Raw genomic sequence first — 72,089 nt, 5'->3', positions numbered from 1 at the left:
CAGAACAGTACCAAACCTAATATATGCATATGAGGAGTTTCCGGAATTGTTGTTCGTTGCTTCCGGCCTCATTTAACCTTGACTAGATAGGTAGTTTACATTTGCTTCACCTCTTGCCGTGTTAATCAACATTTAATATTGTTGGGTACATAAACGAGATCAAACTAAATAATTGATGTGGTGCTCTGTCAATATGCATCCCGATGCATATTGAGCTCCACTTAATTTGTAGGATTGCTTGTGCATTTTGCCATGCCGTGCCTCATTAAACCGGACATGCATCATACTCGTTTGTGCTTCATGCCATGTTGATGTGTTTGTTGTTTACTATGTTGTTTGCTTCTTTCCGGTGTGCTTCTTCGGGTTGTTTCCGACAACGTCGCGTTTGTGAGGAACCGTTCGTCTACGTCCGTTTGTCTTCTTCATGGACTCGTTCTTCTTCCTTGCGGGATTTAAGGCAAGATGATCATTCCCTCGAAATCACTACTATCTTTGCTATGCTAGTTTGCTCGCTCTTGCTATGCCAATGCTTCGATGCCTACCATTTGCTTGTCAGCCTCCCAATTGCCATGTCAAACCTCTAACTCACCATGTCCTAGCAAACCGTTGATTGGCTATGTTACCGCTTGCTCAGCCCCTCTTATAGCGTTGCTAGTTGCAGGTGAAGTTGAAGATTTCTCCATGGTGGACAGGATTTTGGTTGGGATATCACAATATATTTTATATAATTAATGCATCTATATACTTGGTAAAGGGTGGAAGGCTTGGCCTTTTTCCTGGTGTTTTGTTCCACTCTTGCCGGCCTAGTTTCCGTCATACCGGTGTTATGTTCCCGGATTTTGCGTTCCTTACGCGGTCGGGTGATTTATGGGACCCCCTTGACAGTTCGCTTTGAATAAAACTCCTCCAGCAAGGCCCAACATTGACTTTTACCATTTGCCTCACCACCACCTACTTTTCCCTTGGGAGTCGCTCTCTCGAGGGTCATCTTTATTATAGCCCCCCCGGGCCAGTGCTTGTCTAAGTGTTGGTCCGAACCAGAGCCACTTGCAGCGCCACCTCGGGGAAACTCGAGGTCTGGTTTTAGTTGTACGTAGTGTTCATCCGGTGTTGCCCTGAGAACGAGATATGTGCAGCTCCTATCGGGATTGTCGGCGCATCGGGCGGTCTTGCTGGTCTTGTTTTACCATTGTCGAAATGTCTTGTAAACCGGGATTCCGAGTCTGATCGGGTCTTCCTGGGAGAAGGTCTATTCCTTCGTTGATCGCGAGAGCTTGTCATGGGCTAAGTTGGGACACCCCTGCAGGGTATAATCTTTCGAAAGCCGTGCCTGCGGTTATAGGCAGATGGAATTTGTTAATGTCCGGTTGTAGATAACTTGACACCAGATCCGATATAAAACGCATCAACTGCGTGTGTAACCGTGATGGTCTCTTTCCGGCGGAGTCCGGGAAGTGAACACGGTTGTTGGAGTTATGCTTGACGTAAGTAGTCCAGGATCACTTCTTGATCATACTTTTATCGACCGTGCTTTGCCTTCTCTTCTCGCTCTCAGTTGCGTATGTTAGCCACCATATATGCTAGTCGCTTGCTGCAGCTCCACCTCATACCTTTACCTTACCCATAAGCTTAAATAGTCTTGATCGCGAGGGTGTGAGATTGCTGAGTCCCTGTGGCTCACAGATACTTCCAAAACCAGCTTGTAGGTGCCGATGAGTCCGTGCAGATGACGCAACCAAGCTCAGGAGGAGCTCGATGACGACCTTGTCCTTTGTGTTGTTTCGTTCTAGTTGATCAGTAGTGGAGCCCAGTTGGGGTCGATCGGGGACCTTTGTCGCATTTGGGGTTCTTCTTTTATTTTGGTTCCGTAGTCGGACCATGAGTGTATTTGATTGATGTAATGTTTATTTATGTAATGGTGTGAAGTGGCGATTGTAAGCCAACTATGTATCTCTTTCCCTTATGTATTACATGGGTTGTGTGACGATTACCTCACTTGCGACATATGCCTTCAATGCGATTATGTCTCTAAGTCGTGCCTCGACACGTGGGAGCTATAGTCGCATCGAGGGTGTTACAAGTTGGTAATCAGAGCCTTCCCCGACCTTAGGAGCCCCATTGCTTGATCGTTTTTAGTGGCCGAGTTGTGTCTAGAAAAATGTTTTGAGTCATTTAGGAATTATATATCGGAGAGTTTAGGAATTCTTTTTACTCCTCAGTCCCTTCGTCACTCTTGCGAGGCATCCTGACGTAGAGTTTTGACTCTTCTCTTCTCAAATTTCACTAAAAAAATTTAGGATCACGCGGGTATCTTGGAATCGTTCCGATGGTTTTATGATGAGATCATTGTCTTGGTGCCTCCTGTCAGGGGTTTTGTGGAAGTGTCCCGGGGAGTTGAGCTCTGAGGTGTTGTCATCATAATTTTATCGTTGCAGTTCTGGAATACCTGAGATTTGCCGACATCGAAAATCTCTTTTATGCAGTTGTTGGTGAGATAACCCCGATAACCCAGTACTGGGGCGAGCTCGGGAGTATTGCCATAACTCGTATAACGGATGCTTTTCGAAGGTTGAGGTACACGATTTCCGAAGGTTTCTTGGTTATGTGTTGACGGATGGATACAGCTTGGATGTAGGTATTGTTAGTTTGGGTGAGATATATTGCTTCCCCTGTATCCCCAACACCAGATTGCATAACCAGAAAGTTTCGGGAGTTTTATAGGTGGGAATTCAAGTAGCTCCTAGAATATCTTTTCGACAGATGCATGATATGAGATTGGGGTTCGACGTCTAGTGGTCCGCCTTTCCACGGTCGTTTTTACAGTGGTCTCGTTGTGTCTTAAAGAACCCTTGGCTATGCTGGTTCGGGGACACTTCGTATGTCATGTGCACTGCCTTGTACATGATGGTGCTGTACACTCGAGCCCGTGTGGGCCCCACCACGAAAACTTCGGACGGAATCTCTATCATATGTTTGTTCCGGCTTATTCTGCAAGCCAATCCTTTGTTTTGTTTTATTTGTGGTATTCGAGTTGCTTCGAGTCAAATGTTGAATCCATACCTTTCTTAAATGGTGTTCTCATATTTCTATGGGAGTGCTAATCCTTTCGATCATCGAGATTGTCATGTCAATTCTTTCCAACCGGTGTGCTTCTTTTCAAGTGGATCCGATCATTTCAACATTCGCAAGATCACCTCTCAGTTTTCTCAACGGTGTTTGTTTCATCCGTCCCAAGTTGTCTTTGTTTTCCCGCCCTCCCACCCCTTTTTCTTCAAGGACTCATTTATTTTAATCAAGTATCCATTTATTCATGTGAAGTCACTTCACTCTTTTCGATCAATGTTCTGATCCGGTGATCCCTCGTGAAGATGCTCACGAGCTTCAAGTTCATCATCCTTCATTATTGTTTCTTCTCCGGTGGTGTTAATTTCAAGCTTTCGGTGTTGATCATATTTTTTTTCCTCGTGTCAAATGCTTGTTCATACCGGTGCACCTCTTAATCTTTCACTTCTCGCTTTTCATTTGTTCTGGAGTGCTCAAGATATCTCGAAGACTTGTGTTTCCATTCTCAATCCGTTCAAGATATTTCGAGGTTGTTATCTCATTCAAGCCATTTAATTCAACCGGTGCAATCCCCCCTTTCAATCAATTGTTCAACGGTGTTTTCTTTTGAGTGGGCCCTAACCCACAGGTTTTTTTCCCAGGATCTTACCTGACTCTTCTAATTATTCTGGTGCTATTCCCAAATTCTTTTCAAAGTGTGACGTAAGAATGGATTCCATCAGTCACATGCCTTCTCCAAGATCGCTTTGAAATATTTTCATCGTTGGTTCAACCTTTCCAATTTTCATTCCGGAGTATCTCAACAATTCATGGTGGTTCTCATCATCTTTCTCAACTTTTGAAGACCGAAGAAGGATTTCTCTTAAATCTTGGTCCATTCTCTTGAAGATTCATGGTTCTAGCTTGATGCTATCCTCATAATTGTTTTGATTGTGACAATTCTTTTCAACCATCTGATGCATTTCAGGAGTTGCTTCCTTTCTTGATAATCCGAATGCCATCATTTCTGAATATTACTCATTCTCAACCTTCAACTCTTGTTCTCCAAATCTTACCGGTGATTCGTTCATATACCCTCTAGTCAGCTCATGATCTCTTCGTTCTCATGTTTCTAAATCGCCTCAAGTATCTTCATTCGTTTTCCAATTCTTCCCGGTGAATTGTGCCTTTGTTACTTTCATTTTCAATTCTTACGGTGGTTCGTTCAAGAGTTCTCTTTCCTTGGTTATCATATCAATTCATTCGTTGTTTCCAAATTCCACCGGTGGTTCATGAAGATTTTCTAAAGTTTGCGCCATATCTATCTTGATCCTTTCTATGAGAATAAGTAGTATGCCAAATCTGTTGCTTGTCATCAATTTAAATTGGTGAAGGATAGGCATGACATAATTCTTATTCTTGTTTCATCCAAGTGATTAATTCCTTCTTCCAGAGATTGTTCATGATGAAGTAATTCTCGGTTCTAATATTCATCTTTTCTTTCCGGAGTTCCAAGTTTTCTTGGTTATATCGTCGCAAAGCTCCATCTAAATCATCACAAGGCTCACCTTGTTCTTTCAACTTCTCTTTCTTTCTATCATTCTTTTATTACCGGAGTTCTCCATGGAAGATCTACATGATGGTTCATCAAGGATTCCTTTCATTCTTCATTTGTTCTTCAAAATTTCTCTCGAAGCTAAGATCCGCCAAGCTATACTCAAAAGTAAACATGGTGCTCAACACATGTTTTGTTTTGAGGAGTTCAAGTATTCTTCATCTTGCATTCTGAAGTGCAATTCTTTCTACCTTATCTTTTGAGGTGGTGTCATGTCATTCTTGACAATTCGAGTTCGTGTTTGATGATTCATATGTTGTCAAGAATGAGGTAGTTAAACCCATCAACTCCTTCGAGCATGAGTTCTTCTCAGTCCAATCAACTTCTTCTTTGGAGTTATCTTGGTATAGATTTCACCTAAAGCCTTCCATTGGGAATGTTGCTATTTGTGGTGCTTATCATTGATCCAAGCTTTCTCCATATCCTTCTCGGTGAAAGAGGTTTTTCGTCTCTTCGTTGATCTCAAACGAGCAATTGTTTTTCGTTAGTGGCAGAATGTCATCTCATAGTCTTGCGATGTTTCCATAAGCCCACTACAAGCTTATTCTTTTCGTTGTTGGTTTTCCAACAACTCCGTTATAACCTTCTTGGAAGGGCGCTTTCCAAGTTCATTTGTGGCAGCAATTGTCATTTTCTTCTCCGTTCTTTTCATTCCAATGATCTATCTTCTATTTCTTCTTTCGGAGGCAATGTGATGTTGCTCTCTTCGCTCATCATCCCGAATTGTGAGGATCGTGTTTTTTTTCGTGCTTATCCATTTAACCGGACTGTTGTGTCATCTCTTCAAGTTCTTTCATCTTGTCAAGTTTTGCCTCTCTTTTCAACCTGAGTGCTGTCTGAAATCCTTCTTACCCATTATGCCACTCTTTCAATAGTTCCGAAGGCAGTGTGTTGTTGATTTCATCAAGTATCATCCCATCTTCTCAAGTTCATGTTCAATTTCTTCCATTTACAGTCGGAGTGCTGTCAAAATTATATCATTCTTATTCATTCTTATCTCGTTTCAACCAGAGTGGTTTCAATTCCTTCTTGTCCATTGTGCTCATCAATCATGTCTTTGCAACCTTCAAGTTCTCGTTATGTTCCTTGTTCCTCTTTTCTAACGGACTGTTTGCAATCTTGGTCATCTCCGTTGTTTTGTTTCTTTCAATTTGTTCAACCTCTCAAGGTTCGTGGTTTCACTCATTGGTCGAAGAAGCAACTTAGTTTTACCTCTTCTCTTCCTTTTCCTTTTCCCTCCGGTGCCATCCTAGATCTCGGGACGAGATCCTCTCGTAGTGGTGGAGTGTTGTAACGCCCCGGATACAACTTTTCATATTCGTAACTCCGACTCTTGCCTTTTTCCGGAGATGTGATTTATTATTTCCTCCGTGGTTGGGTTTTTGTCTGTTGTTTTGCCTTTTGTTCTTGTTATGCATCTCGTCTCACAGCATCATGCGCATTGCATCGGCATCGTTTTCATAAAACTTGCATCCGTTCTGGTTCCGCCGGTTCTCTCCGTTGTCCGTTCTGAGCCCGACCACACTCGCACGCGCCCGCGGCACCTCCAAAATATTATTTTATAAGTGGCATAAAAATGTTCTCGGAATGGGATGGGACTTGTCGTGCGGTCTTATTATAGTGTAGACAGGCCGTCTGCCAAGTTTCGTCGCATTCGGAGTCCATCTGATAGCCCAACCGTTAAATGTATAGCGGTACCGTTGCCGGTACCTTCGTCGGACGTTTTCGGTCTCCGAAAATCGTGTCGGGCTGCCTTCTCCTCTCTCTTCTCAGCCCAACCCCCTCTTTGCACAACCACAGACCCCCTCGTGTGCGCGCCCGAAAGTTGTCCTGAACCCGACCCGCTCTGTCGTTACCGTTGGATCCGAATCATCCCCAAACATCCCGAAAGTATCTTCGTTTCTTTGTTGGTTTCTCCCTAGTCTATTTTTTTCCGTCCGTCCGATTACGATCGGAGGTAGGAGATAGCCCCTAGCCTAACCTACCCGCTATATATACTAGTCTAAACCAAGACCAAATCCCTAATTTCTAGGGATCCTCCTAGCCGCCGCAGCCACCTCTCTCCCGCATCCACCTCGGAATCCTCCCATTCCCCATCGAGCCAATCGCCAGCCTCTTTCCCGATCCACCCCTCGCCGAGCCTTCGTACAGCAGCCAGCCGGCGCCCGATCCAGGATGGATCGAGGCCACGGTCTAGCACGCCTCTGCCCCCTCTGCCACCGAGTGCGACCCGCCTTCGTCTCCTCCACCCCGCCGGCGAACCCAGCCACCAAAGCCACGCCGCCGGCCTCGTCCCTGCTCGTGCCTCCTCCTCCCTTGGTCCTGGACGCGTCCGGCCGCCCGCAGCCGTCGCCGTCCGCGCCCGCAGCAGCCAGCAGCTGCAGCCCGAGCTCCTCTGCTCGCGCACAAGCTTCGCGACTCCGACGGCCCCTTCGTCAGCCTTGTCGCCGCCGTCGACCCGCAGGCCAGCGCCTTGCCTCCTCCTCCCGTCTTCTCCTTCGGCTTCCTCTCTCTCTCTCTAATCCCTCTCTCTCCCAGATACTCCGTCGCCATGGACGCCCGCCGCTGCTTCGTCCTGGAACGGATCCTCGTCGCCCCGAGCTCGTGCAAGCTGTGGAGCCCCGCCGCCGCCAGGAACGGGCTCCCCGCGCCCTGGATCCGGTCGATCCGACCTTCCCCATGCCCAAGACCTCGCCGCCCCTTCGCTCTGCTCCCGGTCACCGGCGCCTGCTCGCCTCCTCTGCATCGCCCTGCTTCCCCTGCAACGAACGAGGAGAGGCGTCGTCCCCGCGTTGACCGATCCCGCGCCCCTCACTTCTGCGTCCAGGAGCAGCCCAGCTCCCTTCGTCCGCTCCAAGGCCCAGCGCTGCGTGGCCCAGCACCGCGCCAAGGCCCAGCCCAGCTACCGCAGCCCCATGCCGGCCTCCTCCAGATCTGACTGGGCCGAGCCCATGGGTGAGGCCACTCCCCCAGCGCCTCTTGTTTTTTTACTGATGGGCCTGCTCCAAGTTCAGTTTCGGCCCGTGTAGGTTTTTTTTCAGTTCTGTGATTTTAGCAATTATCCGAGGATTTGCAGTTTTGCAGAATAGTCCCCCTAGTTCATGCATTTAATAACTCACTAACCGTGCATCGGTTTGAAATAAGTTATATATGAAACTTGCTCAGAATTTCGTGTAGATTAATAATATCCAACTTTCATCCATGTTTGAAATGTCTAAAATGATGTTTGCATTAATTTGCTCCTATGCCATGTTAACATGATTTAATTCATAACTAAATAACCGTAGCTCCAAATCTAACAAACTTTATATGTAAATGGGGTAGAAAAATGCCTAGTTTAACATGGTGGCTTTACTTTGCATGTTTAAAAACTATAAAATTATGTTTAGGGCAGAACAGTACCAAACCTAATATATGCATATGAGGAGTTTCCGGAATTGTTGTTCGTTGCTTCCGGCCTCATTTAACCTTGACTAGATAGGTAGTTTACATTTGCTTCACCTCTTGCCATGTTAATCAACATTTAATATTGTTGGGTACATAAACGAGATCAAACTAAATAATTGATGTGGTGCTCTGTCAATATGCATCCCGATGCATATTGAGCTCCACTTAATTTGTAGGATTGCTTGTGCATTTTGCCATGCCGTGCCTCATTAAACCGGACATGCATCATACTCGTTTGTGCTTCATGCCATGTTGATGTGTTTGTTGTTTACTATGTTGTTTGCTTCTTTCCGGTGTGCTTCTTCGGGTTGTTTCCGACAACGTCGCGTTTGTGAGGAACCGTTCGTCTACGTCCGTTTGTCTTCTTCATGGACTCGTTCTTCTTCCTTGCGGGATTTAAGGCAAGATGATCATACCCTCGAAATCACTACTATCTTTGCTATGCTAGTTTGCTCGCTCTTGCTATGCCAATGCTTCGATGCCTACCATTTGCTTGTCAGCCTCCCAATTGCCATGTCAAACCTCTAACTCACCATGTCCTAGCAAACCGTTGATTGGCTATGTTACCGCTTGCTCAGCCCCTCTTATAGCGTTGCTAGTTGCAGGTGAAGTTGAAGATTTCTCCATGGTGGACAGGATTTTGGTTGGGATATCACAATATATCTTATATAATTAATGCATCTATATACTTGGTAAAGGGTGGAAGGCTTGGCCTTTTGCCTGGTGTTTTGTTCCACTCTTGCCGGCCTAGTTTCCGTCATACCGGTGTTATGTTCCCGGATTTTGCGTTCCTTACGCGGTCGGGTGATTTATGGGACCCCCTTGACAGTTCGCTTTGAATAAAACTCCTCCAGCAAGGCCCAACATTGACTTTTACCATTTGCCTCACCACCACCTACTTTTCCCTTGGGAGTCGCTCTCTCGAGGGTCATCTTTATTATAGCCCCCCCCCGGGCCAGTGCTTGTCTAAGTGTTGGTCCGAACCAGAGCCACTTGCAGCGCCACCTCGGGGAAACTCGAGGTCTGGTTTTAGTTGTACGTAGTGTTCATCCGGTGTTGCCCTGAGAACGAGATATGTGCAGCTCCTATCGGGATTGTCGGCGCATCGGGCGGTCTTGCTGGTCTTGTTTTACCATTGTCGAAATGTCTTGTAAACCGGGATTCCGAGTCTGATCGGGTCTTCCTGGGAGAAGGTCTATTCCTTCGTTGATCGCGAGAGCTTGTCATGGGCTAAGTTGGGACACCCCTGCAGGGTATAATCTTTCGAAAGCCGTGCCTGCGGTTATAGGCAGATGGGAATTGTTAATGTCCGGTTGTAGATAACTTGACACCAGATCCGATATAAAACGCATCAACTGCGTGTGTAACCGTGATGGTCTCTTTCCGGCGGAGTCCGGGAAGTGAACACGGTTGTTGGAGTTATGCTTGACGTAAGTAGTCCAGGATCACTTCTTGATCATACTTTTATCGACCGTGCTTTGCCTTCTCTTCTCGCTCTCAGTTGCGTATGTTAGCCACCATATATGCTAGTCGCTTGCTGCAGCTCCACCTCATACCTTTACCTTACCCATAAGCTTAAATAGTCTTGATCGCGAGGGTGTGAGATTGCTGAGTCCCTGTGGCTCACAGATACTTCCAAAACCAGCTTGTAGGTGCCGATGAGTCCGTGCAGATGACGCAACCAAGCTCAGGAGGAGCTCGATGACGACCTTGTCCTTTGTGTTGTTTCGTTCTAGTTGATCAGTAGTGGAGCCCAGTTGGGGTCGATCGGGGACCTTTGTCGCATTTGGGGTTCTTCTTTTATTTTGATTCCGTAGTTGGACCATGAATGTATTTGATCGATGTAATGTTTATTTATGTAATGGTGTGAAGTGGCGATTGTAAGCTAACTATGTATCTTTTTCCCTTATGTATTACATGGGTTGTGTGACGATTACCTCACTTGCGACATATGCCTTCAATGCGATTATGTCTCTAAGTCGTGCCTCGACACGTGGGAGCTATAGTCACATCGAGGGTGTTACACTTTGCGGAACAGCTCTTGGAACCGCAGGAAGGAATCAGCGTTGTGGGCAGGCCGCATCAAGGAGCCGGTCGTGGAAGGTTTGGAGGAGTCGCTGTTCACCACCATGCTGCCCGGCTCCATTTGATGGCTGACTATTATGTAATTGACAGGCGCACGCTCGGCCTTGTATGATGCATCCTTTTGAGGTACCCCTTCGATCCATCGGAGAAGAGCGATCCGAGAAGAACGATTAGGGTCGTACTCAATCCTTTCCACAACGCCAACAGAACAAGTGTTCCTTTTGAGGTCAATGTCCCTAAGCGATCGCTTGGATCCACCCCCTTGGTGAAAAGAAGTGATCCGCCCGGAAGAGTTCCTCCCGGCGGTGAAGGTCTTGCCGGTCAAGGCTTTGGCCAAGGTCTTGAACTTCTGCATCTGCAGGCATAATAAGAATTGCCAAAGAGACCGTAAGCTTCAAGGACTAGAGATAAAACAGCATGTATTAGCAGCAAGTAGACAAGCCTCCATATATCAAGCCCTAAATGATGAATGAACTGGCCAGAAAGAATCAACAACAGAAAATAGCGACATACATTTCTATCGATCTTAAGACCACAAGTGACGAACACCTAGGTTTACTGATTAAAAAGAAACATCGTGATCATGTTATTCCATCTGGTCCAGAGCAAAAGATGAAGCAGCTTGTGTTTCATAAGAGAAGTCCCAAACTTGTACGTTTCTTATTCAGCAACATTCTTCAGTTTGGCAGCAAAACTCACAAGAGAGAGAAGTTCCAAACTTGTATGTTTCTTATCCAGCAACATTCAGATAATCAGATTGGCAGTAAGATTCACAAGATCGGTTCCAGACTTTTATTTTTCTTATTCAACAGCATTCAGATTGGCAGGAAGAGACGCGCTAGTACAATACAGTTGCCCAATTCACTAGACGAAACAACGTTTAGCTCTCTCCGAATCTGAGTCCAAAGAACTTATCTCAATTCAGTCCCAGCACGGAAGCCGAGGTGCAGCTAAGAACTAAGCAGATCTACAGGAACTGGGTGTCGACTGAAGTAAGACTTAGAAGAAAAGAAACACATTTTACAGGCGGAATTCGGCCTGGGCAGCATCGATTCAAGCACAACGGGTTTGGTGAGGGATCAATAGCTCCAGCGGGTTTCTCCTGAGAAACAAAATCACTCGAGCGACGCTACACCCTGTTTGTCGTGTGAGATAAGCAGCAAAACCAAACACGCGCATCTGGTACACATCCGGCAGCGCACGTAAGCATTTATTAGCAGCAAGTGGATAAGCTTCCATGCATCTATCTAAAGGATGAACGAACTAACCATGAAGAATCAACAGAAAGTAGTGACAAATATTTCTATCGATCTTAAGACCACAGGTGACCAACACCTAGCTTTACTGATGAAAAAGAAACATCGAGACCAAGCCATTCCATCTGATCCAGAGCAAAAGATCAAGCAGCTTAGGTTTGAATCCAAACCAGAACACAAGCTAGTGCTAAATTTGAATATTGCCCACCACTCAGATTGGCGGCGAAATTCATAAGAGAAGTTCAAACTTTTATGTTTCTTATTCAGCAACATTCAGATTGGCAGGAAGAGAAACACTACAATATAGAATTGCCCGGTCCACTAGCAAAAACATTTAACTCCCCTGAATCAGAGTCCAGAGAACTTATAATAATTCAGTTTCAACACAGAAGCTCAAGTACAATTAAGAACTAGGCAGAACTACAGAAATTGGATATATTGGGTGAAGTAATATATTGCAGCGTTTGTATCTTTCTCCAGCCTGACTACCCAGGCGTCTCTACAATCTACTTCCTCCTACCCTGCTTTTCCCTTCTGTTATAGAAAAGTTATACTATTTTGTACTCGGATCGATAAACCTGAAATAAATCATGCATCAGGTCTCCCCCCCGTCCCAAAATCTCCAGGCGACCAGATAATGGGAGCGGGGCCACGGCGCGGAGGGGCTGGAGGGCGTCCGGCGAGCAAGCGACAGAACGGGGGATCGGGGTCGGGGAAGGATCCACGAGCGAGGGCCTGGCTCTACAGGAGCTCCTGCAGCACCATCAAACTGAATGCGGATGGACGGATGGATCGGAGCGGAGAGGGACGGCGTACCTGAGCGACGGGCGACAGCCGGAAGGCGGCGGCGCGGGGAGGAGAGGAGGAAGACGGCGGCGGCGTGGGGAGTGGAAGGAGAGGAGGAGCAAGGGGAAATGGATCTCGCTGTGCTGGGCTGGACTGGACTGGGCCTCGGGTGGTTGTAGCGGCAGGCCCGGTGGCTTGTCCATGTCTATCGTTTTGGCTTTCGCAACCCCATAACTCAAATGTAATCCCACTATCTGTGGTCTTTGATGAATAAAAAGTTGCATTACCCCTTAAAAAAACGGCTGCTTTAAAGCAAATCGAAATATTCCTTGAAGTTAAGACTCTTTTTTTTCTATGAACTCAAAAAAAAATTGGGACTCTTTTTTTCAAACAGAAGTAACCACATGTTTATTAAACAAACTTGGTACTACAAATATTGCCAACAAAAAAAACAATGGTACAGGATTCTCAAAAAAAAAAAACTTGGTAATAAGAGGGCACACGTGGGCACTCTTACAGACAAACAGTGATACATGATATTTGAAGAAGATTGCACAAAAGACCCCGAACACAAGAAGATGGAGATCCATGCACCCTTCCTGATCGGACTCCATCGCCACCTGGAGTGGCATGACCCGACATCGCCGATTCGAACCCTGACGAGACGAAGAGGCCACATGCTTTGAAGCGCTATAGATTGGAGCTCTTCTACAGGGCCAAATTATCCTGACATGGTGTCGATCCCGCCACCGATGTGACGCCTCCGCGAGTACAAAGGCCCATGTTATTTACTTGATGTGGCCATTTCCCCTCTCGTCACTCGAGTGACAGACGGAGTGGTCTCTCGTTGCTCGAGATCAGGTTCGTGACTCCATGGACTACAAATGTGCGGTGGCGCAAGGCCCTATTGCCCCTTGGTGGTCATGAGACTCGTAGCTTGGAATTGCTGAGGAATGAGGCAAGGCCTCGAGAATGAAAGAAGGGGAAATAATGGCATTCCTTGCAAGCTCATCCGTTCCTTGCTTGCTCATGGGAGTGATGAGGAGCCCCAATGGGGACACGAGGTTGAGATGGCGATCTGGGTGACACATCGGTCATAGGAGAGCCAATTGCAAGATCTAAGGCAAATAAAAAAATCAAACTTGATATTTGTCATGCTAGCAGGCAAATACTCCCTCTAAATTTATATACAAGGTCACTTCATCTTTCTATCAAATTTTGCATTATAATTTTGGTCAAGGAAATATGGGTTGCATGTCATGTCACAAAAAAAATATTATTGCAAAGTTTTTTAAATGTGAATCAATGGCATACTTTTTTTTGGCATGTACTATTTTGTTGGTAAAGTTAATGGTCAAAGTTAGACATAAAATTGTGAAGTGGCATTGTATTAGTAGACCCAAGGGAGTAACTTTTTTAAACCATGTACGTTTCGTCCGCTACTGAATCTTAAAAATATGGCTGATCAAATTTGTCTTCTTCAACAATATCACCAATTTACTGACTAAACTAACCTCATACACGAATTTACATCTGCAAAAAACAACATTCACTAACATCTAGCTACAACACTTATCACCTTCTAATTACACTAGTATAACGCCCGTGCGTTGCCACGGGCTCTTTAAAATTTATAGTCAGTATCTTTCATTTATCATCCCCTCATATTGGGTGATTATGGGGTGCTCTAATTAGAAACACAACAATCAAATATTAGAAAATTTCACCGAACGAACAACAACGAATAATACGATATCTATCAAACAAATAAAATGAGGTCATATTTTTGGTCCGTCATGCACTTCTGTTGAAAAGTGCCTATCCCTTTTAGAATCAACCCACTGTTTGCTCGCACGCAAAAAAATACATCTCTAAAGTGGGGAACCGATCGGTGCCAAAAAGAACTCAAACTCCTATCCAATCTCGACTTCGTCCTCTTCCACTTCCATTGATAAAGATGGGACGTCAAGGGTTTCATCATGATGACCTCGAGCAGCCGCCGATATCCCTCCCCACATCTACCCCTACCCCCTGCTGCCGCTTGCACTGTCCTTGCTCCTCGAGGGAGCTAGGGACACAATGTTCTCTAGGATGGGCATGACCAGATCCACGAGGAGGCCACATTCTTCCATGGGAACCCAATCAAGCACACCACCCTCCGCAACCATCCAATCCTGGCCTAACAAAGTCAAGACCCGCCATCGATCCACAAATCAGGCTTGCCGCATCCAGGTTCACTGCAAGTCTGCGACGAGTCTGTAGTCGACATCTTGACTTTGGCTATCCCCACGGAAGAATCATCGGATCCTGCTTACTTTTACCATCACTTCGTCTCTTCCCAAGGCAGCGACACCACCCAGCCAATCACCACCACCGCTTGCGGCTTGCCTACATAAAATCATGAGAAATCCCCACGGCGGTGCTGTAAGATCACCTTGGCGACCTCGACAGTGACCGACTAGTCTAAGATCTAAGCTAGCCGCTCTTTGTAGAAACCAATAGAAGTAGGCATGTGACTCAGATTTGTTCTTTGGTGTGCATGCGTTTCTTGCTGCCCACCAGCTCTTGTCTACAACTCGCCTATCTCTATACCAGCTCTTGGTCTACAACTGCCTATCTTCATGCTCGAGACGACCAAGCTCGATGCGCAAGCCGCATACGTCTGCTAGAGCTATATCCAGGCCCTATGATTTTTGGATCACTGGCACTATGGGTGCCAGGACCGGAGTCGCCCTCATCCACCAAGTGGATCAAGGAGGCCCACCACCTAGACTATACATCGCAACATTTTGTGTTTTCCTATAAAAAGTAAAGAACCTTCTCTAATAAACGTAAATATAACCTTTTGGTTTTATAGTCTCAACTTTCCTACACTCCAATACCAGAAGGATTTCTTGGTTTTATTTAATGACCTTCTTGAATGTCATTCACTTAGAAAGGTAGTAATACAATCTGTGATATTAAGGCAAATTATTAGTCATATTAAAGTGCAAAAGGCCCTATAGGAGTCAAAGCATGACTTTTATGGTTATACTGTAATTTGCAAGATCTGAGATTTATGCAAGTGTACAATTAGAGAAGAGCCAATTAAATAGATTTTCACATTCAGAATAGTACGATTAGCAGTAGCACTTCAATTTTTTCATGTTTGATCAGCTTGCTAGGTGGTTATCACTAAGCATGTTGGAACGATGAGCATAACCTAACTTAGTTCAGTACGTGTTGCTGCAAATTAGTTCAGTACGTACGAAGCTGTTGCTAATTTCAATGCCTGGTTGTTGCAAGTTTCTAATGAAAAAGTACTTCAGGTCAAAGGTCAGGGAATATACACTTATGTTATCATGGTTGTTTCCTTATAGTGAACAACTTTGATCACCACTTCAGCAGCTACTATCTATAAGAAGACATTAGCTAAGTAGATACAGGCAAAGAAAGCATGTAGGCAAAACCAGAATTAAAAACATCCTTCTCAATGGAGCTCGTGCAGTTCGGAAGACCCTAATCATCGATGAGGGACCCCTCCGATGGTAGCATGGCGTGACAATTGCCGTCAATGACGACACCCAAAGTACCTTGCATAATCCATCGATCCAGTTTGGAACAATCAAGCACATACCTTGCAAAGTGATGTGGATCTGAAGCAGAGGTGGGAAGGTAAAGGCTCAGGTGAGGTGAGGTGGAATGAGACGTTGATATAGACGTGCACGCATGAGAATAAGGCGGTGCCCAGAATGGATCTCCATCGGAGGAGGCCGGATCCGCTGGGGAGGAGGTCGCTGTAGTACCTGCCATCTGTGCGATGGATCACGGGGCTGGCAGGCAGGGGGAGGGGATAGGAGGGAGCGGGTGGGCTAGAGCGTAGATGGCAGGTGCCCCCGACGACGGCTGGGAAGGATGGTGGAGGAGGTGGATGAGGATGGCGGCGGCGGCGGCTGCGGTTGCGCCTCGTCCGCAGCCGTGCTGGTGGTGGTCGATGCGAGAGCCAGATGGCGTCGGCCAGAATCAGGCAGGGGCGACAAAGATTTAAAGGAGAGAGAGAATGGAGGCGATGAGCGATGGGAGGAAGGGCCACCGGCGATTGGGGTGGCCTCAGATCCGCCCTTCGTGGCTGCCTATTTCATGGGACGAACACCCGTGCTCATCGTCGGGCTCGCCTTCAGCCGCTGCCTCGCCGACATTCACGACGTAGAGCCCCTTCCTCCGATCCCATTTGCCAGGGAGGCAGCGCCATCCTTCATCGTAGAGAACGAGTCCACACCGAGATCCCAACCAGATCGTGATTGCGCCTCCCCAAACCGCAGCGGCACATCCCACTCCATCAACGACCAACCTATATGAGGCGGAGGGTCAGTGTAGGACGCGAGCGCCGTCACCATGGACGTGGGGGACGCCGTAGGTGGGAAGGAGGCGGCGACGGCGTCTGTGTCAGGAAGATCGCACGACGGTGGCGGCGTTTACTCGAGGGGGTCGAGAGGAGCTGCGTTTGGTGCCGGGTGGGTTCTTTGGTGCGTGCGTGGGGCTGGAGATTGTGATAGGTGATCAGGTGAGGGCGTGCCATACCTGGATCGATAGCCTTACCATACCTGGTGGTAATTTAAATTTATTACCATATTCGATATTTCCCGAGTTATGGCCTTACCATACCTGGATTGATAGCCTTTGGGGTAATTTACATTTATTACCATATAATTACCATATTCAAAATTTCCTGAGTTATGACTTTACCATACATGGATTGATTTATTACTATACGTGGATTAATTATGATTTATTACTATATGATTTATTACTATACGTGGATAGCCTTACCATACCTAGTGGTAATTTAAATTTATTACCATATTCGATATTTCTCGAGTTATGGCCTTACCATACCTGGATTGATAGTCTTTGGGGTAATTTAAATTTATTACCATATTCGATATTTCCCGATTTATGGCCTTACCATACCTGGATTGATAACCTTTGGGGTAACTTAAATTTATTACCATATTCAAAATTTCCTGAGTTATGACCTCACCATACCTGGATTGATTTATTATTATACGTGGATTAATTATGATTTATTACTATATGATTTATTACTATACGTGGATAGCCTTACCATACCTGGTGGTAATTTAAATTTATTACCATATTCGATATTTCCCGAGTTATGGCCTTACCATATCTGGATTGATAGCCTTTTGGGTAATTTAAATTTATTACCATATAATTGCCATATTCAAAATTTTCTGAGTTATGACCTTACCATACCTAGATTAATTTATTACTATACGTGGATTAATTATGATTGATTACCATAAATACGTTGGGTATTGCCGGTCAGACGAGAAAAGAGAAAAACCGGTGGGAGGGGCTGGTGGGAGGTGGGACGAAGAAAAACCGGTTGAAAATAAACCGGTTGAAAATAAACCGGTTGAAAGTGAGGGGACTATTCAACCAATTCGTCCATCAGGAGTAGAGATGTGGCATCTCGCCGTATACATAAAATTAATGGAGATGGGAAGAAAACAAAGAGCAGCCTGTCTCTGGCTGTCCAACAAAAGGAAAACACAGAGCAAGCCCAGAAGAGGTGAAGAACGCCACGTCTACGAAGAGACACCAGGGGCTCGCCTCACGCCGGCATCACCCTCACCAGCGCCAGCGGCGTCACCTCGGCGAGAGGCGTGGGCACGGGGCTGGGCAGAGGCGACGTCCGGCACACCGGGCACGTCGGCCGCTGCCGGAGCCAGGGGTCGACGCACCCGCGGTGGAACAGGTGGCCGCAGTCCGGCAGCACCCGGACCACGTCGCTGTCCGCGTACCTCTCCAGGCAGACGGCGCAGCACGCCGGCTGCTGCTCCTCCGTGGCCGGCTTCCTCGCCTCCCCGTAGACCACCGCCGGGTACGCCTCCAGCGTCGCCGCGTCGATACCGCCGATCTCGACATCGCGACGAGGTGGAATCCCGTCGGCGTTGATGGCTGCCGCGGCGGCCACGGGCATGGACGAGGCGCGGGCGCAGCAGAGGTAGACGGCGAGCGCGATGGTGAGGACGATGAGGAGGATGCCGACGGAGACGGCGAGGCCGTAGCCGAACCCGCCGACGCCGCTCGACCCGAACAGGCCGTGCGAGGCGCCGGGCGGCGCCGGGCTGCCCATCGCTCTTCTCTGGTGAGCTCGAGGACCGGCGCACGCCGGGCAGGGCAGGTAGATGGCGTGGAGACGCAGGGGGCGACGTGGCGGGTTTAGTCAATGTCAGTGTAGCTTGTTTGGTTTGTTTGATGCAAGGGTTCGATTGATCGACGTTGATGTGGATTTGTTTTCTTCTGGAAGTGCATCTTCGTGTAGTCATTTGTTTCTATTACCAGTCAAAATTTGATATTCCAGGATGACATGAGATGTGCGCAACATCTGGATTTCCCCATAGTCATTTGTTTAGTTCTACATATCGCCGGAAATCACTGGTTTTGTTTTGTTGCCTGGCTTTCTTTTATCTTTTATTTTATTTTCTTGCGAAAACCGGCTTTCAAGTACTCCCTCCAACTCCGGTCCTTTTTTTTACTTTGCATATATAAGATTTATGTAAAGTCAAAGTTTGACCAACTTTATAAGAAAAATCAACATTCACAGTATTATCATCAGATGCTTCATGAGTTTATTTTCCATACTTTTAAATAACAATACTGTAGATGTTGATATTTTTTTCACATAAATATAGTCAAACCATACAAAGTTTGACTTCACATAATTTTTATGTGCATGGTAGAAAAAGACCTGAGAGGGCACTTCCTAACGTTCTTATATTCTTGGACGGAGGAAGTATGATATTCTTTCTAGTGGATAAAATTTCGTGTGTTTGTTTTGGAAAAAAGGGATCAGCGCCGCTGCCAAAAGGGCATTGTTTCACGTCGTTGGAAGTTTGTCAAACATGCGTGCATGCATGTGAGCAGATGCCATTCTGTGGGCCTCGTGGAGTCAGTGGTGGTAGTACCCAGCGAGTGATGTATCCCGTGACCTGCTAGTACTAGCACGTGTGAAGTGAACGCGCAGGCAGCCAAGAGGCCAAAAGGTCAAGTCCCGTACCTTAATGCCGAGATCAGCTTTCCCTACCCTTTTTTTTGCGGGGGTGCTTTCCCTACCCTGGCCGCCGCCAACAGCCAGGCGACTAGGGAGACGATCTCCTTCCACCGATCTTCACCGGCCGGTGCGCTGGCCCCCTCTCCCTCCAGCCGCTGCTCCGGCGGCAGGAGGGAGGAGGGACCCCGTTCCTCCGCTCTGTAGTTAGGTTTTGGATTTGTAGGTCGTGGTGCGTCGTTGGGGTGGTGGGAGCGGCGCACAGACGAATAAATCTGCCTCAGCTTCACTCCCATACCGGTGGTGTCCTTCACGGCGTCGTCTCGGATTTGATGGCATCGTGTCTCTGCCATCGGCAGCGTTAGGGTTCATGGATGGTGTTGGCGAGGCGGCGGCGGCGACTCCATCAGGTGTATCTCTCCTTCTGCTCTGTCCCCGTTGCTATGGCGTTGTCTCCAATGTCATGGTGGAGCGTTTGTCATTCAGGAATACACGCAGGCGGTTGTCTACGCAAGTGACAGGTGGAAGATGGAGAATCTTGTGCTGGGTCTGTGGTTGAAGGCTGACAGTTCTGGTTTCCTCCTCCGACGTTGTCGTCATGCGGGGGTGTCAGTTCTGAAGTTCGATGGCGTGTCCGGGGACATGTTGCCCCGGTCTGATTCTTTCAACGGCTATGGTTTTGCTTCTGGCAACTACTTTGGAGGTCCGCAAAGCTGCTGATCAGCGATGGAGCCGCATCGAGCTTGGGTGAAGAGGTGATCTGTCTTTTTATCCTTTGGTGACCGCTTCGGTGGTGTCGAAGGAGAGGGACAGACGTTGGTATTTTGTATAGGATTTTTCTATCTTTTCAGTCTTGTATGGTCGGTGCTTACGTGCCTTGTAACTTGATCTTTATTCTATATAAATGGGACACGTATTACCATGCAAAAAAAAAGCCAAGAGGCCAAAAAGACCTCTCCTTTTTTTTGCCAGAAATAAGACAGCACCGTCCGAAGAAACGCCATCTCGAACTCATTCTCTGCGGTAGCAGGACGTTAAAAAGAAATGAAAAAAAGGAAAAATAAAACAGTTTGTAGCAGGACGCTAGCCAGCATGACTGCGAGCACGCAAGGAGCGTCAGCGGTTTCTCGGCACACTTGAATGAATTTCTGTTCAGTAGTGTGCATACTGCCGATAGCAGCCGTGCACCCTGAAAAACCACGACGGTGCCTAGTACTGCACCAGTCTCTTTGTTTCGTACTAGTACTCCCTCCGTTCCGGAATATAATGCTTCCTCTGTTTCCGTGTTTTAACTTTGTCTAAATTTAACCAACAAGATTAACTGCGACGCGTTGAAGTTGCTCTTGTTAGTTCAAATAGGAAGTAGAAAAAGGAGTAGAGATGGCAGGGGCAAGGGAAAGCATATATGCTGGATCCATGTCGACCACACAAGTGCACACGGCTAGGGAAGAGACGACACGAGGCTGGCGACCCCATGAAGGCCATGGTAAACGGAGACGAGGTGACCTCCCTCACGCTCACGACTCACGAGGGGTAAAAGGTGAACCCGCTTCCCGCCACACGGAACAGCCAGCGGCCCAGCCGAGCTGACCAAGTGCAGTGCAGATGTGCAGTCTGAGCCCTGCAGTTTGTTTCACGAAATTCGTTCGAGCTTTTTTCGTTGCGTTGCATTGCATGCATGGGCTGAAATCATTTTAGACTGACTCCCCTGCTCACATAATCGTTTTCGACTCTCCTCTCCTGCGTGTAGACCAATAGACCAACGTACGTAGCCCGGCTCCGGCTGTACCGCATGAATGCCCTGCGACTATGGCATGGCATGGCACGTCCACCATCTGCCAATGTCCATTTCGTGCCGACATTTATTTCTTTTCTTTTCAACTGGAATTGCCAATTGATAGTACGCCGGTTTTATATTTTTTTATGGAGGGAGTACGTGCTAGGGAATATGCAAGAATGGCTTTAGCCCACACAGAAGAATGCGATAGTCGCGGCTGCATGATGCGCATGTGAAAAAGTGCAGCGTACTTATCTCTACTACTATTAAACAAGCAAGCATATTCTTTCTTAAACGCACACGGAAACACGTACACGAAACAACCATGATAAGATACCACCTCACGATCAGATCCACCTAATTAGATCTAGCCGTTAATATAAAAATTAACTCTCATTTGTGTATGTTTAGCAATTAACAGAAGCGGACGATGCTCTGCCATCTATCGAGCGAGGGGACGAAACGTTCCGCTGCGCGAGGAAAAACAAACTAGTTGATTTTCTTTGAAATGAGTTTTTTTGAAGGACCTACCATATATTTGTTGCAAAATTGGACCTAATCAATTTTATAAAATACTAGACCATATTTAATGCACAATTGACAAAATGGTTGGGTGTCAAAAGTTTTGATCCACCTCTGGTGAAAAAGACAATTCATGCCGATTCAACAGGAAGCAGGTCAAATTTGAACTGCAGCTGCCTAATAGTTTGCTCTTTATTTTTTCCAAAATCATTTCTAGTTATATAAGTACCGATTTAATCATAAATACATAGTTTGATGGTGATACGTCGATGTTTGGATGGTGGACGAGGGCCCCAACTCTAGAGCGCGTAAACTCGCATGCCCGCCGCGTGGTCACCGCGTGACCGTGGCGTTGCCATGTGTTCTGGGCGGCCTAGGCATGTCTAGTGGGTTGGGTACTCCCCAGGTAGGTGCTAGGAAGAAAATCCCAACATAAGATTCTCATGAGGAGACCGATCGATGCTCAAACATGAATAAGCAGCCAAATGTTTGATTAGCGGTACGGAAAATGCACATGGCTAATGGGTGTGAGTTTTGGCTGAGGATGACCAGTTACTAAGAAGACCATCTTCACAAATTTTCAGCTCAAAAGGAGGAGCCTAGATGGTACTTGCTTTGCAAAGTACAACACTGGACATAAATACGAATGTTGAAGCTGGGCTCAAAATAATGAATGGATTGAGTTGACATTTGGTGGAGGATGGTTATTTGGGTATAGGAAAACACTGTAGAAAATGGATACCATTTGGACATGCCAAAGTGGTACTTCCTTCACAAAGTGTTTTTCTGAACAGAATAGGAAAATGAATTATTTTTGAACTAGGCAAGGAAGGTTTTTTTTACATATTTGACAAAGATATGACCCAAAGAATTTATGAGATTTTTTGGGGAATTTTGGGAATGACAGAAATATAGGTTGCTTCACAACCTAGGGCAAAAATTGCCACATGGACATGACACATAGGCAAAACTGATGAGGTGGCGCCTAGTCATAGCAACCCACCATAATTTACAAGGTTATGACCATCTATATTGGTCGTGATCAGCTAGAAATAAGGCAGCGGACCAGTGCTATCTGCTTTATGACCATTTCGTGTAAGGAAATTATGACCTTTTGACCAAAATGATCGTTATAGTTTAGGGTTTGGAGCCTCCCGAACAGTTTTTGACCAATTGGTCTGAAATGGTCATAGATCTATGACCAATTCTTCCAGGGTCACTGACAGAAGGTCACTAGTTGACATATTTCTTGTAGTGATGAGGGGGGGGGGGTCGATATACCCCCTCCCCGATAACTTCGACATGACGGGGGGGGGGTGGGGGTCGCGATATACTCCCTCCCCGATAACTTCGACATGAGGGGTGGGGGGTGGGGTTCATATGATGTTTTTTGTGCATACAATGTTTTTTTTCATATGATGTTTTTTTTTCATATGTGTATTAATTTTTTTTTAGGTTGTTAATTAGTAGATATCGATTTTAGGTTAGTGTAGAGGAAAAAGTAAAATAAGGAAAAGGAAGAAAAGAGGAAGAAGAGAAAAAGAAGGAGTGGAAAAAGGAAAATAAGAAGAGAAAAAAAGAAAAAAAGAGGAGAAGAAGAAAGGAATAGAAGAGAAGAAGAAAAAAATAGAGTAATTTCTATTTTTTTCTTCTTCACCTCTATTCCTTTCTTCTTCTCCTCTTTTTTTCTTCTTTTTTTCTTCGATCTTCTCCTCTATTCCTTTCTTCTTCTCCTCTTTTTCTTCGACTTCGTCCTCTTCTTATTTTTATGGGAAAACTTTGTTTTTGCCACTCTAGTTTTTGCCAACTTTGCTTATGCCACTCTAGAATTTGACATCTCACTTTTGCCACTCTTAGATTTTAACAATACATCACAAATGCCATTTCGTGGCAAAAACGATAATTTTTCATTTCACTTTTGCCATTCTTAGCTTTTGACATGTATCACAATTGCCACTGTAAAATTTTTGTTTTTGCCATGGAATGTCAAAAGTGATATATTGTCAAAAGCTAAGAGTGGCAAAAGTGAAATGTCAAATTCTAGAGTTGCATAAGCAAAGTTGGCAAAAACTAGAGTGGCAAAAACAAATTTTTTCCTATTTTTATCGGGTATGTCGTTGTCGATATACGACCTCCCCGATAACTTCAAATGAGGGGGGGGTCGATATACCCCCTGTCGGATAACTTCGACATGAGGAGGGGAGGGGGTCGAGGGTTCGAGGGTCGAGGGGTCGAGCGTTCGAGGGTCGAGGGTTTGAGGGTTCTAGGGTCAAGGGTTTCGAGGGTTCGAGGGTCGAGGGGTCGAGGGTTTGAGGTTCGAGAGTTTGAGGGTTCTAGGGTTCTAGGGTTGAGGGTTCGAGGGTTCTATGGTCGAGGGTTCGAGGGTCGAGGGTTCGAGGGTTCTAGGAATATGCAAAAGTTAAAATTTTTAAGGTTAACTTCATAGAATTTTTTTGGTGATATTATTGTCGAATATGCAAATGTTTGTATGTTCATATGCAAAGAATATGTCAATTTTTTTTGTAGTAGATGATGATGATGATATATGAAAACTTGGTTAATTTTTCTATTAAAACTCGTATTAAGTTTGTTTGATGAATGTTTCATGGGAGAGAGGGAGTAAAAACTCATCAGACATGAGGGGTAGGGAGTCCCTCTCGAGTTCTTAACTCTCTTGGGAATTCAACATATCTTCAACATGAGGGGGGGGGGGTCGATATACCCCCTCCCCGATAACATTTTTTCCATGTATGTATGTCGTCTTTGTCGATATACCCCCTCCTTTACCAAGTTAAAAGAGCGTTGTCGTCGAGGCCACCCCGAACCCTTTAAGCGTTACCGAAGCCACCCCAAACCCCTAGAGAAGCGTCGAGGCCATTAATTAATATAATTCCTTGTTGTGAATAGCTATAGCTAGGTCTACGTTTGCCACTCATATATCCATCTGTCATGTTTGTATAATAATTGCCATGTTGTAATATTTGCAGAAACTATGGAGCACGGCCGAGACGAGGAAGCAGAACGGGTGTTGGGGGACATAATTGTAGACGGAGCTGATGTCATGTCATATCTCAACGAAAGCGATGGTCTGGAAGGAGAGGGTGAAGAAGCAGGCTACAGTCCTCGAACAACGGAGGAGACCGTGACCGGTGACCGAATGCCGGTGCAAGAAGGAGGCCGTGATGACGGCTCCGGTGACCGAACAGAGTCCGGCCAGGTATATATATTAATTAAGCCTGTGCTGACTATAGCTAATTGATGCATTCATTGTTTTGGTATCTACACATATTAACTCTCGTCTTTCTTCTAATTTCTAGCCCTCTGGATCGAGCACAACTTTGGTAAAGAGACGAGTCCCGAAGAAAAAGTTGCGATCAGATGAAAGGTTCACAATCACAGCAATCGCATGCGATGGCCAACCGATTGAACCCCTCCGGACCAAGGAGGCATTTACTGCTCACTGTGGGGTTCTTGTTAGGGACATGATCCCGATCATCATAGAGCTATGGAATTAGCCTAAGGATGAAGAGCTTCAAGTTTATTTTGTCCAAGATAGACAGAAAGCTGATCTTTGAGCGCTGAAGGTAAATTTCACCCTACCGGAAGAGGATGATTCGGAGAATCTAGTTAAAGAGCCATTGATCAAGTCCTTTGCTCTCCAGAAGATGGCAGATTTATTCAGGAAGTGGAAGAATGAACTGAAAGGAAAGTTTGTCGACCCAAAAAAGACACCAGAATTCATCGGCCGGTACGAGAAGCTCAGAGATCAATGGGACGCATTTGTGGCCAACAAGACATCTGAGACGAGTAAGAAGATGTCAGCCATAAACAAGATAAATGCTGCGAAGAAGAAGCATCACCATCGCACGGGGTCAGGTGGCTACCTCAAAGCCCGACCATTGTGGGCCAAGGCTGAGAATGACCTGTTTGATAAAGGGGTCGAACCAGAGACATCGAACTGGCCCGACCGTTGCCGGACTTGGTTCTTAGGGGTTGGTGGATCCTTGGACCCTGTAACAGGGAAGTGCGTTTGGATGAGGGAGCAACTGCGAATACCCCTCAGGAAGCTTCAACACTATATTAATGTAGCGCGGGAAGCGACGTTCGTTCCAGATAGAGAGAAGGACAAGCTCACAATGGCCCTCGGGAATCCTGAGCACCCTGGACGGACACGAGGCACGCCAGGCTCCGTTCCGTGGAAGGCTGGGTTTCCGGACGCAGGCGGTTACAAATGCCAAGAGAGGAGGAGGAAGGTGGAGCAGAGCGAACTGCAGGAGCTGCACTCAAGGGTACAGAAGCTAGAGGAACGAGATGCAATTCAAAGCAAGCGACCTACCGAAGCTACCCCCGAAGCTACCCCGCCATCTCAGCGGAGAAGCAGCGTGGCTTCCATCGAGCAGCTTCAGCTGGAGCCTGTCTTCACGGCTCCTGCTAGCTACCCCGTGGATGCTATCACAGAGTCTCAACATTGCCACCTTATGACGCAATGGGAGAAGTACAAAGTCAAGGCGGCTATCAGCTCTGTTCGACCTCCTGAACCTGGCGCAACTTTTCACTATCGTCCAATTCCAGAAGGATATACTAGGGTGACGATGGAAGAAATAATGGAGGGATTTGAGGAGCTCGTGCTTGAACACCCTACCAGTGAAGGGGAGACTCGGCTGGGTTCTGCTTTGAAGACTCCATGCCTATGGAGGAAGGAGCTCATCAACCCTCCGAACTGGACGCCTCCACCTCCTCCTCCTCCGGCGAGTCAGGGCACTCCACCTCCTCCTCCGCCTGCTCCTCCAGCGAGTGATCAGGGCACTCCGCCTCCTCCTCCGCCTGCTCCTCCAGCGAGTGATCAGGGCACTCCGCCTCCTTCTCCAGCGCGTGGAGGCACTCTACCTCCTGCTCCGCCTGCTCCTTCGACGAGTGATCAGGGCACTCTGCCTCCTTCTCCAGCGCATGGCAGCACTCCGCCTCCTTCTCCGCCTGCGCTGGCGTGCCCGACCAGCCAACCTCCTTCTTCTCTGCCTCGTCAGCAAGGGCAGAAGAGGCCCGCCACCGCTCCGGCTGCTCCGACGCGTCGCAGTCCTTCTTCTCCGCCTTGTAAGCAACTAAAGAAGAAAGCCGCAGCCGCTCGGCCTGCTTCGACGTCTAGCAGTACAGGCGGGAGGCAATACAGATTTGGTCCACCTCTCAAGACTCCAGAGAAGTTACCATACGAGAGGACCCAGAAGGAAAACGAGGAGATCTGTCAAGCCTAAGTGAGGGACTACTTCGCAATGCAAAGAGCTAAGAGACATCCACCTCCGGAGGAGAAGATAGATCCGGTTAAAGCGAAGCGCACTTTGGATGCCCTGCAGCGACCACCACCATCTCCACCAAAAACCAACTATGAGCGCATTACTGAAAGACATATAAGGAAGCGAAGCGGTCAGGAAGTACTTGTAGTGACAAAAGATTACAAGAACGAAGAATTGGGAAAAAAATTCCCCAGCTCGGCAAACAAGCGGACCAATCGTGCCCCCCGCTCAAGGTGTCTAGCGATATCGTCGCTAATCATCCGGGGGTCTTGCACGGTACCAATCCTGGAGATTACGATGATGCACATTTTGATGTAATGGAGCCAGACTTATTCAAATACGAGTACGGGAAGCCTCTCGTCAAAGATGGAACTACTCTAACAACGATGATGCAAAGATTCCATGATTGGTACATGGAAACCTACAGAAAGGCGATGTCAGCTGGGAATAAAATCGATACTTTGAGCTGAAAGTTAAAGAGGATGTGCACGACCTCGTTGGAATTGAGGAGTTGTCTGTTCCATTTGAGGAGTTCTTCCAGTTTTTCAATCTAAAGGACCTCGATAAATTAACGGTCACTTGCTACTATCTGTAAGTACTACTTCTGTCATTAAGTCTCTATATATAGCTCAGCTCTTTCATTGCATGTATATATAATTATCCTCACTATATTATGCAGACTGAAGATCGTCGAATGCAGACAAAATGAAATGTATGATATTGGGTTCATTAACACAAATATCATAGATGAATTTACGGTTAAATATAATGCCAAGGAAACCGAGGACAACTTGCTACGATCTTTGGTACTAAATCAAAACAAAGATACAATACTCTTTCCCTACAACTTCAAGTGAGTGTTACTGTCTTGTGCATATTCAGTTTCCCTAAATTATTACTGTTATAGTAATTAATGTAATTGATGAGTTATGCATGCGTGTGAAGCTTCCACTATATTCTCCTAGAGATTAAGCTTGAGCAGGGACTAGTAAATGTCTTAGACTCGAGACGAAAAGATCCCAAGGAGTATGCGGCCATGTCTACGATGCTCGAGAAGTAAGTTGATTCGATCATTATCGCACCATATCGGCAACTTTGTTCATTTCATGATATCAAGTAATTGTTTTCTTTGTCTCGCAGGGTTTTGAAAGTATTCACCGCACAAGTTTAGGGACTGCCGCGGAATCTACAATGGAAATAGCCGAAAGTAAGTACTACTAGCTAGCTAGTTCCGCGCATCTCTCCTTGATTCTAACTACTATCATCAATGCCATTTATAATGCTTCATTATCAGTTTGATTGACCTCTATTTCTCGTAAAGTGCTTGTGGTAGGAATCCAGGAATGATTACTGTGGATACTACGTCTCCGAGTTCATCTACAACATGACGGCCAAGAATAGGCGGGGCTACTCTAAAAGACAATATGAAGTGCGTAAGAAAAAATATTCACAAGTTTATTTTATTACCATCATTTCTGTTGAGTTTCATTCAAATATATGTATTGACCCCCTTATTCAAATTAGATGTGGGAGATGTGGAATGAACTCCTACCAGAAGATTGCATGCGAGCAATTCAAGAGGAATTGGCTGGATTCTTTCTTGACCACATCATCAATAAAGCCGGAGAATACCACCATGCATGTGGAAGTTGAGTTGATATGTTAGGGTATTGTAAGAGATCTTACACATTGTATATATATATGTAGCCAGTAGCGTCGGTAAGATATACAAAAACTTGTTGTTCGACCAATCTCTCGGAGAAGGAGAGGTCGATCACTTCTGTATATGTTCATGATGATCTTCTGTACTTAATAGTTTCCTTCATTTGCTTACTAGCTAGCTAGCATGTCGAGTCCTCTCTATACGTAGCGTTGACCAAGCACCGAGATAAGAGAGGACACTTCTCTCTATTAGCTAGCTAATACAATATATGAAACCCCTAAATTAACCCTACAAAACCCCCCAACCCCCTCCCTTTCAGAAAAAAAACAAAAACGTAGCCCGTGAAATGCTGACGCATGGAAGCCTTTTGGTCCCGGTTGGTGGCACCAACCGGGACAAAAGGCCCCCTGCGTGGGCAAGCGGCAGCGGCCACGTGGAGCCCCATCTCGGTTCCTCGTCGAACTGGGACTAAAGGGACATGGCTTTAGTAACGACCCTTTAGTCCCGGTTCGGAAACCGGGACAAATGGCCCTCATGAACCGGGACGAATGAGGGTTTTTCTACTAGTGGTTGCTAACCTTTGTGATCACTTGAATGGATGGGGGCCTTCAAATCTTGTCCAAATTTGGGCAAAATGTGTGATGAGCTCGAGGCGAAGAGGGGAAGAACAGACAGGAGAGGGGAAAGGGGGAAGAACAGAGCGAGCTGGACGAAGGGTTTATATGTAGGATGACCTTTAGTACCGGTTCGTGGCATGAACCGGTACTAAAGGTGCTGGAGGGGCCCCAGTCTGACAACATCCTGCCACCACGCTCTTTAGTACCGGTTCGTGGCACGAACCGGTGCTAAAGGTTCGCCACGAACCGGTACCACTGACAGCGGCCCGCCTAGCCATTCAAACCGGCACTAATGGTCACATTAGTACCGACTCAATTTCAAACCGGGACTAATGAGCTGCACATTAGACCCTTTTTCTACTGGTGTCTTCACTGACATCAACAACATCTTCCCCACCAACAACGGCATGCACACCCTTCCGTACCCCGTCGACAACCAGGAGTGAAGGGCGCCCGGAGGAGCGAGGTGGCGTTCTCCCAGAGGAGGAGAAGGAGAAGAACCAGTTTGGTGCCCCTGATCTATCTATCTGTGTATCATATTAGTATTTTAAATTGTAATCATTTATGTCTGTGTGCTACTATCATTAAGTTGTAAGGCTATGCTATCTATGTCATGGAACTATGGGTTGTGCTACTGTTTATATTGTTGTTGGGTTTCGTGCTACTCTATATACTATTGTTTCGTGCTATTATTTGTGGGTTGCTATGGGTTGTACCCGTTTCGTTCTATTATTTGTGTGTTGCCATGTGTTGCTACACCCCATTCACCACACAAACTGTCTTCACAATGTTGGCCAAATCATGGGTCATGACCCAAACCATGGACATGCAAACCCGCCATGGACATGCAAATCACATACTCGCAATGTGTTCTATCTAGTTTTTGTTTTTTCTATCTAGTTGATATTGGTCAATTGATATATGTGCTTGATGTTCTATCTAGTTGATCTATGTGTTACTAATACAAGGAAGATTCCACTATGGACATGCAAGTGTATGGGTACCCAAATGTATTTGCAAAAGAAAAAAAAATCATATATTGGTATGCTGCATGTGGGCATGCATGTATCTAGGCCCTGGCTAATAGGGCCACCCTAGCTAGTAGGTGTAGGGTGCAATTTTATTTGTGTAAATAATTATCAGATTAACTCAAATGCCTAAAATAAATATTTCCGTGCTTCTAAAAATATTGGTTTGAATTTTACCTCTGGCCAATATTTTCAGAGCAAAACAGGAACATTTTCTTAGACCTATTTGAAGCGAATTTTAACATGATCATTTCAAAAAATGATTTCTGAGGCTTTCACATATCCCCATTTAATCTGGGTTTCATGGAACCGTAGACATGCATAAAAACAATCACAAAACAATAGTGTACAAGCAACAAATATGTAAAGAAAAACAAAAAAAGTTACAATACATACGGCCCAACATTTATTCGACAGAAAAATTTGGCCAAAGGAAAAACAAGTAAAGAAGTATATGTTTGTTAAAGGTTTATTTGTCGTAGCAACATTTTATTTGAGGTTTTAGTCGAAGCATTTTTTTAAACATGGGTGCCTCTATGCTACAAAACTGGGCTGGTGCCCCTACGCGGGTGGGCTTGTCTCTATTTGGGCCTGGTTATTTTCTCACAGCCCAACATCTATTCTGCTTGACTGAATTTCGGGGGTGTGCACTTTGTTAACTAAAGAACAAGAACAGAGCATGAACACTGAATATTTCTGCTTTGATTTAGTTACTTGTACTTGGCATGGCGCACAGATTGCATCCTCTACCCTGACAGACCTAGATGCCCCCTCTAATGACGGATGAACAACAAGTAAAACAAAAACAGAGCAATGACACAACAATAGAACCCCCCTGCCATGATATTTGCTTGCTTCTGCAAATCGATCATCTCCATTTGATTTTTCTTGATCTTCTTCAGTTCCTCGGTCAGTTCAGACTCCAAGTGCAGTTCAGCATTGCACACATACCTAGCCATTGGCAAGACTCTGCCCGCCCCTCTGTCCGAGCTCCCCAAATTCTCCATCTGCGGCACCCCACCCAAATTGAGCTCCTAGGTTGTGGCCCCGCTCGAATCAATGTAGCCCTCGAACTCAATCCTCTCAACATAATCATCCATCCACTCAAAATGTGTGCATTTCTTAGGATCTGAAAACAACAACATGAACCCAAAATTCCAAATTCGAGGGAAAAACAAAATATGGAGAAATTAGAGCAAACGACAGTGAAAGAACGGGCTAAGAACTGAGATCTAACCTTGCCATCCCTTCCTGCCATTGTTTTGCTCAAGCACTTCACAAATTCCCGCCCAAGATTTCCATTCTCATCAGTCGTACTGACCCACCGTTTCAGAGGCTCTGGGCGTGGGCAGTCAGGGCACCTTGTCAGCGGCACCGGACCATATTGACACCATTTTGAGTGTGTGTCGGAGGAGGTGGACATCTGCACTAGGTCGCCGGGGAAGAGGAAGAATGGGGAAATGGGAAGCAATGGGCGGCGCGGGCAGACGGGCACGGGCGGTCGTCTCTTATAGTTGCGAAGAGGTGGGTCCCTAATAACCCACAAGTATAGGGGATCACAACAGTTTTCGAGGGTAGAGTATTCAACCCAAATTTGTTGATTCGACACAAGGGGAGCCAAATAATATTCTCAAGTATTAGCAGCTGAGTTGTCAATTCAACCACACCTGGAAACTTAGTATCTGCAGCAAAGTGTTTAGTAGCAAAGTAATATGATAGTGGTGGTAACGGTAACAAAAGTAAAGACAACAAAAGTAATGTTTTTGGTATTTTTGTAGTGATTGTAACAATAGCAACGGAAAAGTAAATAAGCGTAAACCAGTATATGGAAAACTCGTAGGCACCAGATCAATGATGGATAATTATGCCGGATGCGGTTTGTCATGTAACAGTTACAACATAGGGTGACACAGAACTAGCTCCAGTTCATCAATGTAATGTAGGCATTTATTCCGTATATAGTCATACGTGCTTATGGAAAAGAACTTGCATGCCATCTTTTGTCCTACCCTCCCGTGGCAGCGGGGTCCTATTGGAAACTAAGGGATATTAAGGCCTCCTTTTAATAGAGAACAGGAACAAAGCATTAGCACATAGTGAATACATGAACTCGTCAAACTATGGTCATCACCGGGAGTGGTCCCGATTATTGTCACTTCGGGGTTACCGGATCATAACACATAGTAGGTGACTATAGACTTGCAAGATAGGATCAAGAACACACATGATGATGGCACTCGGGCCCTAGTGAAAAGCATTAAGCATAGCAAAGTCATAGCAACATCAATCTCAGAACATAATGGATACTAGGGATCAAACCCTAACAAAACTAACTCGATTACATGATAAATCTCATCCAACCCATCACTGTCCAGCAAGCCTACGATGCAATTACTCACGCACGGCGGTGAGCATCATGAAATTGGTGATGGAGGATGGTTGATGATGATGACAGTGACGAATCCCCCTCTCCGGAGCCCCGAACGGACTCCAGATCAGCCCTCCCGAGAGAGATTAGGGCTTGGCGGCGGCTCTGTATCGTAAAACGCGATGAAACTTTCTCTTTGACTTTTTTCTCCCCGAAAGCCAATATATGGAGTTGGAGTTGGCGTCGGAGGGCCACCAGGGGGCCCACGAGGTAGGGGGGCGCGCCCAAGGAGGAGGGGCGCGCCCCCCACCCTCGTGGACAGGGTGTGGGCCCCCTGGTCTTCATCTTTGGCGAGGATTTTTTATTATTTATTCTAAGATATTCCGTGGAGTTTCAGGTCATTCCGAGAACTTTTGTTTTCTGCACATAAAACAACACCATGGCAATTCTGCTGAAAACAACGTTAGTCCGGGTTAGTTCCATTCAAATCATATAAGTTAGAGTCCAAAACAAGGGCAAAAGTGTTTGGAAAAGTAGATACGGTGGAGACGTATCAACTCCCCCAAGCTTAAACCCTTGCTTGTCCTCAAGCAATTCAGTTGACAAACTGAAAGAGAAATAGAAAAACTTTTACAAACTCTGTTTGCTCTTGTTGTTGTAAACATGAAAAGCCAACATTCAAGTTTCAGCAATTATTATGTACTAACCATACTCACAGTAACACGTAGGTCTCACAACTACTCATATCAATAATAAAATCAGCTAGCGAGCCATAATAATAAAACTCGAATGACAACACTTTCTCAAAATAATCATAACATGATATAATGAAATGGTATCTCGCTAGCCCTTTCTGAGACCGCAAAACATAAATGCCGAGCACCTTTAAAGACCAAGGACTGACTAAACATTGTAATTCATGGTAAAAGAGATCTAGTCAAGTCATACCCAATATAAACCAATCATAATGAATGCAAACGACAGTGTGCTCTCTAGCGGGTGCTTTTAATAAGAAGGGTGATGACTCAACATAAAAGTAAATAGATAGGCCCTTCACAGAGGGAAGCAAGGATTTGTAGAGGTGCCAGAGCTCGATTTTGAAATAGAGATACATTATATTTTGAGCGGCATACTTTCACTGTCAACGTAACAACTATGAGATGGCTGTATCTTCCATACTACATGCATTATAGGCAGTTCCCAAACAGAATGGTAAAGGTTTATACTCCCCTCCTCCACAAGCATCAATCCATGGCTTGCTCGAAACAACGAGTGCCTCCAAAATTCAACGGGTCCCAAGGGGAGTTTTGTTTAATTATTTTGATTTGCTTTGATCTTTTTGGATCATGGGACTGGGCATCCCGGTTACCGGCCCTTTCTCGTGAATGAGGAGCGGAGTCCACTCCTCTTGAGAATAACCCACCTAGCATGGAAGATATAGGCAACCCTAGTTGCACATGAGCTGCTCGAGCATACAAAACATAATTTTATTTGAAGGTTTGGAGTTTGGCACATACAAATTTACTTAGAACGACAGGTAGATACCGCATATAGGAAGGTATAGTGGACTCAGATGGCATAACTTTGGGGTTTAAGGAGTTTGGATGCACAAGCAGTATTCCCGCTTAGTACAGGTGAAGGCTAGCAAAAGACTGGGAAGTGACCAACTGAGAGAGCGACAACAGTCGTAAACATGCATTAAAATTAATTTACACCGAATATAAGCATGAGTAGGATATAATCCACCATGAACATAAATACCATGAAGGCTATGTTGATTTGATTCAACTACATGCGTGAACATGTGCCAAGTCGAGTCACTCAATTCATTCAAAGGAGGATACCATCCTATCATACCACATCATAATCATTCTAATAGCATGTTGGCACGCAAGGTAAACCATTATAACTCATAGCTAATCAAGCATGGCACAAGCAACTATAATCTCTAAATGTCATTGCAAATATGTTTACTTCATAATAGCTGAATCAGGAACGATGAAACATCATATTTACAAAAACAAGAGAGGTCGAGTTCATACCAGCTTTTCTCATCCCAATAAGTACATTATATATCATCATTATGACCTTTCACTTGCACGACCGAACAGTGTGAATAATAATAAGAGTGCACGTGCATTGGACTAAGCTGGAATCTGCAAGCATTCAACTCAAAAGAGAAGACAGGTAATATGGGCTCTAAGTTAAATAAACGATCATGCATATGAGAGCCACTAAGCATTTGCAATATAGTATTCTTGACCCCCAAAGAAAGGAAAAGAAATAAAAACTATTTACACGGGAAAGCTCCCAACAAGCAAAAGAAGAACGGGAAATATTTTTGGGTTTTCTTTTTAATTATTACTACTACAAGCATAGAGAGTAGACTAACTAATTTTTTTCCTTAAGGTTTATCAAACACACAAGAAGAAAGCAGGAAAAAGAAAATAAACTAGCATGGATATTACAGTGAAAGAGTATGAGCACCGACATCTAGCAATGAGTGTGTGTGAACATGAATGTAATGTCGATGGGAAATACATACTCCCCCAAGCTTAGGCTTTTGGCCTAAGTTGGTCTATTGCCAGGGATAGCCTGGCTGATACCCGTAGGTGAAGCTGAGGTCGTACCGCGATGCAGCGGCTACCGCCTGCTGAGCAGCAGCGTGGCGTCGAGCTGCCTCCACTCCCCTCTCGTACTCATCTGCCTCCTCTCTGGTAATAATATATTTTCCTCTCGCGCGAAGATGAAAAATCAAACCTCCCCACAAATGAACTTGTGAGATCATGATACTGGGGGCATTTATCAGCTTCAAAGTCCTCAAGACCGGCATTACACAAATATGCATAGAATTCTTCTTTAATTCCCACTTGATTCATAAAATTTTCCGAAGGCCATTCACAGGGCCTCACTAGAGCGTCTCTTGGTGGTTCCTCGTCACCATCACGCATTGCAAGCCTGGGACCTTGCTTCCTTGAAGAACCACCTTGGAACATCTTCCTAAGCATATTGTTTTCTCTGAAAATAATTCTAAAATTTTTAATAACTTCAAACAAAAGTGAACCAACTTCAATAAAACTGATAGCAACTACTCATACAAGTGCCTAGAGCATATATCAAGCATTAGAACTACTTGGAACCATATAAATCTGTCATGCAAGCTCAAGAACATGGTCACCTATGCAACACAAATTTGCAATGAATAAAGCACTAGAACAAAAACTAATTGGACCAATGGAGGAGTCACATACCAAGGAACAATCTCCCCAAGCAGTTTTGCGAGAGGTGCTTTGAGCAAGGAGATCGAAAATCACAGCAACGGGGGCTGGAACTCGTGCTTGAGTTGGTTTTTCGTGTTTGTGTGAGACAGAGGAAGAAGATGGGTGCAGGGATAAGTGGAGGAGGGCCACCGTGGGCCCACGAGGCAGGGGGGCGCGCCCTCCACCCTCGTGGCCAGGTGGCAGCTCCCCCCATGGTAATTTTTGCACTAAAAATCCTCAAATATTCCCGAAAAAATCATATTAAATTGGCATGGCATTCTGAGGACTTTTATTTTTGGGATATTTTTATATTGCACGGATAAATCAGGAAACAGACAGAAAAATACTATTTTTACTTTATTTCTACTAAAGATCAGAAAATATAAAGAGGGTACATAAGGTTGTGCTTCTAGTTTCATCCATCTCATGCTCATCAAAATGAATCCACTAACAAGGTTGATCAAGTCTTGTTAACAAACTCATTCCGATTAACATGGAACCGGAGAAATTTCAAATAACACTATGTTACCTCAACGGGAATATGGACATTCCCAATAGTAAGTATATCATATTTCTTCTTGAAAGTAGGGAGAGGAAATTCAAAACCTCCAAATATAATCGATGGAATTTTTCCAATAGAGTTGATACTATAAACTTGAGGTTGTTTCCTCGGAAAGTGTACCGTATGCTCATTACCATTAACATGAAAAGTGACATTGCCTTTGTTGCAATCAATAACAGCCCCTACAGTATTAAGGAAAGGTCTTCCAAGAATAATAGACATACTATCATCCTCGGGAATATCAAGAATAACAAAGTCCGTTAAAATAGTAACGTTCGCAACTACAACATGCACATCCTCACAAATACCGACAGGTATAGCAGTTGATTTATCAGCCATTTGCAAAGATATTTCAGTAGGTGTCAACTTATTCAAGTCAAGTCTACGATATAAAGAGAGAGGCATAACACTAACACCGGCTCCAAGATCACATAAAGCAGTTTTAACATAATTTCTTTTAATGGAGCATGGTATAGTAGGTACTCCTGGATCTCCAAGTTTCTTTGGTATTCCACCCTTACAAGTATAATTAGCAAGCATGGTGGAAATTTCAGCTTCAGGTATCTTTCTTTTATTAGTAATGATATCCTTCATATACTTAGCATAAGGATTTGTTTTGAGCACATCAGTTAATCGCATATGCAAAAAGATAGGTCTAATCATTTCAGCAAAGCGCTCAAAATCCTCATCATCCTTTTTCTTGGATTGTTTTGGAGGAAAAGGCATGGGTTTCTGAACCCATGGTTCTCTTTCTTTACCATGTTTCCTAGCAATGAAGTCTCTTTTATCATAACGTTGATTCTTTGATCGTGGGTTATCAAGATCAACAGCAGGTTCAACTTCTACTTCATTATCATTACTAGGTTGAGCATCATCATGAACATCATCATTAACATTTTCACTAGGTTCATGTTCATTACCAAATTGTGTTTCAGCATCAGACATAGAGATATCATTTGGATTATCAGGTGGTTCAGCAATAGGTTCACTAGAAGTTTGCACAGTCCTATCATTTTTCTTTTTCTTCCTTTTAGAAGAACTAGGCATATCAACATTATTTCTCTGAGAATCTTGATCGATTCTCTTAGGGTGGCCTTCAGGATACAAAGGTTCCTGAGTCATTCTACCAGTTCTAGTAGCCACTCTAACATCATAATCATTTTTCTTACTATTCATTTCATCAAGCATTTCTTTCTGAGCTTTAAGTACTTGTTCTACTTGAGTGGTAACCATAGAAGCATGTTTGCTAACAAGTGTAAGTTCACCTCTAATATCAGCCATATAATCACTCAAGCGTTTAATCTTAAAGGTATTCTGTTTTAATTGTCTACCAAAATAAGCATTAAAGTCATCTTGCTTAAACATAAAGTCATCAAACTCATCCAAGCACTGACTAGCAATTTTAGTAGGAGGGACTTCAGCTTTATCATATCTATAGAGAGAATTTACCTTTACTACCTGTGTCGGGATATCGGGAGGTTCTTCAGTAAATAAGTAATTGAGATCATATACTTCTTCAACAGGTGGTAAATTAAGACCATATATTTCTTAACATCTTCAGCTTTAATACCTTTTTCTTTCATAGATTTCTTTGCCTCTTGCATATCTTCGGGACTGAGAAATAGAACACCTCTTTTCTTCGGAGTTGGTTTAGGAATAGGCTCAGTAATTGGCTCAGGAGTAGGCTCATAAGTTGGTTCAGGAGTTGGCTCAGGAGGTGCCCAATTATTTTCATTTGCCAACATATTATTCAATAAAATTTCAGTGTCATCCGGTGTTCTTTCCCTGAAAAGAGAACCAGCACAACTATGCAGGTAATCTCTGGAAGCATCAGTTAGTCCATTATAAAAGATATCAAATATTTCAGGTTTCTTAAGAGGATGATCAGGCAAAGCATTAAGTAACTTGAGAAGCCTCCCCCAAGCTTGTGGGAGACTCTCTTCTTCAATTTGCACAAAATTGTATATTTCCCTCAAAGCAGCTTGTTTCTTATGAGCTGGGAAATATTTAGCAGAGAAGTGATAAATCATATCCTGGGGACTTTGCACACAACCAGGATCAAGAGAATTAAACCATTTCTTAGCATCACCCTTTAATGAGAACGGAAATATTTTGAGTAAATAGAAGTGGCGCGATCTCAGATTATTAGTAAACAGGGCAGCTATATCATCTAGCTTACGAAGATGTGCCACAACAGTTTCAGATTCATAGCCATAAAAAGGATCAGATTCAAACAAAGTAATTATATCTGGATCAACAGAAATATCATAATAATCCTAATTAGGAACACAGATAGGTGAAGTAGCAAAAGCAGGGCCGGGTCTCATTCTACCTCTAAAAGATTCCTTACTCCACTTAATTAGTAACCTCTTACGTTCAAGTTTATCATGGCAAGCAAGAACAGCTTCAAAAGATTCAGCATTAAAAAGATAACCCTCAGGAATAGAAGACATAGGTTCATCATCACTCACATCATCGTGTTCAGGTTCACTAATTTCTCTTTCTCTAGACCTAGCAATTTGCTCATCAAGATATTCACCAAGTGGCACAGTAGTATCAAGCATAGAAGTAGTTTCATCATAAGTATCATGCATAGAAGAAGTGGCATCATCAATAACATGCAACATATCAGAACGAATAGCAGAAGCAGGTTTAGGTGTCGCTAGCTTACTCATAACAGAAGGTGAATCAAGTGCAGAGCTAGATGGCAGTTCCGTACCTCCCCTCGTAGTTGAGGGATAAATTGTTGTCTTAGCGTCTTTCAAGTTCTTCATAGTGTCCAGTAGATATAAATCCCAAGTGACTCAAAGAATAGAGCTATGCTCCACGACAACGGAGCCGGAAAAAGGTCTTGATAACCCACAAGTATAGGGAATCGCAACAGTTTTCGAGGGTAGAGTATTCAACCCAAATTTGTTGATTCAACACAAGGGGAGCCAAAGAATATTCTCAAGTATTAGCAGCCGAGTTGTCAATTCAACCACACCTGGAAACTTAGTATCCGCAGCAAAGTGTTTAGTAGCAAAGTAATATAATATTGGTGGTAACGATAACAAAAGTAAAGACAGCAAAAGTAATGTTTTTGGTATTTTTGTAGTGATTGTAACAGTAGCAACGGAAAAGTAAATAAGCGTAAACCAGCATATGGAAAACTCGTAGGCACCGGATCAATGATGGATAATTATGCCGGATGCGGTTCGTCATGTAACAGTTACAACATAGGGTGACACAGAACTAGCTCCAGTTCATCAATGTAATGTAGGCATGTATTCCGTCTATAGTCATACGTGCTTATGGAAAAGAACTTGCATGACATCTTTTGTCCTACCCTCCCGTGGCAGCGGGGTCCTATTAGAAACTAAGGGATATTAAGGCCTCCTTTTAATAGAGAACCGGAACAAAGCATTAGCACATAGTGAATACATGAACTCCTCAAACTATGGTCATCACCGGGAGTGGTCCCGATTATTGTCACTTCGGGGTTGCCGGATCATAACACATAGTAGGTGACTATAGACTTGCAAGATAGGATCAAGAACACACATATATTCATGAAAACATAATAGGTTCAGATCTGAAATGATGGCACTCGGGCCCTAGTGACAAGCATTAAGCATAGCAAAGTCATAGCAACATCAATCTCAGAACATAATGGATACTAGGGATCAAACCCTAACAAAACTAACTCGATTACATGATAAATCTCATCCAACCCATCACCGTCCAGCAAGCCTACGATGCAATTACTCACACACGGTGGTGAGCATCATGAAATTGGTGATGGAGGATGGTTGATGATGACGATGGTGACGAATCCCCCTCTCTGAAGCCCCGAACGGACTCCAGATCAGCCCTCCCGAGAGAGATTAGGGCTTGGCGGCGGCTCCGTATCGTAAAACGCGATGAAACTTTCTCTCTGGTTTTTTCTCCCCGAAAGCCAATATATGGAGTTGGAGTTGGCGTCGGAGGGCCACCAGGGGGCCCACGAGGTAGGGGGGCGCGCCCAGGGGGTAGGGGCGCACCCCCCACCCTCGTGGACAGGGTGTGGGCCCCCTGGTCTTCATCTTTGGCGAGGATTTTTTATTATTTATTCTAAGATATTCCGTGGAGTTTCAGGTCATTCCGAGAACTTTTGTTTTCTGCACATAAAACAACACCATGGCAATTCTGCTAAAAACATCATCAGTCCGGGTTAGTTCCATTCAAATCATATAAGTTAGAGTCCAAAACAAGGGCAAAAGTGTTTGGAAAAGTAGATACGACGAAGACGTATCAGTCCCGCGGTTACTGGACAAGTGGTGGGTCCCGCGCTTATGTGGATAAGTTGTGGGTCCAGCCCATAACAGCTAATGAGGGCATCAGTTTAGCTTAAGGGCCATGTCGTGTCTCGTCTATTTACTCGCTAAAAAGTGTCGCACCAAAGCCATTCTGTCGAACAACGTCTCACTCCTTCCAATTCCTACGAAAGATGTAGCACAGGAGCTATTGACCCATTTTCGTATTGTCTTATTTTTTTCTCTATTTAGTTCTTTTTTGTATTTTCCGCAGAAAATAGAGCAAAAACAAGACAGTTAGGAGCTACATTTTGAACATGTTGAAGTAAAGGGTAGAGGCTGAAGATTAATTGCTGTAAGTACTCACCTGCCTCTCTTCACTTCCTCAAGTCATGCCACTCAGAAATTGCCCTAGTTTATAACACTGCTCGACTTATTCGATGCAGGTATTGCTTAATGGAGACCCATGATGTGTAGCGTAACTGTCACCTAAACTCATAACTCTGAAGAAGATTGTCCAGGTCGTCGAGCTGGTGTTCAGCAGCAGTAGCTGTGGAAGTGTTTTACTGTATGTATACTCGTTGGGTGAAGTTATGTTGTGAAAGTCTGGTCTTTAGTCAGGTAGGGTTGGGTTTAGTCATTTCTCATGCTGTTTTCCATTTGCCAATCTACCTTACTTTTAGGGCCTTTGTCCCATGTTATGATTGGTAGTATATGCTGGAACCTTTGTTGTTCAGATGTATTTTTATTGAGATAACCTATATTGATAAACTTTGCAAGGTATCAATTAGTGTTGTTATTATTGAACTCGAAGCTAAGCACAATCATTGTTAAGACAATGCGCCCTAGCAGACAGCTATTCATCATTTTCTAATGTTATATCCAAATAATTATGTTTGGGTTCCTCATGCCCTGCACAAGGATAGTTTAAGTTGATGGATGTAGCCATACCAATACACGGTCTGCTACCCACTTCACACAAGGAGGCATGGACGGTTGTGGTCGGAAGGAAGAAGGGAAGCCGTGCGGCAGCCGGCTGGCAGCAGGCAGCGCCGGCGGCATCGCGGCCGCTAGGGCGGAGCGTTTAAATTTCCTAATTGGTGCGGATGGGCCGCCGGTGGCTACTGGGCCATCTTCTGCTGGGTATGAGGCCCAGTGCGAAGAGGCTGCAGTTGGGCCGGGGTCAGTTGGGCTGGGAACATATGTGTACGAGGCCGCAGTAGGGTCTGTATCGATCGACTATGTGCGAGGCGCATGCAGCGATCAATCTGTCTTCCCTGATTCCAACATGCGCCGTAGGGTTTTTGTTCGTCGGAGTCCTCGTCGGCGTGCTGATGTGGCGCCCGCGCTCGACGCATTCCCCCGCTTGAGGCCATGGCTGGACGTGGTACTGCGGGGAAAAGACCGGCCGAGCCTCCTGGGGCTGGCCGCGCTAGGGTCGTGCCGCCATCAGGTTCTGGTGGTGGCCGTGGCGCGGCGCCCTCGGTTGTACCGCCGCCGGCCACTGCTTCCGGCCGTGGTGCCCTGATCCCTGGGGCCAGTCATGGCGCGGCGCCCTCGGTGGTGCCGCCGGCGGGTCGGGGGGTAGCGCTGGCAGGTGCAGCCGCTGGACGTGGTGCCGCGTTGCCTTCCGATGCCCGCGCGCCGGTGCCTGGTGCTTCAGTGCTGGCTCATGGACATGGCGGCCTCAGTGTGGGACCACGGCCGCCAGCGCCTGGTTTGGCTGGTGGTGCTGCTGGTCGAGGCGGTGTGGTGCCTAAGTCGTCGGCGATGGGGTTGCCGGGGTCGGTTGGTCAACAGCGTAGGCCGGCACCGCCGCCTCACCTTGTCGCCAAGCCTCCGACTGGGGCTGTGCAGACGCAGGTGCCTCCTCAACCTGGAGTGGGCGGGTCTAATGCCGCGCCCCGGGGGCAATGGGGAGATGATGGATTCAACGCCTATGGGGCGGGTCTGCACCGTGGTTCGTCATCGATGGGCGGTGGTCGAGGTTACGTTTGGAAGAGCGATGGCTCGGCAGAGAGACCGTTCTTGGGTCCCCAGGGTGGTTTTGTTGAGGGGGCTTCTGGCCCGGGATTTAGACAGCGAGGTGGTTTTCATGGTCACCGTGGTGGTCGAGGTGGCCGGTACCGACCACGACAACCTCCCCCACCTGTTGTCGATCAAATGGTTGTAGATGGGTCTGTTGAGGAGACGATGCTGTCAGGTCAAGCTTTGGAGGTAGTGTCGGCGTTAGCTAATGCTGAGATACCCGGGGGTGACACCATGTTGACTGCGTCAGTGGATGCATCAGATAAGGCTGATTCAGAGAGGGCATCCAAATGGGCACGTAAGAAAGAGACAATGTTGTGCTATCGATGCGGAGGCAAGGGTCATTTCATTGCTGAATGTGTGGCTGAGCTTTGTGGCACTTGTGGCAAACCGACACATGATACGGGGGATTGTCCATTTCTGCGAGATCAGGCACCGTCTCTCATGATGTATGGAGTGTACTGTGCTGAACTAACGTTCTTCGAGTCTCCTTCTGAGAGCGAGGCTCCTGACGAGACCCTGAGTTTGACTACTGGGATAGTGAAAGTTACTAGAGGAGAGGTCTTTAAGACACAGATCGTGCAGAGGCTGAAGGAGTTAGCTCCAGGCGACTTTCAGTTGGAGCTTGTTAATCTTGAGGACAAGCTGTTTAGGGTTGAGTTCCCTTCTGTGGAGGATCTTCAGCGACTTCTGAGTTTTGGGATGTGCAAAGTGCCGGGTACTGATGGTGTGCTTGAGTTCCACGAGTGGAAGAGAGTCGAGCCTCAGGGTAAGCCTTTGACTCAGGTGTGGTTGCGTTTCTCTGGGGCCCCATCGAAGCCCATGCAGTATGCTCGGGTGGTGGCTAGTTCGAGTATTTTGGTGGGGAGACCGGAGCAAGTGGATATGGATTTCACCAGAGCACACAGGATTGCCTGACTGTTGGTCAGCGTCCTAGACATTGAGTATGTGCCTGAGGTGGTCAAGTGGGCATATCAAGGACCAATATATACCCTCGCGATTGCGTTTGAGGATGAGAGTTTGTTCGCCGAGGCGGCTAACGGGACTGATTCTGATATGCACGAGGGAGACGACGGCTCAGGGCTTAAGGAGGCACCAGTTGATGATACTGGACGAGAGTCGTCTACCGCACCAGAAGTTGCATCTCAGACGTTAGGGGATGGGACGGCACCACCCTCTTCAGTGCCTACGACTACTCTGAGATTCGCATCTTTCGAGCCTGCCTCTGCACCCCCGAAGCTCTGGAGTGAGCGGGTGGAGTCCGATGAGGTGTTTGAGCACACACTACCTGTTCTGGCTTTTGATGATGTTGTGAGTCCAGGTATGGAGGTTTTGCCACATCCGGTCAAGTGTGAGGAGGAGGAGGAGGTCCCCTCCCACATGCTCGTTCCTGATCCTCAGTCAGAGTGTGTGATGGATGAGGTCTCCGTGGTGGAGATTGCTTCTTCGGGAGGGGGTTCGAGGCAGGTGGCCTCGACACCTTCCTCTCCTATTGCCAGGCCGGTGATGCAGGCGACATTTCAGCTTTCTGGAGGAGGCTCGGGGCAGGTGGCCTTGGGGCCCCATCCTCTTGGGGCGCCCAGAGAGGACAGCCCTCTTGGGGCGCCGGTATCTCCTGATGGCCGGAGGACGGGGGTGGATGGGGAGCTCAGGCAGGTGGGCCAAGCTCCGCCATCTCACGGCTTGGCGCAGCCTCTTTGTGGTGGGGTGCGACAGACGTCGCCAGTGCCGTTGAGCGCCCCTTCACTTTCCGGTGGTCCAGCTGGATCCTCGATGGAGGACGACCGGGTGCATGTTCGGGGTGAGGCAGGAGGCCTCACAACGAGCAGGGCCACTCCGGAGGAGGTGATTGCGTTTGGTGGTATTCCGGACCCGGTCTCGGAGGGGCGTCGGCTCAGCAGCCATCTCCACGATCATCCGGAGGTGGACGACATTCAGCAGCGGTGCGCCGTGAGGGTGGCCAAGCTTCGTGACGTTGAGGTCACTACTGGTATGTCAGTCAATGTTTCTAATTCTATTTTGCATTTCTGTAATGCTGAGATCATTAAAAATGCAAACCAGATAGGAATTTCACTAGGTAGTAATGATAGTGAAATTTCAACCTCTATGAATGATATGTTGGACTTAGAGGCAGAGCGGTCCTTAGAGATGATTCACAACTTAGCGACGGTTAAACCCATGAATTATTCTGATATTGATGCTTTGGGGGTTAGGGTGCTCGATCATTTTTGTGCGGATCTCGCTCCCCCTCCTCATGAGCCTGAGGAAGAGGATGCGGGTGGGGAGAATGTTGTGGTTTCTGCTTCTGAGCCTGGTTGTGAGGACCAGCGGGAGTGCGATCAATCTAAATGTAAATGGAAGCGAAAGATCTACCCGGATTCTGCAGTGCGTACGAGTGCTCAGATCCGAACGGCTAAAAAAATTCCATGATGAGATATGAAAGGAATCTTTTGGAATAGCAGAGGTCTTAAAGACTTGGCTAAAAGAAGGTTTCTTGCGGAGACAACTCTAGAGCATAGCTCGGACTTTATCGCATTGTCGGAGACTGGCAGAGATAACTTTTTGCCACAATTTCTCAATACCTTATCGGGCGGTATTGATTTCGACTGGCACTGTCTGCCACCGCGAGGAAGATCAGGTGGGATCTTACTCGGGGTCAAATGCGAGTCCCTAGAAGTCCGAAGTGTAGTCATGGTAGATTTTGCGGTAAAGTTTAGGGTGAGGTCGAAGGCGGATGGGTTTAACTAGGCTTTGGTGGTGGTATATGGTGCCGCACAGCCCGAACAAAAACTGGAGTTCTTGGCGGATCTGGTTAGGATTTGCGGCTCTGAGCAACTGCCTATCCTGGTGGGAGGTGATTTCAATATTATAAGTAGGCGAGATGAGAAGAACAATGATAATTTTGACGGCAGATGGTCATTCATGTTCAATACCATCATTGAAAGGTTGGATCTGAGAGAGATAGAGCTTTTGGGCAGAAATCCAACGTGTTGCCGACTCCAACGTTTGAAAAGTTGGATCGTATACTGGCAAGTGTTGAATGGGAACAGAAGTTTCCCCTCGTCACAGTTCAGGCTCTCTCTCGGGGTATTTCTTACCACACGCCTTTATTTCTGGATTCTGGTGAGGCCTCCCACTCGGGAAACAAGAACTTGTTCTCGTTTGAGCTGGCTTGGTTTGAGAGAGAAGGCTTCCTTGATCTCGTAGCCAGAGAGTGGGCTAAGGATCCAGGAGGTAGAACTGCGCTTGAGCGATGGCAGAATAAGATTAGACACCTGAGAATTTTCCTACGTGGGTGGGCTAAGCATCTTAGTGGAGTTTATAAGGTTGAAAAGGAACGACTACTCAACCTTATTCAGTCCTTAAATGTAAAAGCAGAAACCACGATTCTGCCAGCCGCAGAGCTCCATGCCAAGCTTGACACTGAGATGAGGCTGAAAGAGCTTCTTCGTGAAGAAGAATTAAAGTGGGCTCTGAGGGCCAAAGTCCGAAGAGTGGTCCAGGGGGACGCGAACACTCAATTCTTCCACACGATCGCTAATGGCAAACACAGGAAGAAGAGGATCTTTCTGCTTGAACAAGATGAAGGAACGATTATTGGTCAGGAGAAGCTAAAGCTATGCATCACTGAGTATTACAAGCAGTTGTTTGGACCCCCGAAGGTTAACTGTGTGTCTCTGGATGAGTCTAGAGTTGAGGACGTGCCTCAACTTACTACTATTGAGAATGAGATTTTAACTGCTCCTTTTTCTGAAAAGGAGGTGTTCGAGGCCATATCACAGATGAAAAATAATAAAGCTCCCGGCCCGGATGGATTCCCGGCTGAGTTTTATAAGAAGTGCTGGCATATTATTAAAGGGGACTTGTTGCCGATGTTTCATGATTTGTTTTCGGGACAACTTCAGCTCTTTCATCTCAATTTCAGGACAATAACCTTGCTTCCTAAGAAAACAGAGGCTGTGAGAATTGAGCAATTCAGGCCCATCTGTCTTCTAAATGTTAGTTTCAAAATCTTTACCAAGGTCGGGACGATTAGGCTCACACGGATTGCGCATGCTGTCGTGCAGCCTAATCAAACTGCTTTCATGCCGGATAGGAACATCCTCGAAGGGGTTGTGGTCCTTCATGAAATGCTCCATGAGATCCACACGAAAAATCTTGATGGAGTTATTTTCAAGGTGGATTTTGAGAAGGCGTGCGATAAGGTCAAATGGCCTTTCCTTCAACAGGCCTTATGCATGAAGGGTTTTGATGAAGCTTGGAGATGCCAGGTAGAATCCTTCACGCAAAAAGGGAGTGTTGGAATTAAAGTGAATGGCGATATAGGTCATTATTTCCAGACACACAAGGGCCTGAGACAAGGTGACCCCAGGTCTCCTATCTTGTTCAACATTGTGGTTGATATGTTGGCAATCCTGATAGGTAGGGCAAAGGAGGCCGGTCAGGTGGGTGGCTTGGTGCCTCATCTAGTTGATGGTGGCGTGTCCATCCTGTAGTACGCTGATGATACAATCATCTTTACGGAGCACGACCTGGCAAAAGCGAGAAATATGAAGTTGGTGCTATGCTTATTCGAGCAATTGACGGGATTGAAATTAACTTTCATAAAAGCGAGTTGTTCTGCTTTGGTAGAGCCAAGGAAGAACAAGAGGCTTATAGGCCATTGTTTGGGTGTGAATTGGGGGCTTTACCTTTTACGTACCTAGGAATACCCATTCACCATCGTAAGCTAACTAACAATGAGTGGAAGTGCATCGAGGATCGGTTTGAGAAGAAACTGAGTTGCTAGAAAGGAAAACTTATGTCATATGGAGGACGATTGATTCTTATTAATTCGGTGCTTACGAGTATGCCAATGTTTCTCTTATCCTTCTTTGAAGTCCCAGTTGGAGTCAGGAAAAGACTGGACTCCTATCAATCCCGATTCTTCTGGTAGAGTGACAAACTAAAGAGAAAATACCATCTTGCCAAGTGAGATATAATCCGTCAACCAAAGGACCAGGGGGGCCTTGGTATTGAGAATCTTGAAGTCAAGAACAGATGTCTCCTGAGTAAGTGGCTTTTTAAGTTGTCAGTTGAAACCGAAGCAACTTGGGCGCAGATTCTCCGTAGTAAGTATCTGCAGTCCAAAACTTTGTCCCGGGTGACAGTGCGACCAACTGACTCGCCGTTCTGGAAGGGGCTTATGAGAGTCAAAGCTGCCTTCTTTCATAGAACAGAGTTTATTGTCGGGGACGGTAATACCACTCGCTTCTGGGAGGATACATGGCTTGGTGATACGCCTTTGGTGCTCCAGTATCCATCCCTGTATCGTATTGTTCAGCGTCGTGATGCTCTTGTTGTAACGATTATGCAGTCCGTCCTCTTAATTTGCAATTTCGGAGGGTTCTTGTTGGTGACCGATGGGAAACATGGCTTCATCTGGTGAGTAGACTGATGGAGGTTCAGCTAACTCATCAGCCCAATCAGTTGCATTGGAAGCTTACTAGGTCTGGAGACTTCACAGTCAAGTCGATGTATATCGATGTCATCAATTCTAGTGTTATTCCAAGTTCCAAACACATTTGGAAAGTCAAAGCCCCTTTGAAGATTAAAGTGTTTATGTGGTTTGTGCATAAACAAGTAATTTTAACAAAGGATAATTTGATTAAGCGCAACTGGACAGGATCTACTAGGTATAGCTTCAGTGATCGGAACGAGAATATCAAGCGCCTCTTTTTTGACTGCCCGTTGGCGAGAGTCTTGTGGCGCACCGTGCAAATTGCCTTTAACATTACTCCTCCGAATTCGGTCGGTACGTTATTTGGAACGTGGTTTGTTGGGATAGAGTCCGAAACAGCTAGACACATTCGTGTAGGAGTATGCGCGCTGTTATGGGAAATTTGGAACTGCAGGAATGATTTGGCTTTTAACAGAACAACAACTATTCATTTTTTGCAGGTTTTATTCCGGGCTACTGCGTTGATCCGTATGTGGTCCTTACTCACTCCGACGGAGGCCAGGGAGCGTTTGGTTATTAGATTTGTCCAATGGGAGATGATAGCGCGGGATATCTTCAACCGGTTTGGATGACGGTCATGTAATAGGATAGACAATTAGTTTTCCTATCTTTTGTTATGCCAGCCGGTTGTGGCTTTTAGGACTTTTGTTATTGGCGTTGTGGCTCTGTGTGAGCTCGCCGTTTTCTATTTTGCTTTCAGACTTTAAGACCTTGTTGAACCTCTTCTTTATTTATATATGTGACCGTATGCATCGTTCAGATGCAGAGGCCGGGTGTCCCTCCTTTTCGAAAAAAACTTTAATCTATTATTACTCGTAGTAGTTTAAATCAGAAAGTTACGTGCCTTATTTACTTAAATTGTTGCACTCGTTGAATTGATTTAAAAGTTACAGTACATGGTAGGGCTGCTAATAGAAACTCATTTGGTCAATCTGTGCTGCTGTTGCTGCGGCTGCTGTCGTCAACTGCTAATAGAAACTCACTAGATCGTCGATGGCGCGTGTTGCCGCGCCCGTCAATTTTGTCGATACAATAATAGAAACTTTTAGACAAAATAATAAGTTTGCATAACCTAACCCATGTTAACAATCAAAGAGGAGAAAATTAATAGTCTTTGAACAAATTAGTGTGATAGCAGTCGGGCTAGTGTACACTTTCTTTCTCGATGATTTTGAATGCATATCAAGCTATAAAAATCTCTTTGTGAAGGAAAAAACACAACACACAACCTGTATAGGTGCAACTGCAACTGGTTTGATTGTATTATCTAGATGTTATAGGAAATTCATGGCATGATAAAACATAAAACTGCATCAACATTACTATTATTGGCTTGTTGCCCTTGCAAGTATTTTCAGAGCATCGCGTGCAGATATAAAATTAAATCGGAGCAATAGTGGTTTTAAAAAGACTAAAAAAATCATCTGTAGGACAACTGGCCGACAATTCATAATTTTCTGAATGGAGGCCCTTGATTCATGTTACCAACTAAACTACCAAAATCCAATTTTATTTTGTGACATGTCAGTGGCACTTTGGTAACATTGAACTGCTAGCGAAGAATCATCTTAAGAAAAGTATGTGCCAAAAATGCAGAGCAATTCCGCTCACATGTACTCCCTTAGTACAAAGTTGGGTCATCTATTTTGGAACGGAGGGAGTACATACAGTTGTCACTTCAATTTGAAACATGGATAAAATTTCTTAACTTAGTGAACCGCATGACATAGAAATCAACCCAATCCTGTCGAAACATACATTAAGTTGTTAACTAAACAGAGCAGCTAAAGATCTAAAGGAGGGGAAGAGGAATACAGTTGGGTGCCAGCAACCGAGGAAAGGCTGCCACACACGTAAAAAGGTGGCGATGAGTGCCGGCGGCTAGTCAAGGCACTGGACTGTTGTATGTTGCTTGTACTTAGAATGTCCATATATCGTTGAAAATTTGAAGGACACAAATATGGATGGCTGCAAGAAGATTAAATTGCTTGTTGGACATGATAAAAAATATATGAGAGCCAAAATTACATTAAGCAATAATAAGAAGTTGATAAATTGTACACTATCACAATTGCGGCAAGACAAAGATCATTTGCTCACAAAGCAGAAAACTATTTAATCAGAATAGAAAAAATACAACCACACAGGTACTAATGTTAGAGGTGAATTAAAAAATAAAATGTCCGTCAGTGCATGATACGAGGTCATGGCCAGCTCATATTAAATAGCACCGTTCAACATTGATCATGTTGAGTTGAAAGAGATCACCTGAATATAAATCCTACGGTCCCATAGACCGTGTTTTGCAAAACATCATGATGCAGTGATATAATGGTTGAAATTCTAAAAGGGTAACTTCTTATTTTTTCAGTATTCTGCAATAGAAGAAAAGAAACACTCGGTATGGCGTAACGAAAAATTGCAATAGTAAAAATAATTCATATAGCAACAGCTTGTAGGTGAACAGTTCTTAGAGAGCGAACATCCAACCCGAAGTCCTAAATTAGCATGTTGGTAGTTGCTACTCAGTTTACAAATAGGAAAAACCAACCTAAATATCTAGGAATCATCACGTGATTCAGGCTATAGGTACTTATTTATTTTAAATAGATTTTTCTCCACCATGGCTGACACATATTGAATATCTATCAAAGAAATAACAATGTGTATTGCAAAGACAAGAAAGCAGGAGGACATACCTATTTAATCAATTCAGGGGCTTCCCTTGACTCGAGATTAACCTTGGCACCGATTTGAATAGGACTTCAGTTTTGGGAGGGAAATGCTGTCAACAGAGGCCCTTATCTTGCAACGTGAAGATACAAATTTTCAGTTAGTTGCCTTTGATAGTAAAGTGGCAAGATCTAGCTAACTGTTTGAATGTATCTCATTCGTTGATATCAGAGAGATATTCATTAATAGATAGACACATTTATACAGAGGGGAATCAGGCAAGAGCAAGTACATGAATTACACTAATATGTACATAATTAACTACATCAGCATAGTTGGAATCAAACTCGAATAAGTAAGGATATCAAACTGATAAGCACAAAGAAATGATAGAATGAAGCAGTCTTCCAAATAAATCCTCAAACAACTCCCTTAACCACCTAGCTCATTTGAAAATTTTGGATATACAAAACCACCTAGCTGATAACCTTTACCTGTCCAGATCATACACGACAAAAATAGCACATAATGAGCTCCACCTTTTCAAAAGATTGGTACCAGGGAATTCACAAATACTCATCCATTCAAAAGAAGTAAGGTTCAAATTAGTGGTTCGAGATCCATCAACCAGTGCAGGTAGGAGGCACATGAGTGTAGACGTACTGTTTAGGGGAGGATGGGAGTGGAAGCAGGGAGGCGTTCCACAAAAACTTGCCAGTAGCCATTCTGGAGTACCGTGGTGCGACCAAACATGGAGATGGGACCATAAACGTCTCTTGCGTCCACCAGATCTTTCACCGCCAGCCGCCGGCCGCAGCGGCCATGTGTAGGGTTCGCACGATGCAAACTGAGGGATGGTGTTGGTGTACCTTGCACAGCCAGTTGCCACGGTAGAAGTCACGAGGAGCTCGCCGGCCTTGCCGACGGAGAAGAACTCTTTCTCGAGGACCTCGGCATACTCGCCGTGCCCAGGGAACACCACTTGGGCCGGCGCTCGGCCACACGGCGCATCTGCAGCATTCGGCGCTCGCGGAACGCCTCGATGTCGTCCGGGCCAAGACGCTCGAGTGCGGTGATCTCCTCGACCGCCTTCGCGAACGACAAGACCTGTTTCTCCAAGATCTGCCGTCGTTGGGACACGTCGCGTCAGAAAAAGGAACTGGGGAAACACATGGAGGAATGGATTCACCATGGTGCCGAGGGTCGCCGCCCGCATAGATCGGCCGAGGGGTCGCGGCGGCCGCGCTCCTCAAGCGAGCGAGAGGAGGGAAGGAGCGGCGCTGTTTCAGGCTCCTTCAGTGGCGGCGCTGCTTCAGGCTCCTTCAGTGGCGGCGCTCTGCGGGACGGCTGTTTCGCCTAGGTCGCTCTGTAAGAGGGCGATAGTGGGCTGAAAAACGAAAAAGAGAGGGGCGAGCAAGGCGGAAAGATTGGGCTTGGGAGGTACATGGCCCAATCAACGACAGGCCACGGTTTCGGCTTCCAGAAAAGCAGCCCTCCAGGACAGCTGGCCCTGTTCGCGATTAGAGGTCGATCTGATGGACAGAAACGTTCTGATCGCGAAATTGGACGGCCGAAAATCCAAATCGCTGTGAGGGCTTGCTTTAGGTGCGGTTATACTGTTTTTAATTTGGTCAATTTACCGCTGTTGTTGTTGCTGCTGCTGTCGTCGAGGATAGAGACAAGTCTGAAATTCCCAGGTAGGTCATCCACGGCTATACCCGGTTACATGTAGCTGTCGACTGAAAATACATTGGACATGCACGGGTCAGGGTCATCCACTCTGCTTTGTCGGGAGGGGAACCACTCAACAACATCACCTCCCAACAACACCGCATGACAGCCACCAAGTTATGATAGCCTCTGACCATAGCAGGATCTGATGTATAGAAGAAACGTACAAGGATGCTCATCCTATATTACGTGAATGTTGAGAAGGGAAAAGTCAGAGGACAACAACAGAGTGCAATTTTACATTTCAAGAGTATAACTGATGTCTTCCCAAAAGAGAAAATAGGCAACACAACTGTTTGACATTTATGTGGAACGTCCCTTCCCTATGCGCGTCCATAAACAAATAACACTTAACGTCTTGTTGGCCGACGTTGGAAAATGCATGAGGCAATGAAGATGGGATCATGGAACCACATGCAAAAGAAACTCATCAACTAACAACATGATCGTAGGAACATCATCGATACACATATTGAAGTACTTGCAAATGATATATTAGAGGCAATATACCTAGAAATCATTTCTCGACTTCTTGTGAACTAGTTCATCTTTAGTTCATCTTTAGTACCAGGGTGATTTTCCCCCTCCTCCTCCCCCTCCCCCATCGCCCCCCACGTGGGCGGCCGGGAGGCCCTCAGATCCTGTCGACCGGCCCTTCCCCTCTCCTCCTCCTCCTCCCTCGCCACCGCCCAAGGGCGTGGCCAGGCAAAGCCTGCCGTTGCCGGCGGCGGCGGGGACTCGGGCCCTCTCGCTCAGGTGGGGCTGGCACGGGCCGGTGCCCCCGGGCCGGAGCGTGGCGGCGGGCCGGACGCCACGGCGGGTGGTGGCGGCGCCTAGGCGACTTCGCTCCCCCGCGTCAAACGGCCTCGCGATCTGGTGCGACGCGGTCGCCAGGGACGGCGGCGGCATGGCCGGATCGGTTCACGGTGGCGCGACCGGATCTATGCCCAAGTGTGGGCCTTGATCGCTGGATTGCCGTTGGCACGGTGGCGGGTGCGACTCGTCGGCAGCTGGGTAGATCCGCCGGGATTCTACCCTTGTCTGGTCCTTGACAGCGCGGGCAACTCCGGAGGAAACCCTAGATCTCCTTGGGATCGAGCGATGGCTGCGCTTTTGCGTCATAGTCCCTATTTAGGGCATCGTTCTGGAGTATACTCCAGTTGAAGGGACCAGCGACGTCGGCGGCGCACGTCTGATGGAGCAAGTGCCAATGAAAATCATGCCGACTACGGTCATGGCGGACGATGGCGGTGTCTTATATGTCGTTCCCTTGTCGAGGCATCGTCGTTGCAGTCTGCTTCATCAGGCTTGGGATGCTCCGGGGGAAACCCAGATCTGGGTCTTCCGGATCAGATGATGATGGCGTTTTATCGCTTGCCCTCCTGGGGGCATCGTTTTGGAGCAAGTGATGGCCGGGGGATGGTGGAGCGGTGCTTCATCTCACACATTGATGGCGGCGGTTATCGACGGCATGGAGCTGGGGAGGCTCGGTGTCCGATGCGCGGGATGGACTCACGCATGAGGAGGTAGCTGTCTGGCGTCATGGTGACGTCGATGGCTGAGTGGCCAGACAAGGTAGATGCCTCAATATGATCTGAAGACGGACCTGTGGAAGATGGCAGTGACGACACACGAGTGCGTCTGACCGGATTGTGCCCCAGACCCGGTATGTGGCTCGGCTGGGGCTTCCGGCTTTTGAGGTTAGCCTTAGGTGAGTGGTCTGAGTGGCCCAGCTAGCACCCCTTCATCGTATGGATAGGAGTAGCGGCATATATGTTGCCAAGATGATGGATTCAGGCATATTGTTGTAATACTTTGTAAGGTCCTCGAGAATAATCAATAAAGTGGCCATATGCATCTCCCAGATGCAGAGGCCTGGGGTCATCCTCCTTTTCTAAAAAATAAAAAAAAACCAGTAACAACATCTCATATATATCTCTAACTAGTAGTAGGATGAAGGTGAATTAACTCTACATCAGGCCACGAGGTAAAGATCTAGCCGTCACTGGAGGATCCAAAGATAGTGATATCTGCCTTGAGGACGCACTTCGATTCCATAAGATAGCCTCTAGACATATCGTGGAGTTCCTTGAGTGGCAAGAAGTTGTACCATCCCCAACCATCTGGATGTATACAAGCCAAGAGACCTGCCATCACCACAAAAGTAAGATCAACTGTAATTATCAGGGGGTTACAAACAGTATTTCACACACTGCACTGATAGTTGCTAGGGAGAGCTGAACCTGTAGTTCTAGTGAAGTATTTCCCACTCTTTTGGTCCAGGATGGATAGAGTTATTTCAACCACCTTTCTTGACTCGAGAAAGAGCTCATCCGAGGAGTCCAGGTACAAAGCCAAGCTGCCAAGGTGAGGCAATCAGTGCAGCGCTTGTCACCACGCGGATACATGCCGATGTTCCTGTTGACAAGAATGGGAAGTGGCACTTCAAATACAATTGGGTACCAGGGGAAATGTATTTGAAGAATGTGGTTAGTTATGAAATCAGAAAGTTGCGGCTGAGTTTGGGTGAAGCTACACCCATTAACTTTGAGCACGACTTGGAGGCATTAAAATTAGAGTCTTATATACAATTACACAAAAGATCTAAGCAAAACATGACTAAATATACTAGAAGTAGAGTTCTTTGGTCCCATGCTTAATGATCAAACTAAAATGTCCAGTTGGAATATCTGAAGTGACAATGCCTTGCACAAAGACCTCGCCATCGGCCATCGATAATGTTTCTTGACAGAATGCAGTAAATAACTATGTATGGTAAGCTAACGCATATGTATATAAGCAATAATGTCGGATAACACATGCATAGTATTTATTATAAATTGTGATGCAACTGGTGACAGGTGAATACCATTTATGCCCACCAACTTCAAATGTCGGAGAACACAAATTGCTGAGGGTCCAATTCTAGGAAATTGTCCATGGTCCAAGTGTATGTCCCTTTGATGAATCCCTTCTTCTGGACAAAGAGGTTCTCAACTATGGTAGCCTTCTTCTGAACCACAATGGACTTCTTTTTAGGAGAAGAGACAACAACTTTTAATATTTCCACACCGAAGACACAAGTATCATCAACTAGAAAAGCAGATGATTTTAGTAGCTCCTGAAGAAGAATCAAGCATTCCATGTTCGAGTAGGCATCCTTGACATCGAAGTTGTAGCTAGCTGCGTTTAGGTAAAAGTTAAAAAACAGGAGAAAGAAAAACTTTGAAATATCCCAAATAACATATAATTAACATTTTCCCGCAGAGAAAAACATATAATCAACTTTGACCACAGTTAAGCATTTAAGGAGAGATCAAAGTAGTAAAATCCATGCCAATAAAGATTATCAAAGTAAAAGAGAACATGCATATGTACTCTGGAAGAGTCTAAAGTGTGACTCTTAGTACAGAAGGTCGACGGATAACTTAACATCGAACAAAATATGAAGCGACTTGATAACGAGAAAAGTATTTGATCTTGTTACGACATTAATAGGTATTGATTTGTAATGAGGGAATCTATAACTCAAACTTGTGATGCACTAAGACTATGGACGCCCAGCTAATAAGATGTACGTGCTTCTCTCTCTCTCTCTCTCTCTCTCTCTCTCTCTCCCTCCCTCGCGCAGAGAAATAGGATGGATGTAGTTGAAAAAACAAGTTCACAAGTCTACCTTTGTATCCACAATACATTCCTTTTGAATGGTTGAATATTGACAACTTAAACTTTGCATGCACCGTGTGACCTGGCTCCGAACCCCTCTGGAGTTAGCCTCTCTTATAGGGAAATGTCTTCTAGTGCTTCCACTGAGCCTTGGTAGCTTGCTACTGCTCCGGAACACTTAGGCTAGCCGGCATGTGTCCTTCTTCGTTCCTGTGTCTGTCCCTTCGGGGAAATGTCACGCGGTGTCTACGGAAGTCCTGTTAGCCTGCTACAGCCCGGTTTACCGGAGTCCTTCTAGCCCAGTTGCTATAGCCCGGATCCACTCGCTGGTGACCGACACGTTCGTTGCTGGGTCATGTATACCTGTCCCTGTAAGTTAGTGCCACTTTGGGTTCACGACTAGCCATGTCAGCCCGGGCTCCTTGTCATATGGATGCTAGCAACGCTATCATATACGTGTGCCAAAAGACGCAAACGGTCCCGGGCAAGGTAAGGCGACACCCGTGGGAATACCGTGCGTGAGGCCGCAAAGTGATATGAGGTGTTACATGCTAGATCGGTGTGGCTTTGAGTCGGGGTCCTAACACAACTCCTACTTCACCACCCTCGAGGACATAATCACATGGGTATAGGCACTCCCCTTGGCAACTTCCAAGCTTGGGGGAGGTGCCCCGGTATCGTATCACCATCACACTCCTATCCTTACCGTTTTACTTCGTTCGATCCTTATTAGTAGTATCTTGATCTAGTAGATTGAAGTTTTAATATCAAGTAGTTTTTGAGTTTTGCTTTGTGTGATCTATTTATGTAATCGAGTCCGTGAGCTATCTATAATAAAGATTAGTGTTGAGTCAAGGGCTTTGCTATCTTGCCATGATCCTGAGAAAGTAGAAAGAATAAAAGAAATAAAAGAGTTCATATTGATCTTATGGATAGTAACAACTTCACACATAGAAAGTATGAGGCATAAAAGTTGTTGAGAGTTGACAAACGTAGTTTTGGTCATCATTGCAATTAATAGGAAGTAATAAGGAAAGAGAGGTTTTCGCATGCAAACATACTATCTTGGACATCTTTTATGATTGTGAGCACTCATTAAGTATGACATGCTAAAAGAGTTGATATTGGACAAGAAAGACAACGTAATGGTTTATGTTTTCTCACATCTCAGTTAAAGTATGTTGTCATTGATATTCCCAACATGTTGAGCTTGCCTTTCCCCCTCATGCTAGCCAAATTCCTTGCACCAAGTAGAGATACTACTTGTGCTTCCAAATATCCTTATACCCAGTTTTTGCCATGAGAGTCCACCATACCTACCTATGGATTGAGTAAGATCCTTCAAGTAAGTTGTCATGTTGCAAGCAATAAAAATTGCTCTCTGAATATGTATGACTTATTAGTGCAGAGAAAATAAGCTTTATAAAATCTTGTTATGGAAGCAATAAAAGCGACGGACTGCATAATAAAGGTCCATATACAAGTGGCAATATAAAGTGACGTTCTTTTGCATTAAGATTTTGTGCATACAACCCTAAAAGCACATGACAACCTCTGCTTCCCTCTGCGAAGGGCCTATTTTTTACTTTATGTTTTTACTTTATGCTTGAGTCAAGGTGATCTTCACCTTTCCCTTTTTCATTTTATCCTTTGGCAAGCTCCTTGTGTTTGAAAGATCTTGATATATATATATATTCAATTGGATGTAAGTTAGCATGAATCATTATTGTTGACATCACCCAAAGGTGAATATGTTGGGAGGCAACACAATAAGCCCCTATCTTTCTCAGTGTCCGGTTGAAACTCCATAACCACAAGTATTGCGTGGGTGTTAGCAATTGTAGAACACTATATGATAGTTGAGTATGTGGACTTGCTGAAAAGCTCTATTCTTGACTCTTTCTGATGTTATGATAAATTGCAATTGCTTCAATGATTAAGATTATAGTTTGTTAGTCCCCAGTGAAGTTTCTGAACCATACTTAACATTGTGAATTGATTGTTACTTGAGCACAAGAAATCATATGACAAAATTTATATATGTTCCTGTTATAAGAATGATCATGATGCCCTCATGCCCGTATTTTATTTTTATCGACACCTCTATCTCTAAACATGTGGACATATTTTTTGATATCGGCTTCCGCTTGAGGACAAGCAAGGTCTAAGCTTGGGGGAGTTGATACGTCCATTTTGCATCATGCTTTTATATCAATATTTATTGCATTATGGGCTGTTATTACACATTATGTATCAATACTTATGGCTATTCTCTCTTATTTTACAAGGTTTACCATGAAGAGGGGGAATGCCGGCAGCTGGAATTCTGGCTGGAAAAGGAGCAAATATTGGAGACCTATTCTGCACAGCTCCAAAATCATGAAACTCCACAAAAGTCAGCTTTGGAATTAATAAAAATTATTGAGCAAAGAAAGCACGAGAGGGGGCCCACACCCTGGCCAGGAGGGTGGGGGGCGCGCCCACCCCCTATTGGGCGTGCCCCTGTCTCCTAGGCCCCCTGGTGGCCCTCCGATGCCCATCTTCTGCTATATGAGGCTTTTACCCTGGAAAAAATTCAGAGGCAAGCTTATGGGACGAAACTCCGCCGCCACGAAGCGGAACCTTGGCGGAACCAATCTAGGGCTCCGGCAGAGCTGTTCTGCCGGGGAAACTTCCCTCCGTGAGAGGGAAATCATCACAATCGTCATCACCAATGATCCTCTCATCAGGAGGGGGTCAATCTCCATCAACATCTTCACCAACATCATCTCCTCTCAAACCCTAGTTCATCTCTTGTATCCAATCTTGCATCCAAAACCACAAATTGGTACCTGTGGGTTGCTAGTAGCGTTGATTACTCCTTGTAGTTGATGCTAATTGGTTTACTTGGTGGAAGATCATATGGCCAGATCCTTAATGCATATTATTACTCCTCTAATTATGAACATGAATATGCTTTGTGAGTAGTTATGTTTGTTCCTGAGGACATGGATGAAGTCTTGCTATTAGTAGTCATGTGAATTTGGTATTTGTTCGATATTTTGATGAGATGTATGTTGTCTCTCCTCTAGTGGTGGTATGTGAACATCGACTACATGACACTTCACCATTATTTGGGCCCAGAGGAAGGCATTGGGAAGTAATAAGTAGATGATGGGTTGCTAGAGTGACAGAAGCTTAAACCCTAGTTTATGCGTTGCTTCGTAAGGGGCTGGTTTGGATCCATATGTCTAATGCTGTGGTTAGTGAGGGAGTCCTGGATTAGGGGGTGTCCTGATGGCCGGACTATGAACTTTGGCCGGACTCCCGGACTATGAAGATACAAGATTGAAGACTCCATCCCGTGTCCGGATAGGGACTTTCCTTAGCGTGGAAGGCAAGCTTGGCGATACGATATGAAGATCTCCTCCCATTGTAACCGACTCGGTGTAACCCTAGCCCTCTCCGCTGTCTATATAAACCGGAGAGTTTTAGTCTGTAGGACGAACAACAATCATACCATAGGCTAACTTCTAGGGTTTAGCCTCTCTGATCTTGTGGTAGATCAACTCTTGTAATACCCATACCATCAATATTAATCAAGCAGGAGTAGGGTTTTACCTCCATCGAGAGGGCCCGAACCTGGGTAAAAACATCGTGTCCCTTGTCTCCTGTTACCATCCGCCTAGACGCATAGTTCGGGACCCCCTACCCGAGATCTGCCGGTTTTGACACCGACATTGGTGCTTTCATTGAGAGTTCCTCTGTGTCGTCGCCTTTAGGACTGATGGCTTCTTCGATCATCAACCACGACGCAGTCCGGGGCGAGACTTTTCTCCCCGGACAGATCTTCGTATTCGGCGGCTTTGCAGTGCGGGCCAACTCGTTTGGCCACCCGGAGCAGATCGAAAGCTACGCCCCTGGCCATCAGGTCAGGTTTGGAAGCTTAAACTACACGGCCGACATTTGCGGGGACTTGATCTTCGATGGATTCGATCCACGACCGAGCGCGCCGCACTGTCTCGATGGGCATGACCTAGCTCTGCCACTGGACAGCGCCTGGAGTGCCGCTCAGGAGTCCGCTCCGACCATTAGTTCGGAGCCGACTGCGCTAACCAGGGACGGACGGTTGGACGCCGCCCCAAGAGCCGTGATCTCTACGGCGATAGAGCCGAATACCAGCCTAGTCCTTTGCAAGGCCCGTGACTCCAAGGTGCCGGAATCCGTTCCGGACTCCGAATCTTCCGCACCCCTTCCGATCGAGCCCGATTGGGCTCCGATCATGGAGTTCACCGCCGCGAACGTCTTTCAGCACTCGACCTTTGGCGATATCCTGAACTCCCTAAAGTCTCTCTCTTTGTTAGGAGAGCCCTGGCCGGATTATGGTCAGCAGGGTTGGGATACGGACGATGAAGAAATTAAAAACCCACCCACCACCCACTTTATAGCCACTGTCGACGATCTAACCGACATGCTCGACTTTGACTCCGAAGACATCGACGGTATGGACGCCGATGAAGGAGACGACCAAGAACCAACACCTATAGGGAACTGGAAAGCCACCTTATCATATGACATATACATGGTGGACACCCCCAAAGCAGGGGATGGCGAGGAAAAAACGGAGGATAACCCCTCCAATTAGCAACCCAAGCGCCAACGTCAGCGGCGCCGCTCTAAATCCCGCCAAAGCAAGAACGACGAATCCGGCACCGGAGATAACAACACGCCGGACAGTGCCGAAGATAACCCCCTGCAGCAGAATTCAGTGCAGGAGGCCGAAGGAGCCAGCCCTCATGAGAGAGCGGCCGACAGAGAGGTTGAGGACGACAACTATATGCCTCCCTCCGAAGACGAGGCAAGCCTCGACGACGACGAATTCGTCGTGCTAGAGGATCCCATCGAATAAGGGCGTTTCAAACGCAGGCTTATGGCCACGGCACGTAGCCTTAAGATAAAACAAGAACAACTTAGAGCTGACCAAGACTTGCTAGCCGATAGATGGACCGAAGTCCTGGCGGCCGAAGAGTATAAACTCAAGCGCCCCTCCAAGAGCTACCCAAAGCGCAGGATGCTACCCCAACTTGAGGAGGAAGCAACTAGACCTACATTACCAGCGTACGATGCGCCCGATCGGCCACCCCGTGGCCGCGACAGAGAGACCTTCGGGTGCTCGACCCAAGCCGCACCCCGGCATCGCTCAAAACATAACTGAGTACGGGGAGACGCAACAGACCTGCGAGACATACTGGAGGACCAGGCAAGGAAAACAAGATCGATCTATGGATCGCGTGGGCGCCCCACATCACGTGATGATAACCGTCACACTGAATATGATAAATACGGCCAGTCCGAGTACAATAGACCAAGCTCATCCGAGCTGCGCCACGATATAGCCCAGTACAGGGGCGCCGCACACCCACTATGCTTCACAGTCGAAGTAATGGATCATCAAATCCCCGAGGGTTTCAAGCCCGTAAACATTGAATCATATGACGACACAACTGATCCCGCGGTATGGATCGAGGATTACCTCCTTCATATCCACATGGCCCGTGGTGATGATCTACACGCCATCAAATACCTCCCGCTCAAGCTTAAAGGACCAGCTCGACATTGGCTTAACAGCCTGCCAGCAGAGTCAATTAGTTGCTGGGAGGACCTGGAATCCGCATTCCTTGACAACTTCCAAGGCACTTACGTGTGACCACCAGATGCCGATGACCTAAGCCACATAATCCAGCAGCCAGAGGAAACGGCCAGGCAATTCTGGACATGGTTCCTAACCAAGAAAAATCAAATAGTCGATTGTCCGGACGCCGAGGCCCTTGCTGCCTTCAGGCACAACATTCGAGACGAATGGCTTGCCCGACACCTAGGACAGGAAAAGCCGAAATCTATGACAGCCCTCACGACACTCATGACCCGCTTCTGCGCGGGCGAAGACAGCTGGCTTGCTCGTAGCAATAACATAACCAAGAGCCCTGGTAATTCGGATACCAAGGACAACAATGGCAGGTCACGTCACAATAAGCACAAGCGCCGCATTAACGGCGACAATACTGAGGATACGGCAGTCAACGCCGGATTCAGAGGCTCTAAACCCGGTCAACGGAAGAAGCCATTCAAAAGAAACCCTTCGGGCCCATCCAACTTAGACCGGATACTCGATCGCTCGTGCCAGATACACGGCACCCCCGAACAACCAGCCAACCACACCAACAGGGATTGTTGGGTGTTCAAGCAGGCAGGCAAGTTAAGTGCCGAAACCAGAGACAAGGGGCTGCGTAGCGATAACGAGGAGGAGCCCTGGCCGCCAAACAACAGAGGACAGAAGGGATTCCCCCCGCAAGTGCGGACAGTGAACATGATATACGCAACCCATATCCCCAAGAGGGAGCGGAAGCGTGCTCTCAAGGACGTCTATGCGTTGGAGCCAGTCGCCCCAAAGTTCAACCCATGGTCCTCCTGCCCGATCACATTTGATCGAAGGGACCACCCCACCAGCATCCGTCACGCCGGATTCGCCGCATTGGTCCTAGACCCAATCATTGACGGATTTCACCTCACCAGAGTCCTCATGGATGGCGGCAGCAGCCTGAACCTGCTTTATCAGGATACAGTGCGAAAAATGGGTATAGATCCCTCAAGGATCAAACCCACAAAGACAACCTTTAAAGGTGTCATACCGGGTGTAGAAGCCAGCTGTACAGGCTCAGTTACACTCGAAGTGGTCTTCGGACTCGGATAATTTCCGAAGCAAAGAGTTAATCTTCGACATAGTCCCATTCCGCAGCGGCTATCACGCCCTGCTCGGATGAACCGCATTTGCAAAATTCAATGCAGTGCCGCACTACGCATATCTCAAGCTCAAGATGCCAGGCCCTCGCGGAGTCATCACGGTAAATGGAAACACCGAACGCTCTCTCCGAACGGAGGAGCACACAGCGGCCCTGGCGGCGGAAGTATAGAGCAGCCTATCAAGGCAGCTCTCCAATCCAGGTATTAAACGTCCGGACAACGTCAAGCGCGCCCGAAGCAACCTACAACAGAGCCGCCTGGCACGATCCGAGCAAGCATAGCAGTGCGGCCCCAACCCGAGCCCTCGTCAGATGGTGCTATCGGTACCACGCGTACATAATTACGCTTTGAAAATACCATGGGCATAAGGGGAGGGGCACAACTACGGCACGCCCAGAATGCGGCTCAACCGCACTAAGGGGCTCCCTATTCGGCCGTTTTCCTTTTTATATATATATATATACTTTCAGGACCCAGCTACTCAGAAGGCCTGTCCGGCAATACACTCGCTGAACACACGATGCAACAGCCAGGGTGAGGACAAGCCGCGTCAAATGTCCAGGTGGTCTCTATAACGAGCTTACTACCTATTTTACTTAAAATCCCGCAGCTTGCCCCTGGAGGGGGGCATGTCAAATAATCCCATCCCTTGCTTATCGCACTATTTGTATCGTTCTGCTTTCATAGCAGCAATTTTTTAATAATAAACAATACATAGCCTATATCTATTATTGTATTCCTTTATATATATATGTTCAGTCATGACATTATGCAACCGTGCACTTTGGTACAGACAATACACCAGGGGCTAAAACACCCCATAACATGGTGTGAGAAGACCGAACACTCTTATGAGTGCGGCACCCCGAACTTATAGCACTATATGCATCGGCTCCGAATCATGTCTTTGGTCAATAGTTGGGTTTGCCCGGCTCCCATGTTTTGGTACCTTACGTTCCGCAATGTTGGTTAAGGTAGCGCTGGGAGAACTACTGCAATTGTGCCCCAGTTGAGCTGGGTTAACACCTCAGTAGAGAAAGCTAAAACTGACCATCATGATAGTGCGAGAGACCGGTCGCTGTTTGCGAGGTTTTTTAAGTCCTTAAAGACTTATGCTGCTTAGAGCGAGGAACTAGACTTATCCGGCCTAGGCGTGGATAGCGCCCCGAACTCGGTCTTCCGAATACTAGGGGCTTCATGGAAATTTAAAATTATAGAATTCTATGGCTAAGTGAGAGTGATAAAGCATTATAAGTCCGACGGCCTGGTTCGTTGTGCTGAGCGCCTCCCTAGATGGACCCAAGAATGGGAACAAGAGCGCTCAGGTTTATCCCGAACACCCCAGCACTCGTGGCATGGGGGTCGAAGCCGACGACTTGCATCTCTCAGATTTGATAAACGGCTGCACAGAAGGTAATATTTTAAATTAACAAGCATTGCTTAGCGCATATGAACAAAGTTTTTAGCGCGCAGGATAACAACATGCGAGTCTACTCAAAAATTACATCTTTGGAGCACTCACCCGCTATAATGCGGGCACCCTTCAGGACACCCTTATAATACATCTCGGGCGTGCGATACTCCTTGCCCGGCGGTGGCGGGTCCGTCACAAGCTTCTCAGCGTCCATCTTGCCCCACTGCACTTTAGCACGGGCAAGGGCCCGACGGGCACCCTCAATGCAGGCGGAATGCTTGATGACTTCAATCCATGGACATGCGTCCACCAGCTGCCGCACCAGACCGAAGTAGCTCCCAGGCATCGCTTCCTTAGGCCACAGCCGAACTATGAGGCCCTTCATGGCCTGTTCGGCCACCTTGTGGAGCTCGACCAGCTGCTTCAGTTGGTCGCTAAGGCGCACCGGATGTCCGGCCTCAGCATACTGAGACCAGAATACCTTCTCCGTCGAGCTTCCTTCCTTGGCCCGGTAGAATGCGGTAGCATTGGACACACTACGGGGCAGATCTTTGAAAGCTCCTGGAGAGCTCCGGATTCGGGTAAGTAACAAGTAATTCACTTTCACGTGCTTGCTTTGCATGAAGAAGGCCTTACCCGCCGCTATCTTCTTTATCGCCTCAATTTCCTGGAGGGCTTTTTGGGCTTCGGCCTTGGCGATTTTGGCACTCTCAAGAGCCGAGGCGAGATCGGACTCTCGAGTCTTCGATTCACGCTCCCAACCCTCGTGTTTTTCCACGAGAGCCTGGAGCTCTAGCCGCACCTCCGCCACCCGCGCCTCTTGCTTCTCTCGCTCGGAGCGCTCCAAGGCCGCACTGCTTTCGGCCTTAGACACCGCCTTCTTCAGGGTCGCCACCTCGTTCGTGGCCCCTGCAATACCCACGTTATTCTTGTCATTTTTTTGCAACCAAATTCTTTTCTATAAAGTACTACTTTCATAAGTTATTACTTACCTTCCTTGTCCTCGAGCTGCCTCTTGGCAAGGCCGAGCTCGTTTTCGGACCGCTCGAGGCTCTGCTTCAATGCATTGACCTCCACAGTTAGTGCGGCAGAGGTCAGCAGTGCAGCCTGCATTCCCATATCGACATATTTTTATTAGACTCCTGCGTATATCTTTTTAGATCCTCAGCTCGGCTTTTCTTTTCCGAATGTCGAACCGAGCATCAGGGGCTACTGTCTATGCGGTAACATTTTTATATGTTTTGAACACATACCTCAAAGCCTGTTAACAGACTTGTATAGGCTTCTGTCAGCCCGCTTTTGGCGGACTGAACCTTTTGAATCACCGCACTCATAACAATGTGGTGTTCCTCGTCCATGGAGGTGCCATTAAGCGCCTCCAGCAAATTGTCCGGCGCCTCCGGATGGACGGAGGTCACCGGTGGCGTGGGCTTGCCCTTCTTATGAAGGCGCCGCCTGTCGGACTCAGGAACTGTTGATGGTTCCGAAGAAGTGTCCGGCCCGGGGCCAGACTTAGATCCCTCCGGGGCTTTGCCCCCTTTGGCCTGGAGTCCGGGAGGTTGCCTTGGGGCGCCTCCAGGACCACCTCCTCCTGGTTCGGTCCCTTTTGGGACTCCACCTCGGCATCGTCCGCAGGGAGAGGGCAGGGAGCGGTTGGGTTACCCACGCCCGTATTGATGAGAATCCCGGAATAAGGGGACACGATCTCTGCTTTGACAAGACGTGCTAAGGAAACCGCCTCGCTAAACGCGTTGAGGTGGAGCAGTAAAATGAATAAAGGCCTGGCCGTGGCGTGAGGTCACGCCACGGAATACGTCAGCAGATTAGATTTGTGTAAATATTATTCTCTCTACGGTGGCATGTGGAACTTATTTTTGCAGAGCCGGACACTATCCTTGTGTTCAAACATCTTCTACGAAGTATTCAGAGGAGGAACCCGCCTTGCAATGCTGAAGACAATTTGCGCTTCGGACTCGTCGTCATTGAAGCCTGGTTCAGGGGCTACTGAGGGAGTCCTGGATTAGGGGGTGTCCGGATGGCCGGACTATGACCTTTGGCCAGACTCCTGGACTATGAAGATACAAGATTGAAGACTCTGTCCCGTGTCCGGATAGGGACTTTCCTTGGCATGGAAGGCAAGCTTGGCGATACGATATGAAGATCTCCTCCCATTGTAACCGACTCGGTGTAACCCTAGCTCTCTCCGGTGTCTATATAAACCGGAGAGTTTTAGTCCGTAGGACGAACAACAATCATACCATAGGCTAGCTTCTAGGGTTTAGCCTCTCTGATCTCGTGGTAGATCAACTCTTGTAATACCCATACCATCAATATTAATCAAGCAGGAGTAGGGTTTTACCTCCACCGAGAGGGCCCGAATCTGGGTAAAAACATCGTGTCCCTTGTCTCCTGTTACCATCCGCCTAGACGCACAGTTCGGGACCCCCTACCCGAGATCCGCCGGTTTTGACACTGACAGTTAGGTTTACCTTAATACTTCTTTTGTAGTTGCGGATGCATGCAATAGGAGTTAATCATAAGTGGGTTGCTTGTCCAAGTAAGGGCAGTACCCAAGCACCGGTCCACCCACATATCAAAATATCAAAGTACCGAACACGAATCAAATGAGCGTGATGAAAACTAGCTTGACGATAATTCCCATGTGTCCTCGGGAGCTCTTTTCTAATTATAAGAAATTGTCCAGGCTTGTCCTTTGCTACAAAAAGGATTGGGCCACCTTGCTGCACTTTATTTACTTTCATTGCTTGTTACTCGTTACAATTTATCTTATCACAAAACTATCTGTTACCTACAATTTTAGTGCTTGCAGAGAAAACCTTACTGAAAACCGCTTGTCATTTCCTTCTGCTCCTCGTTGGGTTCGACACTCTTACTTATCGAAAGGACTACGATAGGTCCCCTACACTTGTGGGTCATCACCACTTTGTGAACTTGTCGATTGCAACGTACAAGTGCTCAAATCCCCGACGGCATGAGGGAAAGGGCCCAATATGTCGAGCCCCCAGACCGAGAAGGGCCAAGAGAGAGGGATGGTTTGAAAGGCTTGAGCTGGTTGATGAAGCTTCTTCGAATGGAACTGGCACGCTTCACACTTGGTTACTAGTGCCGTCGCATCCTAGAGGGCAGTGTGCCAGAAGAAACCTTGCCGGAAAGCCTTGCCAGCAAGGGCCCTTGACCCTATGTGGGAGCCACATATGCCTCCATGTATCTCCGCCAACAACCCCAGTCCTTCCTCCCGGGAGATGCAATTCAATTTCACCCCATTCGGTCTCTTTCTGTACAAGACGTTGTCAATGAATTGGTACAGAGTAGACTGGCGGGCTACTCTCTCTGCTTCTTCCTGCTCCTCAGGAAGCTCTCCCATTTGGAGGAATCGGATGGTGTGCTGCGCCCATGCCGGAGCCTGCGGCTCGACGACAAAGACTAAAGGCATCTCTTCTGCGACGGGAGCGGCCGTCTCTACGGCCATGGCCTGAGGCCCTACCGGAGTCGGCTGCCCCGCGGCAGGATCAGCATCCACGGCAACACCTTCGCCAGCAGCTCCGGGGAGCTCGGTGGGGAAGTACTTGCCAGGGCATAGCTTCCTCCGCTTGTTCTGACCTGTTGATGGTTCGACGGATGACTGAGTTAACCGAAGCACAAAGGTACCTGGTTCCACAGGTAGCTTGAGGGCAGCATGCTTTGATAGGTAGTCGGCGATGTCATTCTCGACCCGGGGGACATGCTCTGCTTGTATATCGTCAAAGCGCTCCTCCAGTTTCCTCACTTCATTGAAGTAAGCCTCCATCAACGGGCTCTGATAGTCCTTGTTGATCATCCTGACGACAAGCTGCGAATCGCCCCTGACGATGAGCTTTTTGACTCCGAGGTCTGCTGCGATCCTAAGACTGGCAAGTAAGCCCTCGTATTCGGCGGTGTTGTTCGTTGACATCTCCCGGGGAAAGTGCATTTGGATGACATACTTGAGGTGCTCTACGGTGGGCGCGACAAGCAGCACACCAGCACCGGCGCCTTGCAGTGAGAAGGCCCCATCAAAGTACATGACCCAATTGCAGCTTGTTTCCTTGCCGGGGAGAGTGGTCTCCTGGACCTCCTCGTCGGGCGTCGAGGTCCATTCCGCAACGAACTCCGCCAAAACTCTACTCTGGATTGTCGAGGTGCTTTCAAACTTTAGATCAAAACTTGACAGCTCCAGGGCCCATTCCACAATCCTTCCTGTTGCATCCGGGTTATACAATATCCTTTACAAAGGAAGACGGGTAACAACGGTGATCTCGTGTGCCTGGAAGTAGTGACGCAGCTTCCTCAAGGACATAAGGAGGCCGAAGAGCAATTTCTGCACACCAGAGTACCTTAACCTAGCCCTTTTGCAAGAGGGAGCTGACAAAGTAAACCGGGTGCTGCATCACCTTCTTCTTCTGCATCACTTCACCTGGCTGTGCAGGCTCTGTGGAGCTTCGGCGCGCCATCCACCAAGCCTGCCGTCGCGATTGTCTCTTCCCTGGCCTCCATCTGTGCCACTAGCGCAGCGCTGACCAGTTGATTCATCGCCGCCAGATATAGCAGCAATGGCTCTTGTAGTTTAGGTGCAACTAGTATCGGCATGGAGGAGAGGTACTTCTTCAAGTCTTGCAGCGCCGCATCTACCTTTGGGGTCCACTCCATTGGGCCTGCTTTCTTTAGAATTCTGAAGAAAGGGAGGGCACATTCGGCAGACCTGGAGATGAATCTGCTCATGGTGGCAACGCAGCCAGTGAGCCGACGCACATCCTTGATCCTCTTGGGTGCCTCAATTTGTTTGATGGCCTTGATCTTATCAGGGTTTGCCTCATTCCCACGCTGCGACACAAAGAACCCGAGAAGCTTGCCGGATGGGACATCGAAGACACACTTCTCAGCGTTCAACTTGAGGCTGATCTTGCGCAGGTTTGCAAACGTTTCCGCCAGATCTTGCACGAGCGTTGCCTTGTCCTTGGTTTTGACCACTATGTCATCCATATAAGCTTCCATATTTCTATGTAGTTGGGGCTCAAAACCAACTTGGACTACTCTCGCAAAGGTCGAGCCAGCACTCTTCAACCCGAAAGGCATCCGTAAAAAGCAGTACGTACCACATGGGGTGATGAATGTTGTCTTCTCCTCGCACTACTAGGAAAAGGGCTATAGATAGGATTGATACTAATGGCGCACTAGGTAAGCAGTGCGCCACTACTATATTCTAATGGAGCACCAGTTCGTGGTGCGCCATTAGTGTGGAAGACACTAATGGCGCACCAGGTACACGGTGCGCCACTAGTATTGATTTTTTTCCATTTTTCCATACAGTCTAATGGCGCACCATGTCAAAGTGCGCCATTACTAGTTTAAACTACTAATGGCGCACTTTCCCACAGTGTGCCATTAGCATACATATGTGTTTTTTACTTTTCTGCAAATTGTAATAATGGTGCACCACCTGCAGGTGCGCCATTAGTAACCAGGGTTACTAATGGCGCATTTTGTGGTGGTGCGCCATTAGTAACCTGGGACCAACAAGATATTTTGGACAGCCCACCTATCCACTCACTTTCCCCACTTCATTCTCTCCACCTCCTCCTCCAAGCTTGTCTCGGCTGCCTCCTCCTCCTCACCTCATTTCCACCATAGATTCATCAAAATTAAGTGGTGAAATTACCTTTTTTTGATAGGTAAGTAAGGGGAAAGCTATCTTCATGATGTAGATCTACTTTTTTCTCCCTAGCTCGCTCCAACAACGTGCACATGCACTTTTTGTGGCCTAGCTAGATCTATGTATGTTTGTGGTGTTGCTTGTGTTTGTGGTGTTGCATATATGTTTGTGTTTGCAGGTACCGGTATTTGAAATGCGATAGTTGCCAATATTTTGCCGGAATGTTGATTCATTTCCGTTTTGGCAAGAATTTTGGCACTATGCATTCTTTTTGGTCCTATTTTTAGGGAAGGTCATGCCAAAAATTTTCTTGGTTCTAAAATATCGTTTTGCTCTACCCTGCAGGCGACCATAGTCTGCACGATGACTGAAGGCATCGTGAATAGGTTTTTGAGCTCCGCGAAGGCCGAGGTGCTTCAAAAGAACGAGATGGAGATAAGATGTCCGTGTCGAAGATGCAAGCTGAAGAGCCTTATTGCGGACCCAGATTCCGGGCAGGTGCGGGACCACCTGCTCTTGCGTGGTTTCATGGATGGCTATCGGTGGCAAGGTGATGAAGATGACTATGAAGTCGTCCATGGGGGCCGGGCAAGAAATGAGGAAGGGCAACAAGACAACCACCGCGGCGAGGGCGGGCGAGAAGACGAAGAATCTCCATGACATGGTCACGACGGTGATGATGTACACAATCATCATGTAGAAGATGTCGTACATGATGATGAGGAAGATCAAGACGAAGGGCATGATCATGAAGATGAAGATGCCGGAGCAGACGACGATGGAGGCTGGGTGCAGGACCCTCATATTCAAGAGATGCTTCGCAAGCAGACAGATAACGCAAGAGCTGCCGCCCGAGAGAAAGCCAAGCTGGATCAACTGGATATAGACGCGGTTACTCCATTGTATGAAGGATGCAGGCCCGAGGATACCCGCCTGAAAGTAACGCTCATGGCTCTGGAGATGAAGGTAAAACACAAAATGACCGACGCATGCTTCGACGAGAACATGTCATTCTGGCACGAACGTCTTCCCAAGGGGAACAAGTGCCCGACCAATTTCGAGGAGGCGAAGAAAATCGTGTATCCTCTGGATTAACCCCACGTGAAATACCATGTGTGCATGAACAATTGCATCATTTATCGGGACGAGCACGCAGAGTCTACCATATGTCCGGTGCGCGGCGTCACTCGATACAAGAAGAGGAAGAAAGCTCCTCGAAAATCGGTGTGGTACTTTCCGATCACTCCTCGTCTGCAGCGGTATTTCGCGGACCCTAAGGTAGCAAAGCTCCTGCGTTGGGACGCGGATAGGGAGGAGAAGAAGCGGGAAGATGACGGAAATGATCCGGAGATAAATAAAAAAGACAAGATGCCGAGTCACCCTAAGGATGTGAGCCAGTGGCAAGCGTTGAACTTCGAATACCCAAAATTGGGGAAGGATCCAAGGAACATCATGTTGGGCGCGAGCACCGATGGAGTCAATCCATTTAGCAGCCAGAGAAGCACACATAGCACCTGGCCTGTGTTTGTGTGGATGTACAACCTTCCCCCCTGGTTTTGCATCAAGAGGAAGTACATTCACATGAGTATGCTAATTGAAGGGCCGAAACAACTAGGGAACGACATCAATCTATATCTGGGGCTACTGAAGGAGGAGCTAGACACGCTGTGGAAAACGCCAGCCAATACGTGGGACGCCGCAGAGAAAGAATATTTCCCTATGAGAGCCGCACTGCTCACGACGGTGCACGGCTATCTCGGTTACGGATATCTCGCGGGGCAGGTAGTCCACGGATTTTCTGGATGCGTAAGGTGCATGGATGACACAACGTATCGCCAGCTAGATAGAGATCCCGGGTCTGCGAAAACCGTGTTCATGGGACATCGAAGGTGGCTTCACGACGATGACCCGTGGAGGAAACGCAAGGATCTGTTCGATGGTGAAACCGAACCCCGAAAACG

The 72,089-nt window shown here is 46.6% G+C and overlaps 2 protein-coding genes and 1 long non-coding RNA gene across 4 annotated transcripts in view; all 3 read right to left on the bottom strand.

Annotated features, from left to right (window-relative positions):
• LOC123143961 (60S ribosomal protein L2, mitochondrial) overlaps positions 1-12,393 on the bottom strand; it is a 15,267-nt gene extending 2,874 nt beyond the window's left edge. Inside the window, exons 1-3 of one of the 2 annotated variants that reach the window (XM_044562957.1) lie at positions 12,262-12,393; positions 12,024-12,198; positions 10,131-10,544 (exon numbers count right to left, since the gene is read on the bottom strand). In XM_044562957.1, coding sequence (XP_044418892.1) covers positions 10,131-10,544; positions 12,024-12,041 — 432 coding nt within the window. In that variant the 5' untranslated portion in view covers positions 12,042-12,198; positions 12,262-12,393. The remainder of the gene's footprint in view (positions 1-10,130; positions 10,545-12,023; positions 12,199-12,261) is intronic. The other variant, XM_044562963.1, reaches the window with a different exon arrangement.
• Positions 12,394-17,666: 5,273 nt separating this feature from the next.
• LOC123097742 (RING-H2 finger protein ATL70-like) lies at positions 17,667-18,614 on the bottom strand. Its single transcript, XM_044519565.1, has one exon. The coding sequence runs from the start codon at positions 18,371-18,373 to the stop codon at positions 17,849-17,851; it is 525 nt and encodes a 174-aa protein (XP_044375500.1). The 5' UTR covers positions 18,374-18,614; the 3' UTR covers positions 17,667-17,848.
• A 31,288-nt stretch (positions 18,615-49,902) lies between these two features.
• On the bottom strand, positions 49,903-50,944 carry LOC123143955 (uncharacterized). The gene is made up of 3 exons (XR_006471151.1): positions 50,875-50,944; positions 50,444-50,550; positions 49,903-50,143 (listed from the first exon to the last, which is right to left on the bottom strand). It is a non-coding gene; the product is annotated as an uncharacterized lncRNA (long non-coding RNA).
• Positions 50,945-72,089: the final 21,145 nt, after the last annotated feature.

This window comes from Triticum aestivum, chromosome 1B (genome assembly GCF_018294505.1).
Source record: "Triticum aestivum cultivar Chinese Spring chromosome 1B, IWGSC CS RefSeq v2.1, whole genome shotgun sequence".
NCBI classification, from domain to species: Eukaryota; Viridiplantae; Streptophyta; class Magnoliopsida; order Poales; family Poaceae; genus Triticum; species Triticum aestivum.
The sequence above is the reverse complement of the archived record's forward strand: the minus strand, read 5'-3'. Positions and strand labels throughout refer to the sequence as shown.

Excerpts from the sequence above, each read along its gene's own strand:
- LOC123097742 (XM_044519565.1), bottom strand. The coding sequence starts at position 18,373 with ATGGGCAGCCCGGCGCCGCCCGGCGCCTCGCACGGCCTGTTCGGGTCG.